The following is a 72,089-nucleotide window of genomic DNA, read 5'->3' on the forward strand; positions in this document are numbered from 1 at the left end:
TAGAATGTAATTAGGTGTGCTATCGAATGCTTATAATTCTAACATGCTAATGACATGCCAATCATGCTAGCAACATGCTACTCATATGCTAATCATGCTAATGACATGCTAACTCATACTGGAAACATGCTAATGACATGCTAATTTGTACAAGAATCATGCTAGTAACATGCTAATTCATACTAGACTCATGTTAATAACTGGCCTACATGCATATCTTTGCTTAGCAGTGTCCTATTGACTTGGGGGATGGCTCATCTGACTCAGACAACCAATGAGCATCTCAATATGATAATGAAGCTCACAAGCCACGCCCCCAAATTGATTCCATAGACTTCCATTAAAATAGGCCAAGATGCATATCTTTGCATAGCAGTGTCATAGAGACATGGGGGTTGGTTCATTTGACTTAGACAGCCAACCACATTCAAGTGCACTCTGTAACCTCGCCCATAGCAACAAAACAGAGTACCCTAGCAACCATTCATCAACAGCTATATCTCAGCATCAGAACATCGTAGAGACTTGGAGATTGGCTCGTTTGACTCATGCTAGCAAACGGAACTTCCTAAATGCTACACATGCTAGCAGTGATTAGCTACATGCTAATATTGACTAGCCAAGTACTGTAACTTGCTAGAAATGCTTACTAAGTATAAATGTTTTATCAAGCATGTATGTAAGGCTTCCTAGTAACCAACCAGGGTACCCTAGCAACTGCCTAGCAACCACCCAAATTACCCTAGCAACCGCCTAGCAACCACCTAGCAACGGCCTAGTAATGCCTTAGTAAGGGCCTAGCGACCACTCAGGACACCCTAGCAACCGCCTAGCAACGCCTTAGCAACCACTCAGAATACCCTAGCAACCACATAGCAACACCTTGGCAACCACCTAGCAACCACTTGGGACACCTTATCAACCGCCTAGCAACACCTTAGCAACCACCTAGCAACCAGTCAGAACACCCTAGCAACCGCCTAGCAACGCCTTAGCAACCACCAAGCAACCGCTCAGGACACCCTAGCAACCACCTAGCAACACCTTAGCAACCACCTAGCAACCACTCAGGACACCCTAGCAACCGCCTAGCAACGCCTTAGCAACCACTCAGAACACCCTAGCAACCACCTAGCAACACCTTAGCAACCACCTAGCAACCACTTAGGACTCCTTAGCAACCACCTAGCAACACCTTAGCAACCACCTAGCAACCACTCAGAACACCCTAGCAACCACCTAGCAACACCTTAGCAACAACCTAGCAACCACTTAGAACACCCTAGCAACTGCCTAGCAACACCTTAGCAACCACTCAGAACACCCTAGCAACCACCTAGCAAGACCTTAGCAACCACCTAGCAACCAATCAGAGCACTCTAGCAACTGCCAAGCAACAACCTAGCAACCACTCAGAACACCATAGCAACCACCTAGCAACACCCTAGCAACATCTTAGCAGCCACCTAGCAACCACTCAGGACACCCTAGCAACTGCCTAGCAACGACTTTGCAACCACTCAGAATACCCTAGCAACCACCTAAGCATGCTATGTGACATGCTAATTCATACTAGAATCATGTTAGTAACATGCTAATTCATACTAGAATCATGCTAATAACATGCTAATTCATACTAGAATCATGCTAGTAACATGCTAATGCATGCTAGAATCATGCTAATAACAGGCTAATTCACGCTAGATTCATGCTAATAACATGCTAATTCATACTATAATCATGCTAATAACATGCTAATTCATGCTAGAATCATGCGAGTAACATGCTAATTCATGCTAGAATCATTCTAGTAACATGCTAATTCATACTAGAATCATGCTAATTCATGCTAGAATCATGCTAATAACCTGCTAATTCATACTAGAATCATGCTAGTAACAGGCTAATTCATGCTAGAATCATGCTAGTAACATGCTAATTCATGCTAGAATCATACTAGTAACATGCTAATTCATGCTAGAATCATGCTAGTAACATGCTAATTCATGCTAGAATCATGCTAGTAGCATGCTAATTCATACTAGAATCATGCTAGTGACATGCTAATTTATTCTAGAATCATGCTAGTAACATGCTAATTCATGCTAGAAGAATGCTAATAACATGCTAATTTATACTAGAATCATGCTAATAAAATGCTAATTTGTACTACACTCATGCTAATAACATGCTAATCCATGCTAGAATCATGCTAATTCATGCTAGAATCATGCTAATAACATGCTACTTATACTTTTTCAAACTGTTTTTAAACTAAATAAACTATTACCAACAGGCTTTGTCAAGCCAGCCTCAAAGTTTGTCTCGACGAACTTTACTGTCTAGTTATTCTTCTTCTGAGACTAAAATTCAAAATCTATCTGCTCCTTGAACTTTCAAACTATTACCACCAAACTCACACCAGACCTCCAAACTGGTCTGACTCTTTATGCTATATCTTTTCCGACTGATCCGACTTTCGGTTTTCCGAAAAACGTCCCGGGACCGTCGGAAAAATCCCATAGACTTAACATTGGATCAAACTTTGTGAGCTCATAACTCTGCATCAGACTGTTGCACAGACTTCTAACTGGGCTCATTTAACTCAGACTATCAAACTGCCAATGACTGATCACCTTTAAACTTTCTAGCCACGCCCTAGCAACCACTTTTGGACCCTAGTAACTGTCCCATAGACTTCCATTCAATAGACTCTCATTGACTTAACATGGGATCAAACTTTGTGAGCTCATAACTCTGAATCAGACTGTCATACAGACTAATGGCTGAGCTCATTTAACTCCGAATACCAAACTGCCAATAACTGATGAGCTTTTAACTTTGTAGCCACACCCCTAACTACCACATACTGCACCCTAGCAACTGTCCCGTAGACTTCCATTACAAAAGACTCTCATTGACTTTACATGGGATCAAACTTTGTGAGCTCATAACTCTGCATCAGACTGTCCTACAGACTAATGGCTGAGCTCATTTAACTCCGACTACCAATCTGCCAATAACTGATGAGCTTTTAACTTTCTAGCCACACCCCTAACTACCACATACTGCACCCTAGCAACTGTCCCGTAGACTTCCATTACAAAAGACTCTCATTGACTTTACATGGGATCAAACTTTGTGAGCTCATAACTCTGCATAAGACTGTCATAGAGACTAATGGCTGAGCTCATTTAACTCAGTCTAGCCAGCAGCCAATCACTGATGGCCTTTTAACTTTCTAGCCACACCCCTAACTACCACATACTGCACCCTAGCAACTGTCCTATAGACAGTAATTAGCTGTGCTATCAAATGCTTATAATTCTAACATGCTAATGACATGCCAATCATGCTAGCAACATGCTACTCATATGCTAATCATGCTAATGACATGCTAACTCATACTGGAAACATGCTAATGACATGCTAATTTGTACTAGAATCATGCTAGTAACATGCTAATTCATACTAGACTGATGTTAATAACTGGCCTACATGCATATCTTTGCTTAGCATTGTCCTAATGACTTGGGGGATGGCTCATCTGACTCAGACAACCAATGAGCATCTCAATATGATAATGAAGCTCACAAGCCACGCCCCCAAATTGATTCCATAGACTTCCATTAAAATAGGCCAAGATGCATATCTTTGCATAGCAGTGTCATAGAGACATGGGGGTTGGTTCATTTTACTTAGACAGCCAACCACATTCAAGTGCACTCTGTAACCTCGCCCATAGCAACAAAACAAAGTACCCTAGCAACCATTCATCAACAGCTATATCTCAGCATCCGAACATCGTAGAGACTTGGAGATTGGCTCGTTTGACTCATGCTAGCAAACGGAACTTCCTATATGCTACACATGCTAGCAGTGATTAGCTACATGCTAATATTGACTAGCCAAGTACTGTAACTTGCTTGACATGCTTACTTAGTTTAAATGTTTTATCAAGCATGTATGTGAGGCTTGCCTAGTAACCACCCAGGGTACCCCAGCAACTGCCTAGCAACCACCCAAATTACCCTAGCAACCGCCTAGCAACCGCCTTGCAACGGCCTAGTAATGCCTTAGTAAGGGCCGAGCGACCACTCAGGACACCCTAGCAACCGCCTAGCAACGCCTTAGCAACCAATTAGAATACCTTAGCAACCACCTAGCAACACCTTAGCAACCACCTAGCAACCACTTGGGACACCTTAGCAACCGCCTAGCAACACCTTAGCAACCACCTAGCAACCACTCAGAACACCCTAGCAACTGCCTAGCAACGCCTTAGCAACCACCTAGCAACCACTCAGAACACCCTAGCAACTGCCTAGCAACGCCTTAGCAACCACCTAGCAACCACTCAGGACACCCTAGCAACCACCTAGCGATGCCTTAGCAACCACCTAGCAACCACTCAGTACACCCTAGCAACCCCCTAGCAACGCCTTAGCAACCACTCAGAATACCCTAGCAACTACGTAGCAACCACTTAGGACACCTTAGCAACCACCTAGCAACACCTTAGCAACCACCTAGCAACCACTCAGAACACCCTAGCAACCGCCTAGCAACACCTTAGCAACCACCTAGCAACCACTCAGGACACCCTAGCAACTGCCAAGCAACGACTTAGTAACCACTCAGAATACCCTAGCAACCACCTAAGCATGCTATGTGACATGCTAATTCATACTAGAATCATGCTAGTAACATGCTAATTCATACTAGAATCATGCTCATAACATGCTAATTTATAATAGAATCTTGCTAATAACATGCTAATTCATGCTAGAATCATGCTAGTAACATGCTAATTCATGCTAGAATCATGCTAGTAACATGCTAATTCATGCTAGAATCATGATAGTAACATGCTAATTTATACTAGAATCATGCTAGTAACATGCTAATTCATACTAGAATCATGCTAGTAACATGCTAATGCATGCTAGAGTCATGCCAGTAACATGCTAATTCATGCTAGAATCATACTAGTAACATGCTAATTCATGCTAGAATCATGCTAGTAGCATGCTAGATCATACTAGAATTATGCTAGTGACATGCTAATTTATTCTAGAATCATGCTAGTAACATGCTTATTCATGCTAGAATCATGCTAATAACATGCTAATTCATACTAGAATCATGCTAATATGCTAATTTGTACTACACTCATGCTAATAACATGCTAATCCATGCTAGAATCATGCTAATTCATGCTAGAATCATGCTAATAACATGCTACTTATACTTTTTCAAACTGTTTTTAAACTAAATAAACTATTACCAACAGGCTTTGTCAAGCCAGCCTCAAAGTTTGTCTCGACGAACTTTACTGTCTAGTTTATATTATTATTCTTCTTCTGAGACTAAAAATTAAACTCTATCTCCACCTAGACCTTTCAAGCTATGACCATCAAACTCGGGTCAGACCTCCGAACTATTCTGACTCGAGTTGCTATATCCTTTCCGACTGATCCGACTTTCGGTTTCCCGAAAAACGTCCCGGGACCGTCGGAAAAATCCCATAGACGTAACATTGGATCTAACTTTGTGACCTCATAACTCCGCATCAGAATGTCACACAGACTTCTAACTGGGCTCATTTAACTCAGACTATCAAACTGCCAATGACTGATCACCTTTAAACTTTCTGGCCACGCCCTAGCAACCACTTTTGGACCCTAGAAACCGTCCCATAGACTTCCATTGCAAAAGACTCTCATTGACTTTACATGGGATCAAACTTTGTGAGCTCATAACTCTGCATCAGACTGTCCTACAGACTAATGATTGAGCTCATTTAACTCAGTCTAGCCAGCAGCCAATCACTGATGGCCTTTTAACCTTCCAGCCACACCCTAACAACCAGATACTGCACCCTAGCAACTGTCCCATAGACTGCCATTAAAGAGGTTCAGACTGATATTGTCATGCTGCAGTGTGATACAGACATGGGGGTTGTTTTTAACTGTTCATACGGGCAAGAAGCTTTGATACATCATCAGTCTAAGCTGTCAATCAACTCCATAGCAACAAAACAGACTAACCTAGCAACGATATAACAGCAGCTATATCTCAGCATCAGAACATCGTAGAGAGGCGGGGGATGGCTTGTTTGACTCATGCTCGCACTCCATCTATCTATCTATCTATCTATCTATCTATCTATCTATCTATCTATCTATCTATCTATCTATCTATCTCTATCTATCTATCTATCTATCTATCTATCTATCTATCTATCTGTCTATCTATCTTTCTATCTCTAACTATCTATCTATCTATCTATCTTTCTATCTATCTATCTATCTATCTATCTATCTATCTATCTATCTATCTATCATCTATCTATCTATCTCTAACTATCTATCTATCTATCTATCTATCTATCTATCTATCTATCTATCTATCTATCTATCTATCTATCTATCTATCTATCTATCTCTAACTATCTATCTATCTATCTATCTATCTATCTATCTATCTATCTATCTATCTATCTATCTCTAACTATCTATCTCTAACTATCTATCTATCTATCTATCTATCTATCTATCTATCTATCTATCTATCTATCTATCTATCTATCTATCTATCTATCTATCTCTAACTATCTATCTATCTATCTATCTGTCTATCTATCTTTCTATCTCTAACTATCTATCTATCTATCTATCTTTCTATCTATCTATCTATCTATCTATCTATCTATCTATCTATCTATCTATCTATCTATCTCTAACTATCTATCTATCTATCTATCTATCTATCTATCTATCTATCTATCTATCTATCTATCTATCTATCTCTAACTATCTATCTATCTATCTATCTATCTATCTATCTATCTATCTATCTATCTATCTATCTATCTCTAACTATCTATCTATCTATCTATCTATCTATCTATCTATCTATCTATCTATCTATCTATCTATCTATCTATCTATCTCTATCTATCTATCCATCATGCTAACAACATGCTAATTCATGCTAGAATCATGCTAGTTACATGCTAATTCATGCTAGAATCATGCTAGTCACATGCTAATTCATGCTAGAATCATGCTAGTTACATGCTAATTCATGCCAGAATCATGCTAGTCACATGCTAATTCATGCTAAAATCATGCCAGTCACATGCTAATTCATACTAGAATCATGCTAACAACATGCTAATTCATGCTAGAATCATGCTAGTCACATGCTAATTCATGCTAGAATCATGCTAACAACATGCTAATTCATGCTAGAATCATGCTAGTAACATGCTAATTCATGTTAGAATCATGCTAACAACATGCTAATTCGGGCTAGAGTCATGCTAGTAGCATGCTAATTCATGTTAGAATCATGCTTACAACATGCTAATTCATGCTAGAATCATGCTAGTAACATGCTAATTCATGTTAGAATCATGCTAACAACATGCTAATTCGTGCTAGAATCATGCTAGTAGCATGCTAATTCATGTTAGAATCATGCTAACAACATGCTAATTCATGCTAGAATCATGCTAGTAACATGCTAATTCATGCTAGAATCATGCTAACAACATGCTAATTCATGCTAGAATCATGCTAGTCACATGCTAATTCATGCTAGAATCATGCTAGTCAAATGCTAATTCATGCTAGAATCGTGCTAACAACATGCTAATTCATGCTAGAATCATGCTAGTAACATGCTAATTCATGCTAGAATCATGCTAGTAACATACTAATTCATGCTAGAATCATGCTAACAACATGATAATTCATGCTAGAATCATGCTAGTAACATGCTAATTCATGCTAGAATCATGCTAACAACATGCTAATTCATGCTAGAATCGTGCTAATTCATGCTAAAATCATGCTAGTAACATGCTAATTCATGTTAAAATCATGCTAGGTTCATGCTAGAATCATGCTAGTAACATGCTAATTCATGCTAGAATCGTGCTAGTAACATGCTAATTCATACTAGAATCATGCTAGTAACATGCTAATTCATGCTAGAATCATGCTAACAACATGCTAATTCATGCTAGAATCATGCTAACAACATGCTAATTCATGCTAGAATCATGCTAACATTATGCTAATTCATGCTAGAATCATGCTAACAACATCTATCTATCTATCTATCTATCTATCTATCTATCTATCTATCTATCTATCTTTTCATACTTTTTAAAACTGTTTAAATAAACTATTACCGTCAGGCTTTCACAAGCCAGCCTCAAAGTTTGTTCTCAAACTTTAAGAATCTAGTTAGGCTGGCTTGTGTAGCAAGCCAGACTACTGTTATCCTATTAAACTTATTATTATTTTTCTATATTATTCTTCTTCTGAGACTAAAAATTAAACTCTATCTCCTCCTAGGCCATTCAAGCTATGACCATCAAACTTGGGTCAGACCTCCGAACTATTCTGACTCGAGTTGCTATATCCTTTCCGACTGATCCGACTTTCGGTTTCCCGAAAAACGTCCCGGGACCGTCGGAAAAATCCCATAGACGTAACATTGGATCAAACTTTGTGACCTCATAACTCCGCATCAGAATGTCACACAGACTTCTAACTGGGCTCATTTAACTCAGACTATCAAACTGCCAATGACTGATCACCTTTAAACTTTCTGGCCACGCCCTAGCAACCACTTTTGGACCCTAGAAACCGTCCCATAGACTTCCATTGCAAAATACTCTCATTGACTTTACATGGGATCAAACTTTGTGAGCTCATAACTCTGCATCAAACTGTCCTACAGACTAATGGCTGAGCTCATTTAACTCAGTCTAGCCAGCAGCCAATTACTGATGGCCTTTTAACTTTCTAGCCACACCCTAACAACCAGATACTGCACCCTAGCAACTGTCCCATAGACTGCCATTAAAGAGGTTCAGACTGATATTGTCATGCTGCAGTGTGATAGAGACATGGGGGTTGTTTTTAACTGTTCATACTGGCAAGAAGCTTTGATACATCATCAGTCTAAGCTGTCAATCAACTCCATAGCAACAAAACAGACTAACCTAGCAACGACATGGCACCAGCTATATCTCAGCATCAGAACATCGTAGAGAGGCGGGGGTTGGCTTGTTTGACTCATGCTCTTACACCATCTATCTATCTATCTATCTATCTATCTATCTATCTATCTATCTATCTATCTATCTATCTATCTACCTTTATCTATCTACCTCTACCTATCTATCTATCTATCTATCTATCTATCTATCTATCTATCTATCTATCTATCTATCTATCTACCTTTATCTATCTACCTCTACCTATCTATCTATCTATCTATCTATCTATCTATCTATCTATCTATCTACCTTTATCTATCTATCTATCTATCTATCTATCTATCTATCTATCTATCTATCTATCTATCTATCTATCTATCTATCTATCTACCTCTACCTATCTATCTATCTATCTATCTATCTATCTATCTATCTATCTATCTATCTATCTATCTATCTACCTCTACCTATCTATCTATCTATCTATCTATCTATCTATCTATCTATCTATCTATCTATCTATCTATCTATCTATCTACCTCTACCTATCTATCTATCTATCTATCTATCTATCTATCTATCTATCCATCCATCATGCTAACAACATGCTAATTCATGCTAGAATCATGCTAGTCACATGCTAATTCATGCTAGAATCATGCTAACAACATGCTAATTCATGCTAGAATCATGCTAATTTATGCTAAAATCATGCTAGTAACATGCTAATCCATGCTAGAATCATGCTAACAACATGCTAATTCATGCTAGATTCATGCTAGTAACATGCTAATTCATGCTAGAATCATGCTAGTATCATGCTAATTCATGCTAGCATCGTGCTAACAACATGCTAATTCATGCTAGAATCATGCTAGTAACATGCTAATTCATGCTAGAATCATGCTAACAACATGCTAATTCATGTTAGAATCATGCTAGTAACATGCTAATTCATGCTATAATCATGCTAGTAACATGCTAATTCATGCTAGAATCATGCTAACAACATGCTAATTCATGCTAGAATCATGCTAACAACATGCTAATTCATGCTAGAATCATGCTAACAACATGCTAATTCATGCTAGAATCGTGCTAGTGAAATGCTAATTCATGCTAGAATCATGCTAACAACATGCTAATTCATGCTAGAATCATGCTAGTAACATGCTAATTCATGTTAGAATCATGCTAACAACATGCTAATTCATGCTAGAATCATGCTAGTAACATGCTAATTCATGCTAGAAGCATGCTAACAACATGCTAATTTATGCTAGAATAATGCTAGTAGCATGCTAATTCATGCTAGAATCTTGCTAGTAACATGCTAAATTATGCTAGAATCATGCTAACAACATGCTAATTCATGCTAGAATCATGCTAACAACATGCTAATTCATGCTAGAATTGTGCTAATTCATGCTAAAATCATGCTAGTAACATGCTAATTCATGCTAGAATCATGCTAGTAACATGCTAATTCATGCTAGAATCGTGCTAACAACATGCTAATTCATGTTAAAATCATGCTAACAACATGCTAATTATTGCTAAAATCATGCTAGTAACATGCTAATTCATGGTAAAATCATGCTAACAACATGCTAATTCATGCTAAAATCATGCTAGTAACATGCTAATTCATGCTAGAATCATGCTAACGACATGCTATTTCACGTTAAAATCATGGTAATAACATGCTAATCTATCTATCTATCTATCTATCTATCTATCTATCTATCTATCTATCTATCTATCTATCTATCTATCTATCTATCTATCTTTTCATACTTTTTAAAACTGTTTAAAGTAAATAAACTATTACCGTCAGGCTTTCACAAGCCAGCCTCAAAGTTTGTTCTCAAACTTTAAGAATCTAGTTATTTTTATTAGGCTGGCTTGTCAAAGCCAGACTACTGAAATGCTATTTAAACTTATTATGGTGGCTTGAAAAGCCAACATACTGTTATCTCACGTAAACTTATTAGGCTGGCTTGTCAAAGCCAGACTACTGAAATGCTATTTAAACTTATTATTATTTTTTTTATTTTTTTTTTTATTAATCTTCTGAGACTAAATTTCTAACTCTATCTCCTCCTAGAGCTTTTGAGCTATTACCACCAAACTTGCTCCAGACCTCCAAACTATTCTGACTCGTGTTGCTATATCTCCTCAAACTGATCCGACTTTCGGTTTTCCGAAAAACGTCCCGGGACTGTCGGAAAAATCCCATAGGCTTAACATTGGATCAAACTTTGTGAGCTCATAACTCTGCGTCAGACTGTCGCACAGACTTCTAACTGGGCTCATTTAACTCAGACTATCAAACTGCCAATGACTGATCACCTTTAAACTTTCTAGCCACGCCCTAGCAACCACTTTTGGACCCTAGTAACTGTCCCATAGACTTCTATTCAAAAGACTCTCATTGACTTAACATGGGATCAAACTTTATGAGCTCATAACTCTGCATCAGACTGTCTTACAGACTAATGGCTGAGCTCATTTAACTCCGACTACCAAACTGCCAATAACTGATGAGCTTTTAACTTTCTAGCCACTCCCCTAACTACCACATACTGCACCCTAGCAACTGTCCCGTAGACTTCCATTCAAAAGACTCTCATTGACTTAACATGGGATCAAACTTTGTGAGCTCATAACTCTGCATCAGACTGTCATAGAGACTAATGGCTGAGCTCATTTAACTCAGTCTAGCCAGCAGCCATTCACTGATGGCCTTTTAACTTTCTAGCCACACCCCTAACTACCACATACTGCACCCTAGCAACTGTCCTATAGAATGTAATTAGGTGTGCTATCGAATGCTTATAATTCTAACATGCTAATGACATGCCAATCATGCTAGCAACATGCTACTCATATGCTAATCATGCTAATGACATGCTAACTCATACTGGAAACATGCTAATGACATGCTAATTTGTACAAGAATCATGCTAGTAACATGCTAATTCATACTAGACTCATGTTAATAACTGGCCTACATGCATATCTTTGCTTAGCAGTGTCCTATTGACTTGGGGGATGGCTCATCTGACTCAGACAACCAATGAGCATCTCAATATGATAATGAAGCTCACAAGCCACGCCCCCAAATTGATTCCATAGACTTCCATTAAAATAGGCCAAGATGCATATCTTTGCATAGCAGTGTCATAGAGACATGGGGGTTGGTTCATTTGACTTAGACAGCCAACCACATTCAAGTGCACTCTGTAACCTCGCCCATAGCAACAAAACAGAGTACCCTAGCAACCATTCATCAACAGCTATATCTCAGCATCAGAACATCGTAGAGACTTGGAGATTGGCTCGTTTGACTCATGCTAGCAAACGGAACTTCCTAAATGCTACACATGCTAGCAGTGATTAGCTACATGCTAATATTGACTAGCCAAGTACTGTAACTTGCTAGAAATGCTTACTAAGTATAAATGTTTTATCAAGCATGTATGTAAGGCTTCCTAGTAACCAACCAGGGTACCCTAGCAACTGCCTAGCAACCACCCAAATTACCCTAGCAACCGCCTAGCAACCACCTAGCAACGGCCTAGTAATGCCTTAGTAAGGGCCTAGCGACCACTCAGGACACCCTAGCAACCGCCTAGCAACGCCTTAGCAACCACTCAGAATACCCTAGCAACCACATAGCAACACCTTGGCAACCACCTAGCAACCACTTGGGACACCTTATCAACCGCCTAGCAACACCTTAGCAACCACCTAGCAACCAGTCAGAACACCCTAGCAACCGCCTAGCAACGCCTTAGCAACCACCAAGCAACCGCTCAGGACACCCTAGCAACCACCTAGCAACACCTTAGCAACCACCTAGCAACCACTCAGGACACCCTAGCAACCGCCTAGCAACGCCTTAGCAACCACTCAGAACACCCTAGCAACCACCTAGCAACACCTTAGCAACCACCTAGCAACCACTTAGGACTCCTTAGCAACCACCTAGCAACACCTTAGCAACCACCTAGCAACCACTCAGAACACCCTAGCAACCACCTAGCAACACCTTAGCAACAACCTAGCAACCACTTAGAACACCCTAGCAACTGCCTAGCAACACCTTAGCAACCACTCAGAACACCCTAGCAACCACCTAGCAAGACCTTAGCAACCACCTAGCAACCAATCAGAGCACTCTAGCAACTGCCAAGCAACAACCTAGCAACCACTCAGAACACCATAGCAACCACCTAGCAACACCCTAGCAACATCTTAGCAGCCACCTAGCAACCACTCAGGACACCCTAGCAACTGCCTAGCAACGACTTTGCAACCACTCAGAATACCCTAGCAACCACCTAAGCATGCTATGTGACATGCTAATTCATACTAGAATCATGTTAGTAACATGCTAATTCATACTAGAATCATGCTAATAACATGCTAATTCATACTAGAATCATGCTAGTAACATGCTAATGCATGCTAGAATCATGCTAATAACAGGCTAATTCACGCTAGATTCATGCTAATAACATGCTAATTCATACTATAATCATGCTAATAACATGCTAATTCATGCTAGAATCATGCGAGTAACATGCTAATTCATGCTAGAATCATTCTAGTAACATGCTAATTCATACTAGAATCATGCTAATTCATGCTAGAATCATGCTAATAACCTGCTAATTCATACTAGAATCATGCTAGTAACAGGCTAATTCATGCTAGAATCATGCTAGTAACATGCTAATTCATGCTAGAATCATACTAGTAACATGCTAATTCATGCTAGAATCATGCTAGTAACATGCTAATTCATGCTAGAATCATGCTAGTAGCATGCTAATTCATACTAGAATCATGCTAGTGACATGCTAATTTATTCTAGAATCATGCTAGTAACATGCTAATTCATGCTAGAAGAATGCTAATAACATGCTAATTTATACTAGAATCATGCTAATAAAATGCTAATTTGTACTACACTCATGCTAATAACATGCTAATCCATGCTAGAATCATGCTAATTCATGCTAGAATCATGCTAATAACATGCTACTTATACTTTTTCAAACTGTTTTTAAACTAAATAAACTATTACCAACAGGCTTTGTCAAGCCAGCCTCAAAGTTTGTCTCGACGAACTTTACTGTCTAGTTATGGTGGCTTGAAAAGCCAACATACTGTTATCTCACGTAAACTTATTATTAGGCTGGCTTGTCAAAGCCAGACTACTGAAATGCTATTTAAACTTATTATTATTTTTTTTATTTTTTTTTTTTATTAATCTTCTGAGACTAAATTTCTAACTCTATCTCCTCCTAGAGCTTTTGAGCTATTACCACCAAACTTGCTCCAGACCTCCAAACTATTCTGACTCGTGTTGCTATATCTCCTCAAACTAATCCGACTTTCGGTTTTCCGAAAAACGTCCCGGGACTGTCGGAAAAATCCCATAGGCTTAACATTGGATCAAACTTTGTGAGCTCATAACTCTGCGTCAGACTGTCGCACAGACTTCTAACTGGGCTCATTTAACTCAGACTATCAAACTGCCAATGACTGATCACCTTTAAACTTTCTAGCCACGCCCTAGCAACCACTTTTGGACCCTAGTAACTGTCCCATAGACTTCTATTCAAAAGACTCTCATTGACTTAACATGGGATCAAACTTTATGAGCTCATAACTCTGCATCAGACTGTCATACAGACTAATGGCTGAGCTCATTTAACTCAGACTACCAAACTGCCAATAACTGATGAGCTTTTAACTTTCTAGCCACACCCCTAACTACCACATACTGCACCCTAGCAACTGTCCCGTAGACTTCCATTACAAAAAACTCTCATTGACTTAACATGGGATCAAACTTTGTGAGCTCATAACTCTGCATCAGACTGTCATAGAGACTAATGGCACAGCTCATTTAACTCAGTCTAGCCAGCAGCGAATCACTGATGGCCTTTTAACTTTCTAGCCACACCCCTAACTACCACATACTGCACCCTAGCAACTGTCTTATAGATTGTAATTAGGTGTGCTATCGAATGCTTATAATTCTAACATGCTAATGACATGCCAATCATGCTAGCAACATGCTACTCATATGCTAATCATGCTAATGACATGCTAACTCATACTGGAAACATGCTAATGACATGCTAATTTGTACAAGAATCATGCTAGTAACATGTTAATTCATACTAGACTCATGTTAATAACTGGCCTACATGCATATCTTTGCTTAGCAGTGTCCTATTGACTTGGGGGATGGCTCATCTGACTCAGACAACCAATGAGCATCTCAATATGATAATGAAGCTCACAAGCCACGCCCCCAAATTGATTCCATAGACTTCCATTAAAATAGGCCAAGATGCATATTTTTGCATAGCAGTGTCATACAGACATGGGGGTTGGTTCATTTTACTTAGACAGCCAACCACATTCAAGTGCACTCTGTAACCTCGCCCATAACAACAAAACAGAGTACCCTAGCAACCATTCATCAACAGCTATATCTCAGCATCAGAACATCGTAGAGACTTGGAGATTGGCTCGTTTGACTCATGCTAGCAAACGGAACTTCCTAAATGCTACACATGCTAGCAGTGATTAGCTACATGCTAATATTGACTAGCCAAGTACTGTAACTTGCTAGAAATGCTTACTAAGTATAAATGTTTTATCAAGCATGTATGTAAGGCTTGCCTAGTAACCAACCAGGGTACCCTAGCAACTGCCTAGCAACCACCCAAATTACCCTAGCAACCGCCTAGCAACCATCTATCAACGGCCTAGTAATGCCTTAGTAAGGGCCTAGCGACCACTCAGGACACCCTAGCAACCGCCTAGCAATGCCTTAGCAACCACTCAGAATACCCTAGCAACCACCTAGCAACACCTTGGCAACCACCTAGCAACCACTTGGGACATCTTAGCAACCGCCTAGCAACACCTTAGCAACCACCTAGCAACCACTCAGAACACCCTAGCAACTACCTAGCAATGCCTTAGCAACCACCTAGCAACCGCTCAGGACACCCTTGCAACCACCTAGCAACCACTCAGGACACCCTAGCAACCGCCTAGCAACGCCTTAGCAACCACTCAGAATACCCTAGCAACCACCTAGCAACACCTTAGCAACCACTTAGGACTCCTTAGCAACCACCTAGCAACACCTTAGCAACCACCTAGCAACCACTTGGGACACCTTAGCAACCGCCTAGCAACACCTTAGCAACGACCTAGCAACCAGTCAGAACACCCTAGCAACCGCCTAGTAACGCCTTAGCAACCACCAAGCAACCACTCAGGACACCCTAGCAACCACCTAGCAACACCTTAGCAACCACCTAGCAACCACTCAGGACACCCTAGCAACCGCCTAGCAACGCCTTAGCAACCACTCAGAATACCCTAGCAACCACCGAGCAACACCTTAGCAACCGCCTAGCAACCACTTAGGACTCCTTAGCAACCACCTAGCAACACCTTAGCAACCACCTAGCAACCACTCAGAACACCCTAGCAACCACCTAGCAACACCTTAGCAACAACCTAGCAACCACTTAGAACACCCTAGCAACTGCCTAGCAACACCTTAGCAACCACTCAGAACACCCTAGCAACCACCTATCAACATCCTAGCAACCACACAGAACACCCTAGCAACCGCCTAGCAAGACCTTAGCAACCACCTAGCAACCAATCAGAGCACCCTAGCAACTGCCTAGCAACAACCTAGCAACCACTCAGAACACCCTAGCAACCGCCTAGCAATGCCTTAGCAACCACCTAGCAACCACTCAGAACACCCTAGCAACCACCTAGCAACACCCTAGCAACCGCCTAGCAACATCTTAGCAACCACCTAGCAACCACTCAGGACACCCAAGCAACTGCCTAGCAACGACTTAGCAACCACTCAGAATATCATAGCAACCACCTAAGCATGCTATGTGACATGCTAATTCATACTAGAATCATGCTAGTAACATGCTAATTCATACTACAATCATGCTATTAACATGCTAATTCATACTAGAATCATGCTAATAACATGCTAATTCATACTAGAATCATGCTAGTAACATGCTAATGCATGCTAAAATCATGCTAATAACATGCTAATTCACGCTAGAATCATGCTAGTAATATGTTAATTCATACTATAATCATGCTAATAACATGCTAATTCATGCTAGAATCATGCGAGTAACATGCTAATTCATGCTAGAATCATTCTAGTAACATGCTAATTCATACTAGAATCATGCTAATTCATGCTAGAATCATGCTAATAACCTGCTAATTCATACTAGATTCATGATAGTAACAGGCTAATTCATACTAGAATCATGCTAATAACATGCTAATTCATGCTAGAATCATGCGAGTAACATGCTAATTCTTGCTAGAATCATTCTAGTAACATGCTAATTCATACTAGAATCATGCTAATTCATGCTAGAATTATGCTAATAACCTGCTAATTCATACTAGATTCATGATAGTAACATGCTAATTTATACTAGAATCATGCTAATTCATGCTAGAATCATGCTAATAACCTGCTAATTCATGCTAGAATCTTGCTAGTAACATGCTAACTCATACTATAATTATGCTAATAACATGCTAATTCATGCTAGAATCATGCGAGTAACATGCTAATTCTTGCTAGAATTATTATAGTAACATGCTAAATCATACTAGAATCATGCTAATTCATGCTAGAATCATGCTAATAACCTGCTAATTCATACTAGATTCATGATAGTAACAGGCTAATTCATACTAGAATCATGCTAGAATCATGCTAGTAACATGCTAATTCATGCTAGATACATACTAGTAATATGCTAATTCATGCTAGAATCATGCTAGTAACATGCTAATTCATGCTAGAATCATGCTAGTAGCATGCTAATTCATACTAGAATCATGCTAGTGACATGCTAATTTATTCTAGAATCATGCTAGTAACATGCTAATTCATGCTAGAAGCATGCTAATAACATGCTAATTTATACTAGAATCATGCTAATAAAATGCTAATTTGTACTACACTCATGCTAATAGCATGCTAATCCATGTTAGAATCATGCTAATGCATGCTAGAATCATGCTAATAACATGCTACTTATACTTTTTCAAACTGTTTTTAAACTAAATAAACTATTACCAACAGGCTTTGTCAAGCCAGCCTCAAAGTTTGTCTCGACGAACTTTACTGTCTAGTTATTCTTCTTCTTCTTATTCTTCTGAGACTAATTTCTAAGTGTATCTCCTCCTAAACTTTTCAAGCTTCATACTTCAAACTTTCGTCAAACCTTCAAACTGGTCTGACTCGGGTTGCTATATCCTTTCCGACTGATCCGACTTTCGGTTTTCCGAAAAACGACCCGGAAAATTCCCAAAATTCCCATTGACTTAACATTGGGTCAAACTTTGTGACCTCATAACTCTGCATCAGACTGTCCTACAGACTTCTAACTGGGCTCATTTAACTCAGTCTAGCCAGCAGCCAATAACTGATGACCTTTTAACTTACTAGCCACTCCCTAGCAACCACTTTTGGCACCCTAGCAACTGTCCCATAGACTTCCATTGTAAAAGACTGCCATTGACTTAACATTGAGTCAACCTTTGTGAGCTCATAACTCTGCATCAGTCTGTCCTACAGACTAGAGTCAGGCCTCATTCAACTCAGTAGCCAATCACTGATGACCTTTAGACTTACTAGCCACTCCCTAGCAACCACTTATGGCACCCTAGCAACTGTCCCGTAGACTTCCATTGTAAAAGACTCTCATTGACTTAACATGGGATCAAACTTTGTGAGCTCATAACTCTGCATCAGACTGTCATACAGACTAATGGCTGAGCTCATTTAACTCAGACTACCAAACTGCCAATAACTGATTAGCTTTTAACTTTCTAGCCACACCCCTAACTACCACATACTGCACCCTAGCAACTGTCCCGTAGACTTCCATTAAAATAGGCCAAGATGCATATCTTTGCAAAGCAGTGTCATAGAGACATGGGGGTTGGTTCTTTGACTAAGACAACCAACCACATTCAAGTTCACTCTGTAACCTCGCCCATAGCAACAAAACAGAATACCCTAGCAACCATTCATCAACAGCTATATCTCAGCATCAGAACATCGTAGAGACTTGGAGATTGGCTCGTTTGACTCATGCTAGCAAACGGAACTTCCTATATGCTACACATGCTAGCAGTGACTAGCTACATGCTAATATTGACTAGCCAAGTACTGTAACTTGCTAGAAATGCTTACTAAGTATAAATGTTTTATCAAGCATGTATGTAAGGCTTGCCTAGTAACCAACCAGGGTACCCTAGCAACTGCCTAGCAACCACCCAAATTACCCTAGCAACTGCCTAGCAACCACCTAGCAACGGCCTAGTAATGCCTTAGTAAGGGCCTAGCGACCACTCAGGACACCCTAGCAACCGCCTAGCAACGCCTTAGCAACCACTCAGAATACCTTAGCAACCACCTAGCAACACCTTAGCAACCACCTAGCAACCACTCAGAACACTCTAGCAACTGCCTAGTAACGCCTTAGCAACTACCTAGCAACCACTCAGGACACCCTAGCAACCGCCTAGCAACACCTTAGCAACCACCTAGCAACCACTCAGGACACCCTAGCAACCACCTAGCAACACCTTAGCAACCACTCAGAATACCCTAGCAACCATCTAGCAACCACTTAGGACACCTTAGCAACCACCTAGCAACACCTTAGCAACCACCTAGCAACCACTCAGAACACCCTAGCAACCGCCTAGCAACACCTTAGCAACCACTTAGCAACCACTTACTACACCCTAGCAACCGCCTAGCAACACCTTAGCAACCACTTAGGACACCTTAGCAACCACCTAGCAACCACCTAGCAACCACTCAGAACACCCTAGCAACCGCCTACCAACACCTTAGCAACCACCTAGCAACCACTCAGGACACCCTAGCAACCGCCTAGCAACGCCTTAGCAACCACTCAGAACACCTTAGCAACCGCCTAGCAACCACTCAGGACACCCTAGCAACCACCTAGCAACGCCTTAGCAACCACTCAGAATACATTAGCAACCACTTAGGACACCTTAGCAACCACCTAGCAACACCTTAGCAACCACTCAGAACACCCTAGCAACCGCCTAGCAACACCTTAGCAACCACCTAGCAACCACTCAGAATACCCTAGCGACCACCTTGCAACACCTTAGTAACCACTTAGCAACTAATCAGAACACCTTAGCAACTGCTTAGCACCACCTTAGCAACCACTCAAAAAACCCTAGCAACCATCTAGCAACACCTTAGCAACCACCTAGCAACTAGTCAGACCACCTTAGCAACTGCCTTGCACCACCTTAGCAACCACTTAAAACACCCTAGCAACCGCCTAGTAAAATGCTAATTCATGCTAGAATCATGCTAACAACATGCTAATTCATGCTAGAATCATGCTAGTAACATGCTAATTTATGCTAGAATTATGCTAGTAACATGTTAATTCATGCTAGAATCCTGCTAGTAACATGCTAATTCATGCTAGAATCATGCTAGCAACATTCTAATTCATGCTAGAAACACGTTAGTAACATGCTAATTCATGCTAGAATCATGCTAACAACATGCTAAATCAACATACAAATTCATGCTAGAAACATGCTAACGAAATGCTAATTCATGTTAGAATCATGCTAACAACAGAGTAATTCATGGTAGATTAATGTTAGAATTAAACAACAGTTTCAAACAATTTTTTTTAAACTATTTCTAAAATTTTAAAGCTAAAACAGTAAACACTGTGTGTACCTGTAACGTAATTTAATAAGAAAATGGATCGCTCTTAGTTGGAACCTCACTCCAAAGCAGACCAATCTACAGAGCATTTAAACTACAGATTGATTTGCTCTTGGGATCATTGGAACACACAAGCCTTTCCACCACGTCAAGGTGGCGATCCTTGGAAAGGACACACACACACACACACACACACACAGTGAGTCAGTGAGTGTTACTTTTTGAAATACTTTTTTTTTTTTAAATGTAATGTACTTTTTAATTTTTTTTTTGTTTTGTTTTTATTATTGATTATCTTGCAAATCTATTAAAAATATATCAGCTCAAATAGTGAGGCAGCAAGGAGTCACAAATGTCTCAGAAACAATCTGCCATGAGGGATAATGCAGTTTATTGCATGGATCAGGTTCAGTGGGAATTCTTTCCAAGGCAGCTTGTAAAATTTTTACAGCCCCTCTACTGGTGCTTCTGGCCTCAAAGCACCTCCACTTCACCATCCTTGACCCGTATTGCAAACACCTCCTTTCTTGGGCAGGTGCTCAGGGCGGCGTGATGTCCTGCCTTAGGTTGCCCCCCGCTGGCCAAAAGGGAGTCTTACCCGTCATTGAATCATCACCTCATGCCTCTGATTATAGCTTTATCCCTCTAGGCATTTTTTTTTCTTTTTTTTTTTTTTTTTTTTTTTGTGTTTTTCTATTTCTTATTCACATTGTGTTATGCATAGTTTTGGGTTCTTTGTGTGTGTTTTTGTGTTTGTGTGTGTGTGTGTGTGTGTGTGTGTGTGTGTGTGTGTGTGTGTGTGTGTGTGTGTGTGTGTGTCTGGTATTCCCTACATTATGGGAACTAAATGTTCCCACATGTATGGAAATACCAGTAGTCTTTGACTTCTTGGGGACATCTTTGGTCTATATGAGAACAAAATAAATTAGATCATGTTGAATGAGGTATTTTTGACAGTAACAAGCAGCTAGATGTGGGAATTACATAAATTAAACTGAAATCACTAAAACTATTTCCTTAGTATCGTAAAGGTATACAAATCAATTTTCTTCCATGTATCAATAAAAACATTTATTGGACATACTATGTATCAATTATATATTATCAGGCTAGCATAAATGTCCTTGTTCTATCACACAGTATACGGGATCATGATAACTGTAGTATGTCTGCATAACACCGGCTCTGACCTGTGAGTGTGAGCTGCTGATAAAAACAGGATCCAAAAGAGTGTTGTTTTCTGTAGTTCCAGAGCAAATTAATTGTGTGTATCCTTTATCTTGAAACAATTTCAGAATGGGTTTGTTTGTATGGGACAGTTGATCTTCATTAAAATCTCCACACACTATAACTGGTGTAAAATCCATGATCTCCAGTGATGTCAATAGGCCATTCAGATTTGTCAAAAAGTCTGTTAAATTGTAGTTGGGTGGTCTGTAGATCACTGTGAGAAGTGCTTTGCTGGGTGCTTCTATCTTTAAAACCAAATACTCCAGGTCAGTAACATTTTGCACATACATCAGAGGTCGAACTTGTAAGCTATTCTTTACATATAAAGCCACTCCACCACCACTCCTGTTAGCCAGATGTGCATAGTTTGTGTAGGATGCCTGTCTGTTGCGATTGTATATGATGTATCCATCTAAATTGAGATGCTCAGGAACAACTGAGCCAGACAGGTGTGTTTCAGTGAGACACAAAACATCAGCCAAGAGAAGCTCATGGTGGCATTTTAAATCCTCTATATGACACTGCAGTCCCTCAGTGTTATGATGAACAATTTTAAGAGCTGAAATCAGGTTTGGATCTTGTAAAACGTGTAGAAGAGGCTGAACATTGTGAAAGTCCACTGTTGGCATAGTCTCTAAGGAGGCACCTATTTCTGGATTGCAGAAAATTTTCTTTTCATCAAAGTCAGTGACATGCAATCCAGTAAGTGATGTTGTTCTACTGAGTGCAACGTATGCCATGCCTGGTTCAAATATGTTCTTTAGAGATACAACAGCACAATCAGTCGTCATTCCTTGAACTTTGTGGATAGTGCATGCAAAAGCAAGTTTCATGGGAAACTGTCTTCGAACAGTTCCTTTTCTTTTCAGTGGTTCCTCTGACCTCTCAATATAGACAATGCTGTCATCTCCATCGGGTACTTTGTTTCGATGCTTCTGCCCAGCATTCACATTATCCAAATGCAGGCCGATTAATTTTACAAATGTAGCACCATCTCTATTGTGAGTTGTTACTTTTGCCACCTTGCCAAAAGTGCCGTTAACCAGTCCATCTTCCACATCGATATTTCTGGTAAGCATTACTCTTGCTCCAACAGCTATTTGTAGTGTGTCAATGAGGTCACCTCTGTCTCCTTTAAATGGTGCTGCTTGTCTTTTCATTTCCCCTGTTCTGGGATCTTTTTTGTAATCATTTGCATTAATGATTATTATATCCGAAAAACGAGATTGTATGGCAGCTGTATTGTGATTATCTACCTCTTTATTGGTTGCATAAATGTGTAATGCATCTGATGGGCACTCTTCAAGGGAGGATCTTATTACAGACTCCAGCATGTGCTTGTCTGCATCAGTCAGCTTCTCATGCTTCTGTTTCACTCTCAGCCTGTTGAGCAGCTCAGCATATGCAAAATCGTCCCTCTGTCTCATTATTTGTGTTAGTGTTATCATCTGAAAATTATTTTTCCAAAAGTCTGGAATGTGGCCCTCATACACACAAAGTGGTTTTGCCCTTCCTAGAGGTGGCAGCTGTTGGAAGTCTCCCACCACTAAAACAGACATTCCACCAAAGGGTTTCTGATTACCTTTAATCTGTTGCAACCTCCAATTTACATAGGCAAACAACTGTTTTGACACCATGGATATTTCATCAATTATTAAAATGTGTGCATTAGAAAAATCTGCCCTGATTTCATCCAAGCTGTTTCCCAGGCCCTGGTATGGAGGCTTTAAGCTTCTTGGAAGCTTCAGAAGACAGTGCAGTGTTTTGCCTGAGATATTAAAAGCTGCAGTGCCTGTGAATGCAGTTAAAAGTATGGTTGGCTTTGAAATGTCTGTATGTTCTCGCATGCATGGAAGCCTTTGCAGTATCTTAGTTGCTTCTGCAAAAATACATTTAATTAAATGAGATTTACCAACACCTGCTCCTCCATTTAAGAAATACAAAAATTGTTGTGGGTTTTCACCAGAAACACACTTTTTGCACCAATCTCGTACACCATAAAATATAGAAGCCTGTGTTTGATTCAAGCTCTGATACATTTTGCGCATCTGTGCAGGATTGAGCTGGGCAGCTTCCACAAGTGGCATGGCTGTGTTACTGACAGATCTAGATACTATATAATCAGGGATGTCATCTTGCTCATTCACTTCATTTGGATCAGTGGGTTCATGTTCCATTAAGCTTTCCAATCGTATCAGTTCATTTGCTGGTGCCAGTGTAGTCCATGCATCTTCAATTGGACCATTCTTTTCAAAATCTTCAATTGCCTTTTCTAAATCCTCATTATGCTTCTCAAATTTCTCGCGGTTCTGATTAACAATCTTGCACACACGCTGCAGCCCATCAATGCCTTTGAGTTTTACTGAAGCAAGAGTGTAAAATGAGACATATGTGGGGAATCTTGTGGACCTCAGCTGCTCATCTGTGCGATGTGGCAAATAGAGTTTCAGCAGAGTTCCATAGAATTTTTCTGGATGTTTTTGCTGTGAAAAACGTGCAAATCTGATGACAGCAGGTTTTCCCTTTGTTCTTTTTTGTATGTGCCCCATATTATTTTGAAGTGGCAAAACATTTTTACCTTTTGTCTGTCTTCCATAAACAATGCGGTATTCGCTTGCAAATTCAGCCATGCATAGGTTCTCAAATTCAGGTCTGGCTGGTCTTGCCTTGTATTTGTCTGGCAATCCTGTCATCCACACATTCTCTACATCATCGTCCATGGCCTGTAAGTACTTCATCGGTAAACTCATCTTTACTGCATTGTCATCTGTAGGTATGAATATGACAGCTCGTGATGATGATTTTAATTTCAGACTGCATGTGCGAGCAACTGCCTCTTGAGCGCTGACCTCTCTGTTCTTTGAATAGGCATTCATGACCTGCTTCATGCACTCACTTTCAGAAAGATTGTCATGGCTTGAGTCTTTCATCACTCTCTTGAGGTAATCACTCATCTCATGTTCTGCTTTCGAAATATATGACAGAATGTACATGATACAGCTGTATGGATTGAGAATAAACTGTATGTCCATGTTTGCATTCCAGGCTTTTAACAATAGTGGATTATAGCCATTCACCCAGCAGTCCTGTGGTCGTCTCTCCATGACAATTGTATTTGATTTTGACATACATTCAATATAAGTCTCATAGTCTTCATAACACATATTTGTTTCTTGAAGTAGCTGTGTGAGTGATTCAAAGCTTTTAGTTGAGTCATTAAGTAGATCCCACACTTTCTGTAGCTGTTCTTTTGCAATGCATTCTTTTTTTCTTTCCTCTGCTTCTGTCTCTTCATCTGACTGACCAGCAGGAGCAAGTCTGAGACGAGTTATCATGGTTCTCTTAATGGGTGGTTTAGGAAATCCAAATCTACAGTGCTTTTTGTATTTTTTACAGGATTTGGAGTGGTTACGGCTGTGCATCTGTACTTCAGTTACAATTTTGTGCAGTTCAGAGTCTCTGTTTGGGTCAGGTAATTTACATGAGATGTATTTATCAATGAAATCACAAACCACCTGATCTTGATCTGTTTCAAACTCTGGAGCATCTTTAACCCAAAATAAGCAGTGAATGTGTGGAGAACCACGCTGTTGGAACTCTACTCTGTAGAAAAAATCAATTACCTCACCAATAGGTTGAGCAGGTGACATGATTAAATCTCTCATTAATGCTTCAACTCGTTTTTCAAACATTCTCATTGCTGTGACTGGATTGCTTCTCAGGATTTCACATTTTACTGACCAGTCTAATTCTGAAAAGTTTACAGTTTCACACTGTTGTGCTTTAATAGCTGTTATTACTTCAGGCCATCTCATCTCAGCAGCACTAAATGTACAGAAAAATGTAGGAGTCCCTAATTGCCTCAACATCGCAAACAAATCACGAAGAGTTTTCTCCCAGTATGCTGGGGTCCCTCTTAATGGTTGCATGAAACGTGTTGCGTCTTTATTATTCACAAGCTTTTCTAACTCCTGTTTGTCCTGAAGCAGTGAGCAGTTTATTCTCCGTCCATCACGGGTCATGGGTTTTGCTTTCCTTAGCTGGATAGACATACTTGATTTGGCCAAATGCATTTCAGTCACAAATTGTGCAAAAAAAATATAGCTGGTATCCCTCGCACAGCGATTGTCAATAGAGAAGAGCCTTGTGTTAAAGTATCTGCTGGGGGAAACATGCTTTGCTCTGTCAGACTCATCAAGTGTGTTCTTGCCATCAGGAAACTGCACAGGAAATGCCATTGATTCAAGTTTTGGAATTTTAAAAATGCTAACAGGACTGTTACCCTCTGCCGGAGCAATGCAAAATACTCCATCATCATATGACAATAACTGCTGGCCAAGATCTGGGGGCTGAAGACATGTATCCAAAACAAGACCATGTTGTTGTTCTGTAGGTGGTTCAGGTTCACCACTGCTATCATGTTGATTGCCATTGCTCTGATGTCCAGTGTTTTCTCCTGGGCCACTGCAGTCAGTGTCCATTGGTTTATCATTTACATTAGGTTCATTTGTTGGCTGTCCATGATCATTAAGTATATCCTCTGCTGATAGTTCCTTGTTAATTACAATATTATTATATTCTGAATGGATTTGTTTAAGTTTTTGCAAAGCAGACAAGACTTTGTGCATGTTCATAGTCTGAAACTGATAGTGACCTTGATAGCACAGGCGTCTTTTGAGTTTCACAGTAAGCAGTTGTGACTCACTTCTTGGTCTGGGTAAATTATTTACAGTTGATTCTACATCAGATGCAACAGAAATTACAGCTCCTTTTATAGCTCGCTGTTGCCCTTTAGGAAGTGCCAAAATCTTAGCAAAGGGAATGTATTTTGCAATTACATGTCTTTCAAGAATATTTAAATCAGAGAGTTCTGGAGGAATGGCAGTGAACTGAAGATTATTGGCCAGAGCAATGTCTGGCATTATTCCTATCTTCAGGGTTGTATGACAGCAGTGACAAATCCATTCTGTATTTCTGTTCTCAAAAGCACACTGATCAGGACAGTCGTAGCAGAAGTGAACAAAGTTACCTGTCAGGCATAGGGAAACTACTCTTGGGTTATTTTGATAGTTTTCATGATTACAACTGCGCACTTGATTTGAAAAGAGTGCTCTTCCACAGCATGTGCAGACATAGGTTGGTCCCTGTTTTATTACATGTCTAAAAATATCCAGCGCCCTTGATAGGTCTGTTTTCTTTAATTTAACTGGCTTACTATTTCCTAGGTTTTCTGTTGCTTGGTGAACACAATCTATTAATCTGTATTTGTGCTGTATTTGTTCTGCACACTGTATCTTGTGAAATACTTTAAGTGCAGCTGTTTTGTTTTGTGATTTAAACAAATAGTATGCTTTGTGGCGGGACCTAAATTGTGAACCACAGTAGAGTTGTTGAAACAATTTTTTTCTTTTTTCATAAAAGTTCAAATCATCTTTGCACCTGTTTGAATAATATTTTTTTGCTTTTGTCTAAAAACAGGGTCATTTAAATACCTATTAACAACATACTGCATATGCTGCTGCTTATATTTAACATTTGTTCGGTAATTTCTAATGACGTAGTTCTTTAGTCTATCCCTGTATTGTTTATTATTCTTGTAATTATAAATCACATACTTCTTCTTCTTTTCTCTGTATTGTTCATCATGTCTGTAACTGTTCATGGCTTTACATTTTTTATTCTCTCTGTATTGTTCATCATGTCTGTAACTGTTCATGGCTTTACATTTTTTATTCTCTCTGTATTGTTCATCATGTCTGTAACTGTTCATGGCTTTACATTTTTTATTCTCTCTGTATTGTTCATCATTTTTATATTTGTTCTTTGCATTACACTTCCTTTTCTCTTTGTTGTCTCTGTAATTTGCAAATCCTGCACTTTTTTTCCTTTCTCTGATTTTTTCACTTTTCTCATAACTGTTTTTCATGGCTTGCTTCTGTTTTTCTCTGAAAGTTACATTAGTCCAATAGTTATTTTTCATGGCTTGCTTATGTTTTTCCCTGTATTCTTCACTTGCTTTGTAATTTATAATTTCTTTTTGATTAGCTGTATTATTGTGTTGTTTTTGGTATGCTCTCTCTCTTTGAGTCTTATTCAGCTTCTTTGATATCTTATTTTCGTCTGTTAATTGTGAATCGTGACAATAAAATGGCGATGGTGAAACAGATGAATCCAGTGAAATGTTGTCAAAAGACCTACATTGCTGATTAACAGAGGGAATGTTGTCAGAGGATCCGGAAATAACACATGGCTCTACAATGTTGTTCAGTGAAGCTTTACTGCTTACACAACTTTCTGCAGTTATGTTTGAAAATGACAAAGGAAGCAGTTCAAACTGTTCACAATTGCTCAGTCTTAAGCACCCTTGAAACAGCAGTAACAGTCTCTCAATCATATCCTCTAAACAAAAGAATGTTAGCATCACAGCAGTACCTGTACCCTCATCAGCAACCATGCCATCTGGAGCTCTGCAGTGCGAATCAAAATAACCAAACCTTCCTGACCGATCTCTAAACACAGCAATACACCAGCCTCCACAGAGCATCAGTGCATCACTTACATCAGTTCTGAGACACTGGAGGGTGTTCTCAAGGTTTTCATATTCCCCAAGAGCTGGTCTGTCTCTGAGAAATCCAAACTTCTGGGGATGTTTAAGGATGTTGTAGCACTGTAAGCTTGTTTCGATAACAGTAGGAAGCTCGTCAAAATTGAGAAAATTGTCCACAAACTGCCCCTTGTTCTGCAGTGTGCGTTTGGCACTAGTGTACAAAGCATCACCCTTCTGTAAAATGTCATCCAACCCCAAACTCTTGAGTTCATTACACTCATTATGCACAGCAAGAAACATTAAAGCATTGCAAGTACACTGACGACCATTGGAGTACTCATCATACCTTCTATCACTTTGACAGTGAGATGCTGCGACTGTGTGCACATAAGCGCTCCTGACAGACATACCTAACACAGAACTGTTGCTTCTGCTGTCTGACAAGGCCTCTGCATTCCTGCGCTGTTTCTGTGCTTCGCTTCTCTTTCCTTTTTTTGGCATGACGGTAACAGTAGTTTAACAGCAAATGTTAGAAAACAAGGCTAACTTTTTAATGAATTAGAAATTAATCAATCAGACCAGGAAAATCAATTAATTTAATATTACAATACAGTTTTTATACTTCAACTCAGATAACACTGGGAATACAACATATGCAGAAATATACTTAAATTATATATTGCAGAGAATTACAACGTTTACACAACTTGTATTTTATAAATTGTCTAAATATATTTTCCTCTGATAAGTATTATAAATGACAAAATGTTACAGAAACCAAACAGTACTTTACTTTAATTGTTTTAATCCAAAATAGGCTTAATATATGATTTCACTTAAAATATTGTGAAATAATACACACAGGAAAGTAAATGACAAAATGCTGAAAAGTAATATATATTATGAAAGTAATTACACAAATGAAATATGATTAAATATTACATAAACAAAAAATATAAGATCTGAATTAAATTAGTAGTATGCAGTCAATTAGACAGAAACTTAAATGTTCAAATATATTACAAGATCACATAAATCAAAATACTTTATATGCTAATGTTACACAGATAATGTAACCCAAACTATCTGATAGATAAAATGTCAGTAAAATGTATTGCAAAAAAATTCTAGAAAAATAATTACTAGAAAAATTAACTTAATTATTTAAAAATGTATTAACTTAATAATAATTGATAAATTATGCAGTTAAACGTGACAAATCAACAAATAAATCTGTACTTATGTAGTTCTAAACAGCAAGGTATCAAGTGAGTGCTGCAGAAGATGTATTAGTGGTAAATAATTGTCTTTCTTGAAGAGGTTGCTTCTTGAAGGTGGTGAGGCAACTGTGTACACAGCCGCAGTCAGCAGTCTCTCCTTCACCTTTTCTGGAGCTGCAGTTCACTTTTCTTTGCCTTTGATGGAGATTTACGTTTTTGTTTGTATTGGGATTGAGTATTTTGGGTTGTATTTGTTTTTGGGTTGTATTTGTTTTGGGCTTGTATTTTTGAGTCTGTTTTTTCTGGGGCCTGGCTCTTCTTTTAGAAGATGCGTTAGCAAGCTGCTTGTGTGCATTTGGGTGGTAAATGTTCATTGGTAGATAGCAGTTTGAGTGCATTTGGGTTGCAAGCAAGCAAAGCAGCAAGCAGAGCAGCAGCGTTTGGGAATGCCAAGCCAGTTATTGGTTCATTGGTTAAAGAAAAGGAAGGAATGTGCAAAAGGTTGAGGATTAAGCATAAAAGTTTTAAGAGAAAGGTGATATAAAAGTATTGAAAGGATAGGACAAAAAAGGACAGGGAAAGTCAGGACAAACAAAAACAAACAGTAAAAAAATTATTAGTTGAATTAATCTGATGTATTTGCATATAAAAACATAATCATACATAATCATTTAAGAATTAAGAATATTAATTTAATTGAAGGCTTTGATTAATCTAAATATAAACAAGGTCATGTGAAAGACTATCACTGAGGAAATTTACTTACATGGCAAAAGATGCTGAGACTTCAGCAACTCCAGGTCTGGATGGCTCTTAAAAGTGCCTTTGTATATTATTCAGCGTCTGTTGAAAAAAAAAAAAAACAAGAAAAGACAAATTTAATACTGCAAAATGTGAGTGAATTATAGAAGTAGATGCTATCAGTTATCAACATTCTTCAAAATATGTTAATTTGTGTTTAAAAAAGATTTAAAAGTTTGGAAAAAGTGAAAAGTTAATAAATAATTAAAGTTTTTGAAGGTGAACTTTCTGATAGCATGTCAGTAATGTAGATAGAATGCAATATAACTTACAACAATCAAAATGGCAATCTCAGCTGAAAAGAGAGAAAAGAACAAAGTTATGTTAGTCTACTGTTAACATATAAACAAGAGAGGCATCGCAGGCATGGTATCGGTTATCGTGATCTATGCCACATTAACAAGAAGAAACATTTGAATCTTGTGTCACAATGCCTATTTGATGTTTGAAATGGTGCCAAAATAAGGGGGCATAAGTAAAACTTAAGATTATCCAAGTGTACCAAACTGTGTTATCCCTGTTAAAAAAATGCACACTAAAATCATAATGTGACATATAATGAAATTATCACACTAAAGTAGTTTGAGTGTTATAAATGATAAATAAATATAAATAAAATCACTATTGTTGATGGTGTTGTTGTTAATTTTTTATACAATGTTGGCTATTTCTTGGATCTGATAAAAATTTAATTATTGCCTCATAAAACTGTTAAAACGTCCAAAAGATGGTAATCGGAAATATACATGCATTTAATTATTTTTAAAGAATACACTGTTAATCAATACATTTCTGATTTTTTCAATTGTACAATCCGTTTAAGTTCATTTTCTGAATAAACTGGAGCAAACCCATTTTGAGCAAAGTACGCATATGATGCCATGGTGCAGCAGGGCATTTTTTTAAATGAAGAGAATTCATACTTTCATAAATTTTCCCTGGAAGAGAGAATAAAGATTATTAAAATCAACCTGACTTTCAGGTAACAAATCTTAATTTATTTTATTTTTTAAGGAATGTGGATATTAGTCTGTTGACTCATCTTTTATTCTGAATGTTAGCATGTTTTTCTTCTTTTACATTTACATGCATAACTAAAATAAACTAGAAGATGATAATTTACAAAAACAAGTCTACATGTCTCCAGTTTTATATCCAATAAAAGAAGTGTGTGCTGGGAATCTTTCTCACTGTATTGTCTTTCGAGAATATTGACTGACTGGAATCAGGAACAAAAAGAAGGGTCTGTTCCACCAGTGTTTACCTGAACTCATCTCAACAGCCTAAATGAAAGGACAACCTAGCAATCGTAAGTAAATAGATTAAAATACTCAATAATTTGTGGTAAAAGTCTGGGACTACTAATGCCTTTTAAACATTTTCATGAAATGGACATATGGGTGGCATCTTTGTTTTCAAGCCAGGAGTTTAGAAGTTCGAGATCAATTCTGTTTATTTTCTACTTTAGACAAAGATGTCTAAAATGACATTTAGAGGAGGAACATCAGGAAGATGAAAGGTAAGGTCTGTAAGGTAATTATATATTAAATGTTTCTTGATTGTTTTTTTTTATTTTTTTTTTTTGGACTGTGTCTATAATGAAGTAAAAAAAAGTTGTTATTGCATATTATTCTTATTTTTAAATAGTTTTTAAAAATATAAAAGTATGTTTTGTTTTAAAGTGCATAAAAGGTGGTTTCAGTTGTACTAAATGTGGTATATGTTTTTTTTTTTTTTTTGTCAAAATTAACTTTTAGTACATTAAGCAAAATTTGTCACCCCAAAAGGTTTAAGTACATTATGGAAGTGCACCAAGTGTGCTTAAAATGTATCGTTTTTTTTTTAATGAAATAATATTTTCAATGGGCACCAGAGTAGCTGAATTTGAAGGTGTTTAATGAACAGTTAACTTACAGTAAGCAATGGCTTACAGTCTTTCTATTAGAAGTGAATTTATAAAAAGTGAAACACCTCTTATTTACACGCATTATTATCCCTAAGTTGTACTATAACTGCGCTCAAAATAAAATTGGTAAAGTGGAGTTTACTTTACGGGCTGTCGGTTAAGTTAAATGGCTTCAAAAACAACGACATTTACGGCCGTCAACCGTTAAGAGTTTAAAAACGGGAACAAGCCTCAGACAAATGACTGAATGTTATGTACCAGTTACACGTTACACTCCTAAACTGACGACAATTTTAACTTGCCTTTATTTTTTAAGAATTCTCGGAAAGAAACAGAGAGAGAGAGATATATATTTTGAAATGAATGAATGAATGTTTACCTTCCGGAGCAACGGAGTGAAATGAACAACGGTTCATAGCCTTCATCAATGTCATTGGATAGATTTAATCACGTGGTAAACAACTGATGATGACCGCCAGTCGTAATAATAATTACATAAAATATTAAAAATAATAATTTTAAACTAGGCTATTTTATTCATATAGTAATTAGTAAGTTATTTAGTTGATCTATAACACTGTAGATTTATTTTTTATTATTTAGTCCCGCCGCTTCAAATCCTATTGGCTGATGGTTACTACCTTGACGTCACTGGCTTGACGACGACTGCTGATAGCTTATCGTCGGTTTCATTCCCGCGTAGGTGTTCGTTGTGGTGTGTCGAGTGTGGTTTGCTTCTGAGGTAATTTCTGTTTTTTTCTGCTATTTGTAGCCTAGTCGGTTATAAAATTGAATATGGGAAGTTTTTGATGTCTTTGTGATTACACTTGCCTTTCGGTTGTACGTTATTTAAGCGATTAAAAGTTTTAACGGTCGACTAATTGCTTCAGATGGCCGTTAAGGCGAATGGAAATAACGTTACTGTCCTTGACGTTATTTTCTCTACATTATAACATCTTTTGAATGTTTGACTTGATGTGTGTGATAACGTTAGTCAGTTCAATTTGACCAGAATTCATTTATTTTCGTGAGCAACGTTTGAGTAACGTTAATTCAGTTAAGACCGAAAAGTGAACGTTAGACTCCGTTGAGTGGCGCTGTTTTTGAGGTAATTTCTTTTTCGTTTCTAAACTTTTTAGAAGACCATCCACATGGTAATTCTTCACATAGTTGTCATGTTTATAAATTAAATGTTAAGCTTTATTAATGTAGTTATATTATCTAGTCTCTGACTGGCAGCAGCAGCTGCGAGATGCAGGTAACGTAACTTAAGGAGCTCGGGGCTGACGCCCCATTCACACGGGGCTTCAGCGTTAACGCTTGACTCGTGAGGGCTTGTCTGAAGTTGGGGCAGCGTCAGCAAATGAAATTAGTCCGCAACCGGCTACTGTCTGAGCAGGGGTATGATTGGATGACGGCGCCGACAGATTCACAATTCAGTTCGCCAATGCTTGACCTCACTTTTTCAAAGTAAATGGAAAGCGTTAACGCTTCAGTGGCGTTGCTCTAAGCAGAGTTTAAGCTCTTTGGTTTAAAGAAGTTTCAACATTTCAAACGCCTACGGAAGCGTCAGCCAATGAGATCGCTTTATGCAAATACCCCTGCTCAGACGGTAGACGATTGCCTACTTATTTCATTGGCTGGTGCTGATATGATGGACGCGTTAGACCCATCTTTAGACACGCCCCCCCCCTCCCGTCAAGCGCTGAAGTCCCGTTTAGTCTTTTTCAGAGCCTTTAATATATATGTATATATATAAATCTCCACAACTGTTCCTGGCGTAATCGCTTTCGCATCTTATATTAAGTTACCGTATCTTAATATAATATTATAATATTAGATAATATTATATATACAGAATAATATTATCCGTATTTTGTGTGTGTGTTTGGTTTTGATCAATGTTTTCATGACCTATTTTTGTTTTTATTCTCCAGAATTGTTGCTGAGTCGTGTGCTGCTTGCTTGTATTTGAGGTGAATTCTGTTTTCTCTGTTCAGTTGTGTTAATTTGTTACATATTTCTTATTTATTAGTTGCATCTAAAAGAAACAGAACGTAAACCTCCAATGATTTATCTTTTATTATAATTTTGAGTATGTAGTGGTGTTATTAGTGTTATTAGGCTTTTTGTTCTCTTCATTAACATTACCGGTTCCAAGTTTGGGGTCAGTTTTTCTGACAGTCAATTATTCTGTTCACCAATAACATTTAATTAATGTAAAAAATAAAAAAAAGTTAAATATTTATTTTAAAAGATTTAAATAACTGCTTTGTTATTGTATGCAGTTTTAAATGAAACTATTACTATTAAACTGAAACTAATACCATTAATATTAATATTTGAGTGATATCTTAGAGACTAGAGTAATAAAGCCGAATCTTTAAAATCACCGGAATAAATTAATTAAATTATAAACTACTTTTGAACTGTTATATTATACTGCAGTAACATTTTACAATTTGTACTGTGTTTGATAAAATAAATGCAGTTTTGATGAGCAGGATAAGCTTTTTTCAAAATATTTAAAAATCGTACTTACCCCAAACTTGTGATCAGTAGTGTATGATATACTGCTGTTGCATAATTTACATCGTAAAAAAATTCTATAGAAATTAAGATTAATAAAATTGGTAAAATATTTAAGAGTGAATCACTGGGATTGGGATCCCCATATTATTCAAAATTTCTCATAATAAATGCTAATAATGCATTTATTAGTGCTTTGACAAAGTTTTAGGTTTGAAATATACTAGCGGTAGAAGCTGGATTTAAACACCCTTTATCCACATCACATAAATGGATATGCGAGAAACAAAACATAATTTAATTTTTAACAATATTTTTTAGTTATTATGACACTCTTATAAATTGTTTCCTGTCAATGGGTTGAAGTTAAAATCACTGTCTGTTTACTTTTATTGTATTCAGGTGCCATGTGGCAGGTAAAATCTGTTGCTGACATTTTTTGTACAGTATTGCAGTATTAAAAGAGTGTTAGATATGTATAAAATATGTAATATGTCAACATAATCAAATAATTTTTTTTACAACAAATGAGAAATAAATGACAGAAAATAGAATAATACAGACAATGTCTTTAATAATTATAATTGCGAGAATTAAAATTAGACACCCCAATTCAATTCAGGCAAATGAGTTAATTAATCATTTCTAATGTTGTACAAATGTTTTGCAGCCACCTTAGATGTAATTTTTTATTCTCTTGAGTATTTAGAAAAGTTAATCTGAGTTATTTACATCAGAGATATATTTATTTAGTGTTTCTCTCACTCTTTCGGCTGTGCACGTACTGTCAGCTGTAAAGCCAAGCAAAAGTAAATCAGTCTTACAACAAATAATGATGAATATTTAGATGAATAATTACTGTAATTAAAGTGTTTTTTTCTTAAGTAAAAAGTTTTGTTTGCTAATTTCATTAGCAAGAACATTTTTCGTTATTGAAAGGTTTTCATGTTTTTGGTTCAGTTAACAAGTTTGACAAGTAGCGATGGCAACCTCATTTGACTAAATTCTGTTTTTCTGTTCTTTTGTTTCACCAACAGAATGGCTTCAAAATCCTGTTTCCCGTACTTCCGTGCTGAGCCCATTATTGTGCAGTGCATCGGCCATAGGACTACAGCTAGTAGTGTAGATTTTTCAATCAAAGATGGTCAAATTTGCAAAGGTGCTCAAAGAATTGTTCATTTAAGTGTTGTTGCGAACAATGAAAAAACCTACATGGTACCATGGAACTCCCCTGAAGCACCATTTCAGGAAGGGTTGACCTATGTAATTAAAAACTACACTACTAGCTGTAAATATGGTCAAGATCGTTTATTTATTAGTGCAAAAAGTACAATTTTTAGAACTGCTCCTCTTGACCTGGCCGAGTCTGTTACCAACGCCGCCCTTCAAATACTGCATCCCCCCTCAATCCATCTGACAGGGGGGGAACATGACCTCTATACAAGAGGGGGGTACCTCACCCTCAAAGGGACCATTAAAAATGTGAGTTTATTCAATAATGTTGCAAAAAGTGTTTTTAAACTTGGGCTAAATTTATAGCTAAAATAAATTAAATTCGAACATATGATAAAACGTTTTCAAATTGTGAATCATTCAGCCAATGTTTTGATGTGTGTGTGTGTGTGTGTGTGTATATGTAAATATATTATTAGATATTATATATATACACACACACAAACATACATATACAGTGTTTCTTCTAGCATTTTTTCCAGCTGTGGCAGCAGACCTATTGCACAGATCAACAACCTATGATGTTATTTCAATAACAAAAGTCGAGATTGCTTTTATGTAATACTAGCATGCGAATGTCATAGCTTGCACACCGATTTCCTCTGCTTGTGCACAAAACTTTTTGCACACCCTTAAATATACACTGTTCAAGCGCAGGCTTTCTTGTGCGCTCTTAAGTAAATGCTGCTGAAGTGTGATATAGAGCATTTATGTAACGAGTATGTCTCCAACATTTTTTAGATTGGCTAGAAATATTTATGATTGTCTCCAATAGAGAGGAAATTGGCGCACTAAGCAGAGATTCTCTCGTATTACATAAATGCGATCTTGACTTGTAATTCTGCTCACGACATTTGACAATTAAACTACGCCATAGAATAGGTAGTTGGTAAATTAGTTTAAAAGGCCCAACAAAGTCTGCCGCCACAACTGGAAAAAATCCTAGAGATGACACTGATATGTGTGTGTGTGTGTGCATACTTGCATACATACACACAAGTCAAAAATTTTAGCCCCCCTGTTTTTTTTCCGCAATTTTTGATGGAAAAAGTTTTTTAAAACATTTTTCTAAATATAATAGTTCTAATAACTAATTTCTATCAGGGTTCTGGGTCTATCATGGAATTTTGACATGACATTTTTCAGGGCCGGAAAATTTTTGGAAAAATAGAAAAACTCAAAGTATTAGAAAAGTCTTGGAAATTAGTTTAACAAATATCTGTATACTTGAATTTAGGTTGGCTTTTTTTTTTTTACTTCTTTTCTGTCATTGGCCAAAAACATGCTCTCACATTATTAGTGCTGTGTAAGTATTATCTAAATCAATTTCACACAATACAAAAATAAGTTTAAATTAAATAAATTGTGTGTTTTATGATATGCTGTAATAAATTTGAACATGCATTATTTTTTCCTGTTTATCACATATACATAGACACTACATGCAACATTAGGTTCTGAAAATTTACATGACAGTCTTGAAAAAAAGTCATGGAAATTTAGTAGTAAAAATATTTGAATCCTTTTATCTGTTCTTTTTATCTTTGCTGTGATGACAGCACATACTGTTTGACTAGATGTTCTTCAAGACACTAGTATTCAACTTAAAAGTGACATTTAAAGGCTTAACTAGGTGTGTGTGTCTGTGTGTGTGTGTGTGTGTGTGTTTAAACAAACCTATAAATGTGTACTATAAATACAACAAAATGTTAATTGAACTTTTAATTCACAGCTACAGGTACCAAGAATGGCCATGGTGCAAAGCTCTGAGGTGCCGATTCTTGACTTTGTACTCCAGTGTGGTCAAAACACATTTGATGTCTCTTTATGGCGGGACACGGCCTTGGAGGAGCTTCAGCTGAACTCAGAAGTGACAGTGACGCACCTTAAAGCGGTCGTGAGGAGAGATGGATCGAGGAAATTAAACTCCTCTGCTTACACAAGGATTGAGGTGAGCAATGTGTTTAAAGGAGTGGTCCACTATATTTTAAACTTTAGTTTATCTTTAATGGTTTTGTGTGAACATAAACAGCATCTCTGAATGTAAAATGCTCAAAGTTCAATGCAAAGGGAGACCTTGAATTTTACAGAGTAAGCTTAGCAAAGCCTACGATGAACGAAATTTGGGTACTACAATAAATACATCAAGGCCAACGAGATCATCCCACATCTTGTTCTTATTGTTCTGTCACTAGTGTCATTCTATATTACTGAAAACTGATAACTAAAATTGAGCATCAGAGAAAAAGAAACATCGGTCCCGTGGACATGCGCTTTTCGTGTTACACGGATCTACAGATAGTTCAGATACACACACACACACACACAATGGTGATCTCTCTTTAAGGAGCCGCACCCCATTTTCACTTGTTACAGACATTTGTCAGATTTTCATTTAGAGAGCAGGCATGAGGTTGACTGACTGTTTACACTGCACAAAAGCAGGTGCTTGTAGGGGTGTGACATAGTCGATCCACGAATCGCAGCGCATTATGTTAGATCACCAATCAGTGTTACTTGAGGGCGGGCCTTTCGTAGGAACTAGGAAATATGACAGTCGTTTTCATGTAAGCAGAATAGCTGTTTATTATAAAAGTAAGATATATGGAAAACCTGAAGTTGTTTTTAAATTAAATATGAGCACACATTGCTTTGCATCTTATAAACGCAACCAAGCCTTAAACATACATTCTGGACCACCCCTTTAACATGTTTTTGGGATGTAACTGTTCAAACTGAACAACTTGTGTGTTAACTTAATGTTTACTTTAAAGTAGGGTTGTCCACATTCTGTCCTGGAGAGCCAGTGTCCTGGAGAGTTTAGCTCAAACCCTAGTTAAGCACACCTGAACAAGCTAATCAAGCTCTTACTAGGTATGCTAGAAACTTCCAGGCAGTTGTTTTGAAGCAAGTCGGAGCTAAGATCAGCAGGACATCGGCCCTCCAGGACCGACTTTGGACACCACTGCTTTAAAGGGTTAGTTCACCCAAAAATGAAAATGTACTCACCATGAAGTGGTTTAAAATAAGAGTTTTTTATATTTTGTTAAACACAAAAGATTTTTTTTAAAACAGCTGAAAACCTATAACAAATTACTTTATTTGTAGAAGAAAATCAATACAATGAAGTCAATGATTAAAGCTTTTCAGCTTTCTTCAGAATATCTTTTGTGTTTAACTGAACAAAAAAATACAAAGGTTTGGAATCACTTTAGGGTGAGTAAATTTAAAATTTTAGGTGAACTATTCTTTGTAAGCATTCAGTAGTCAACATTTAAAATAGATCAAAACCTGTTCATCAAAGTTGTCTCAAACTATTCATCAACAGTACCTCGGACTGTTTTAAAACTCAAAAAAAAAAAAAAAATTTGATCCCTTTCAAATGTTAACTAATGTATGACTGCGAAAGTTAGTTACATGGTTGATTAGTGACTTTAAAGTATACTTTTTTACTTCATGAATTAATTTATCAAGTAAATAAAGTATATCCACAGCTAGTGTTTCATATATTTTTATAAACACACCTGAATAATTTTTTTTTCTTTTCCAGATTGCTGATCAGGGACAGACAGCTAAAAACATCAAAGTCATTGGACTACATGAAAGCGATGAGGAGCTCACACTCCTGCTTGAAGACTTCAGTGAGCTGAAAGCTTCAGCTAAACTTTTTGAACTTTCAGGGGATGAGCTTATTTCCCAACTTCCATTTATTGCAGAAGTAACTGAGCAATTGGGGAAAGTCATTGAAATCAAGAGGTTGATATTTAATGAAGTGTGAGTTTCCCTTGAAAGTGATTTCAATGACTTTCCCCAATTGCTCAGTTCTGCCAGTTTAGAGGGCATGTCATGGTTTTCAGTTTTTACAATCCTAATCGTCAATTTATATTTAGTCTTTCAGTATGTAATATAGTACACTTATATCATTTTACAATAAAGTTGGGTAACACTTTATAATAACTACACACTATAAATCATTTATTTAGCATTAGCAAATAGTGAACTCATTATCTGTTAAGCATTAACTATACATTAATAAGTGTTAGTAAACAGTTTATAACTGCAGCTACAAATGCTCCATTCTTGACTTATAAGCACCTATATAATGTGTTTAATGATTATATTTTCATACTCTGTTAATGATTTATTTTTCATTACTAAATTAAGTATCAAATTATTTACAAACTGTTTGTATTTAAGAGTAGTTGAGGGTTTTTACGACCATTCAGAATGAGTAAATTATTATTAAACTATTGAAATCAACATTTATATGTCTTATTATTCAGGCATATACTAATAGTTAACTAATATGTTAGTAAATGTTTTTTTTTTTAACTACTCTTAAATAAAACAGTTTGTAAACAATTTGATACTTAATTTAGTAATGAAAAATAAATCATTAATAGAGTATGAAAATACAATTATTAACCACATTATATAGGTGCTTAAAAGTCAAGAATAGAGCATTTGTAGCTGTAGTTATAAACTGCTTACTAACGTTTATTAATGTAGAGTTAATACTTAACAGATAATGAGTTCACGATTTGCTAATGCTAAATAAATGATTTATAGTGTGTAGTTATTATAAAGTGTTACCTAAAGGGGAATCAGTTAAGGTTTGTTTATGCACCAGTTAAAATGAATTAAGAATAAACAACACATCTCCAAAAACTAAAACATTGATTTGTTTAGTTAACAGTAACAGATTAAATAATTTTAAACTGATGTGTTGTTCATTGTTAATTTATGTTAAAATATGCATTAACTAATACAAGTTTATTGTAAAGTGTTACCCTTACTGTATATATTTAAGAAGTACATTTTGGTAAAAATAAGAGTATTTATTTATTTATTATTTATTTTTTTGTAAAACACATTTTGGTGAAAATAACAGTCTTGTTTATTTATTTATTTATTTATTTATTTATTTATTATATATTTATTGTTAAACACATCTTGGTAAAAATAACAGTCTAATTATTTATTTATTGATTATATATTTATTGTAAAACACATTTTGGTGAAAATAACAGTCTAATTATTTATTTATTATATATTTATTGTCAAACACATCTTGGTGAAACTAACAATCTAATTATTTATTTATTATATATTTATTGTAAAACACACTTTGGTGAAAATAAAAGTCTTTATTTATTGTAAAACACATTTTGGTGAAAATAACAGTCTATTTATTTATTTATTATAGTTAAACACATCTTAGTGAAAATAACAGTCTAATTATTTATTTATTTATTATATATTTATTGTAAAATACATTTTGGTGAAAATAACAGTCTATTTATTTATTGTAAAACACATTTTGGGGAAAATAACAGTCTATTTATTTATTTATTATATATTGTTAAACACATCTTAGTGAAAATAACAGTCTAATTATTTATTTATTTGTTATATATTTATTGTTAAACACATCTTGGTGAAAATAACAGTCTAATTATTTATTTATTTATTTATTATATATTTATTGTAAAATACATTTTGGTGAAAATAACAGTCTATTTATTTATTGTAAAACACATTTTGGTGAAAATAACAGTATTTATTTATTTATTATATATTTATTGTTTAACAAATGTTGGTGAAAATAACAGTCTAATTATTTATTTATTATATATTGTAAAAACACATTTTAGTTTAAATAATAGTGTTTATATTTTTTTATTCTAAAAATACATTTTTTGTGAAAATAACAGTTTAAATATATTTATTATAAATAAATATTTTTGTGTAAATAGCCAGGTGTGTATATATTTATTTAATATAAAACTACATTTTGTGGAGAAAAAAAAACAGTATTTATATATATATATTAAAAATACAATTTTTGAGAAAAGTCTATTTATACATTTATTTAACATAGAAATGCTTTTTGTGAAAATTGTCTGGTGTTTTTTGAAAAAATACATTTTTATGAAAATAACAGTTTGTTTATACATATTTATTATAAAAAATATTTTTGTAAAAATAGTCTGGAGTATATTTATTTATTATAAATATTTTTTGTGAAAATAACAGTATTTGTTTTTTAATAAAAATTGTGTAAATAGTCTGTGTATTTATTAAAAAAATACATTTTGTGAAAAGTCTGTTGATATTTATTACATACATTTTTGTGGAAAGTCTGTTCATATTTATTAAAAATGAATTTTTTGTGAAAACAGTCTGGTGTTTATTATTAAAACATTTTTGTGAAAATAAAAAAGGCTGGTAATATTTGCACATACATAATCATAAAAAGGCATAAAAATCTGTTGATTTTTGCAGAAAATCAGGCTTAAAATATTAAATCTTATTTTTATGTGTATATAATTATATAGATTGTACTTCATTCTTTAGGTATGTAATTGCTTATTTGACTGCTTTAGTCTAGCATACATTGAATAAAGTAATATATAGTGTCCTATAATGTGCGAGTATCGGGAGCCTCTATTAATGTACAGGGTAATCAGATTGCTTTAATTGAGAACCCACTTTTTTTACATGCACTTTTACTTCCCCAATACACATTGTTTTTAATTACTAAGTTGACTAAAAAAATCTTGATATTCTCTGCTTATGAACAAATAGGTAACCTGTCCTGGATTACGTTTTTTCCCAAAAACCACACCCACAGTTTCTGACCTTATGAATAAATACTTTTTAGGATGATTGATGATGTCACTTCAGCTCAACTAATGATTGGTAAAGTTATTAATGAGGATCTGTAAATTGATTATACCATTGAAGGTTTTGTACATTTAATGCCCGAAAAACGTTGCCATCAAAACCCAGTAATGTTACAAAAAAATGTTACATTGTGTCTGATGCTTTTTATTATTTAGTTCAAATGTAACATTCTACTTTCAAACTTGATCTGGCATGGGTTTCACTTAGTGGAAACCAAAAAAAGAACCATTGTTTCATTAGGGCATAAACATTAGGATAACCATTAATTTGATTTAGGCTTAATAGTATGGTTTGTAGTGTGAAGTTATGAGGTACGTTATGTAAAAGCTTGGTTAAAGGGCTTTATTACAGAGTTTTTGAACAAGTGCAAAAAAGCTCTCCTTGCTTTGGTGGACAAAAGTTCTGTTTTGCTACATAAATCTGTTATAAAAGACTGGTTTAATATTAGGAGCAATAAACAAAACATTTAATGTGAGCAGTAGCATTTAATAGATAACGTAACTTAGAGGCATAGTTCATCCAAGAATGAAAATGTGTTTGCTATTTACTGTCCAAGTGGTTCCAAATCTTTATGGTTTTCTGTCTCCTGCAGATATTTTGAAGAGAGCCAAAAACCTGTAACCAATGACTTTAATGGTCGGAAAAACATACTACTTCCAGTCAGTTGTTACAGGTTGCAAATATATCTTATGTTGTATTTGACAGAAGAAAGAAAATCAAGGGCTTGAAACAAGTGCTAATTCATGCTAGAATGCTAAGAACATGCTAATTCATGCTAGAATTATGCTAATAACATGCTTATTCATGCTAATAATATGTTAACTCAAGCTAGAATCATGCTAACATGCTATTTACACTTTAAAACCACTTCAAACTTTCAGATTCGGCTTTTCAAGCCACCATAAAGTTTGTCCTCAAACTTTACTATCTAGTTATGGTGGCTTGAAAAGCCAACATACTGTTATCTCACGTAAACTTATTATTATTCTTCTTCTTCTTATTCTTCTGAGACTAATTTCTAAGTGTATCTCCTCCTAAACTTTTCAAGCTTCATACTTCAAACTTTCGTCAAACCTTCAAACTGGTCTGACTCGGGTTGCTATATCCTTTCCGACTGATCCGACTTTCGGTTTTCCGAAAAACGACCCGGAAAATTCCCAAAATTCCCATTGACTTAACATTGGGTCAAACTTTGTGACCTCATAACTCTGCATCAGACTGTCCTACAGACTTCTAACTGGGCTCATTTAACTCAGTCTAGCCAGCAGCCAATAACTGATGACCTTTTAACTTACTAGCCACTCCCTAGCAACCACTTTTGGCACCCTAGCAACTGTCCCATAGACTTCCATTGTAAAAGACTGCCATTGACTTAACATTGAGTCAACCTTTGTGAGCTCATAACTCTGCATCAGTCTGTCCTACAGACTAGAGTCAGGCCTCATTCAACTCAGTAGCCAATCACTGATGACCTTTAGACTTACTAGCCACTCCCTAGCAACCACTTATGGCACCCTAGCAACTGTCCCGTAGACTTCCATTGTAAAAGACTCTCATTGACTTAACATGGGATCAAACTTTGTGAGCTCATAACTCTGCATCAGACTGTCATACAGACTAATGGCTGAGCTCATTTAACTCAGACTACCAAACTGCCAATAACTGATGAGCTTTTAACTTTCTAGCCACACCCCTAACTACCACATACTGCACCCTAGCAGCTGTCCCGTAGATTTCCATTACAAAAGACTCTCATTGACTTAACATGGGATCAAACTTTGTGAGCTCATAACTCTGCATCAGACTGTCATACAGACTAATGGCTGAGCTCATTTAACTCAGACTACCAAACTGCCAATAACTGATGAGCTTTTAACTTTCTAGCCACACCCCTAACTACCACATACTGCACCCTAGCAACTGTCCCGTAGACTTCCATTAAAATAGGCCAAGATGCATATCTTTGCAAAGCAGTGTCATAGAGACATGGGGGTTGGTTCTTTGACTAAGACAACCAACCACATTCAAGTTCACTCTGTAACCTCGCCCATAGCAACAAAACAGAATACCCTAGCAACCATTCATCAACAGCTATATCTCAGCATCAGAACATCGTAGAGACTTGGAGATTGGCTCGTTTGACTCATGCTAGCAAACGGAACTTCCTATATGCTACACATGCTAGCAGTGACTAGCTACATGCTAATATTGACTAGCCAAGTACTGTAACTTGCTAGAAATGCTTACTAAGTATAAATGTTTTATCAAGCATGTATGTGAGGCTTGCCTAGTAACCAACCAGGGTACCCTAGCAACTGCCTAGCAACCACCCAAATTACCCTAGCAACCGCCTAGCAACCACCTAGCAACGGCCTAGTAATGCCTTAGTAAGGGCCTAGTGACCACTCAGGACACCCTAGCAACCGCCTAGCAACGCCTTAGCAACCACTCAGAATACCTTAGCAACCACCTAGCAACACCTTAGCAACCACCTAGCAACCACTCAGGACACCCTAGCAACCGCCTAGCAACACCTTAGCAACCACCTAGCAACCACTCAGGACACCCTAGCAACCACCTAGCAACACCTTAGCAACCACTCAGAATACCCTAGCAACCATCTAGCAACCACTTAGGACACCTTAGCAACCACCTAGCAACACCTTAGCAACCACCTAGCAACCACTCAGAACACCCTAGCAACCACCTAGCAACACCTTAGCAACCACCTAGCAACCACTTACTACACCCTAGCAACCGCCTAGCAACACCTTAGCAACCACTTAGGACACCTTAGCAACCACCTAGCAACCACCTAGCAACCACTCAGAACACCCTAGCAACCGCCTAGCAACACCTTAGCAACCACCTAGCAACCACTCAGGACACCCTAGCAACCACCTAGCAACACCTTAGCAACCACCTAGCAACCACTCAGGACACCCTAGCAACCACCTAGCAACGCCTTAGCAACCACTCAGAATACCCTAGCAACCACCTAGCAACCACTTAGGACACCTTAGCAACCACCTAGCAACACCTTAGCAACCACTCAGAACACCATAGCAACCGCCTAGCAACACCTTAGCAACCACCTAGCAACCACTCAGAATACCCTAGCGACCACCTTGCAACACCTTAGTAACCACTTAGCAACTAGTCAGAACACCTTAGCAACTGCCTAGCACCACCTTAGCAACCACCTAGCAACCATTCAAAACACCCTAGCAACCGTCTAGCAACACCTTAGCAACCACCTAGCAACTAGTCAGACCACCTTAGCAACTGCCTTGCACCACCTTAGCAACCACCTAGCAACCACTTAAAACACCCTAGCAACCGCCTAGTAAAATGCTAATTCATGCTAGAATCATGCTACTAACATGCTAATTCATGCTAGTAATATGTTAACTCAAGCTAAAATCATACTAACATTCTATTTACACTTTAAAACCACTTCAAACTTTCAGATTCGGCTTTTCAAGCCACCATAAAGTTTGTCCTCAAACTTTAATATCTAGTTATTATTCTTCTTCTTAATCTTCTGAGACTAATTTCTAAGTGTATCTCCTCCTAAACTTTTCAAGCTTCATACCTCAAACTTTCGTCAAACCTTCAAACTGGTCTGACTCGGGTTGCTATATCTTTTCCGACTGATCCGACTTTCGGTTTTCCGAAAAACGACCCGGAAAATTCCCAAAATTCCCATTGACTTAACATTGGGTCAAACTTTGTGACCTCATAACTCTGCATCAGACTGTCCTACAGACTTCTAACTGGGCTCATTTAACTCAGTCTAGCCAGCAGCCAATAACTGATGACCTTTAAACTTACTAGCCACTCCCTAGCAACCACTTTTGGCACCCTAGCAACTGTCCCATAGACTTCCATTGTAAAAGACTGCCATTGACTTAACATTGAGTCAACCTTTGTGAGCTCATAACTCTGCATCAGACTGTCCTACAGACTAGAGTCAGGCCCCATTCAACTCAGTCTAGTCAGCAGCCAATCACTGATGACCTTTATACTTACTAGCCACTCCCTAGCAACCACTTATGGCACCCTAGCAACTGTCCCGTAGACTTCCATTCAAAAGACTCTCATTGACTTAACATGGGATCAAACTTTGTGAGCTCATAACTCTGCATCAGACTGTCACACAGACTAATGGCTGAGCTCATTTAACTCAGTCTACCAAACTGCCAATAACTGATGAGCTTTTAACTTTCTAGCCACACCCCTAACTACCACATACTGCACCCTAGCAACTGTCCCGTAGACTTCCATTACAAAAGACTCTCATTGACTTAACATGGGATCAAACTTTGTGAGCTCATAACTCTGCATCAGACTGTCATACAGACTAATGGCTGAGCTCATTTAACTCAGACTAGCCAGCAGCCAATCACTGATGGCCTTTTAACTTTCTAGCCACACCCCTAACTACCACATACTGCACCCTAGCAACTGTCGTATAGAATGTAATTAGCTGTGCTATCAAATGCTTATAATTCTAACATGCTAATGACTTGCCAATCATGCTAGCAACATGCTACTCATATGCTAATCATGCTAATGACATGCTAACTCATACTGGAAACATGCTAATGACATGCTAATTTGTACTTGAATCATGCTAGTAACATGCTAATTCATACTAGACCCATGTTAATAACTGGCCTACATGCATATCTTTGCATAGCAGTGTCCTATTGACTTGGGGGATGGCTCATCTGACTCAGACAACCAATGAGCATCTCAATATGATAATAAAGCTCACAAGCCACGCCCCCAAATTGATTCCATAGACTTCCATTAAAATAGGCCAAGATGCATATCTTTGCATAGCAGTGTCATAGAGACATGGGGGTTGGTTCACTTGACTAAGACAACCAACCACATTCAAGTTCACTCTGTAACCTCGCCCATAGCAACAAAACAGAGTACCCTAGCAACCATTCATCAACAGCTATATCTCAGCATCAGAACATCGTAGAGACTTGGAGATTGGCTCGTTTGACTCATGCTAGCAAACGGAACTTTCTATATGCTACACATGCTAGCAGTGACTAGCTACATGCTAATATTGACTAGCCAAGTACTGTAACTTGCTATAAATGCTAACTAAGTATAAATGTTTAATCAAGCATGTATGTGAGGCTTGCCTAGTAACCAACCAGGGTACCCTAGCAACTGCCTAGCAACCACCCAAATTACCCTAGCAACCGCCTAGCAACCACCTAGCAACGGCCTAGTAATGCCTTAGTAAGGGCCTAGCGACCACTCAGGACACCCTAACAACCACCTAGCAACGCCTTAGCAACCACTCAGAATACCCTAGCAACCACATAGCAACACCTTGGCAACCACCTAGCAACCACTTGGGACACCTTATCAACCGCCTAGCAACACCTTAGCAACCACCTAGCAACCAGTCAGAACACCCTAGCAACCGCCTAGCAACGCCTTAGCAACCACCAAGCAACCGCTCAGGACACCCTAGCAACCACCTAGCAACACCTTAGCAACCACCTAGCAACCACTCAGGACACCCTAGCAACCGCCTAGCAACGCCTTAGCAACCACTCAGAACACCCTAGCAACCACCTAGCAACACCTTAGCAACCACCTAGCAACCACTTAGGACTCCTTAGCAACCACCTAGCAACACCTTAGCAACCACCTAGCAACCACTCAGAACACCCTAGCAACCACCTAGCAACACCTTAGCAACAACCTAGCAACCACTTAGAACACCCTAGCAACTGCCTAGCAACACCTTAGCAACCACTCAGAACACCCTAGCAACCACCTAGCAAGACCTTAGCAACCACCTAGCAACCAATCAGAGCACTCTAGCAACTGCCAAGCAACAACCTAGCAACCACTCAGAACACCATAGCAACCACCTAGCAACACCCTAGCAACATCTTAGCAGCCACCTAGCAACCACTCAGGACACCCTAGCAACTGCCTAGCAACGACTTTGCAACCACTCAGAATACCCTAGCAACCACCTAAGCATGCTATGTGACATGCTAATTCATACTAGAATCATGTTAGTAACATGCTAATTCATACTAGAATCATGCTAATAACATGCTAATTCATACTAGAATCATGCTAGTAACATGCTAATGCATGCTAGAATCATGCTAATAACAGGCTAATTCACGCTAGATTCATGCTAATAACATGCTAATTCATACTATAATCATGCTAATAACATGCTAATTCATGCTAGAATCATGCGAGTAACATGCTAATTCATGCTAGAATCATTCTAGTAACATGCTAATTCATACTAGAATCATGCTAATTCATGCTAGAATCATGCTAATAACCTGCTAATTCATACTAGAATCATGCTAGTAACAGGCTAATTCATGCTAGAATCATGCTAGTAACATGCTAATTCATGCTAGAATCATACTAGTAACATGCTAATTCATGCTAGAATCATGCTAGTAACATGCTAATTCATGCTAGAATCATGCTAGTAGCATGCTAATTCATACTAGAATCATGCTAGTGACATGCTAATTTATTCTAGAATCATGCTAGTAACATGCTAATTCATGCTAGAAGAATGCTAATAACATGCTAATTTATACTAGAATCATGCTAATAAAATGCTAATTTGTACTACACTCATGCTAATAACATGCTAATCCATGCTAGAATCATGCTAATTCATGCTAGAATCATGCTAATAACATGCTACTTATACTTTTTCAAACTGTTTTTAAACTAAATAAACTATTACCAACAGGCTTTGTCAAGCCAGCCTCAAAGTTTGTCTCGACGAACTTTACTGTCTAGTTATTCTTCTTCTGAGACTAAAATTCAAAATCTATCTGCTCCTTGAACTTTCAAACTATTACCACCAAACTCACACCAGACCTCCAAACTGGTCTGACTCTTTATGCTATATCTTTTCCGACTGATCCGACTTTCGGTTTTCCGAAAAACGTCCCGGGACCGTCGGAAAAATCCCATAGACTTAACATTGGATCAAACTTTGTGAGCTCATAACTCTGCATCAGACTGTTGCACAGACTTCTAACTGGGCTCATTTAACTCAGACTATCAAACTGCCAATGACTGATCACCTTTAAACTTTCTAGCCACGCCCTAGCAACCACTTTTGGACCCTAGTAACTGTCCCATAGACTTCCATTCAATAGACTCTCATTGACTTAACATGGGATCAAACTTTGTGAGCTCATAACTCTGAATCAGACTGTCATACAGACTAATGGCTGAGCTCATTTAACTCCGAATACCAAACTGCCAATAACTGATGAGCTTTTAACTTTGTAGCCACACCCCTAACTACCACATACTGCACCCTAGCAACTGTCCCGTAGACTTCCATTACAAAAGACTCTCATTGACTTTACATGGGATCAAACTTTGTGAGCTCATAACTCTGCATCAGACTGTCCTACAGACTAATGGCTGAGCTCATTTAACTCCGACTACCAATCTGCCAATAACTGATGAGCTTTTAACTTTCTAGCCACACCCCTAACTACCACATACTGCACCCTAGCAACTGTCCCGTAGACTTCCATTACAAAAGACTCTCATTGACTTTACATGGGATCAAACTTTGTGAGCTCATAACTCTGCATAAGACTGTCATAGAGACTAATGGCTGAGCTCATTTAACTCAGTCTAGCCAGCAGCCAATCACTGATGGCCTTTTAACTTTCTAGCCACACCCCTAACTACCACATACTGCACCCTAGCAACTGTCCTATAGACAGTAATTAGCTGTGCTATCAAATGCTTATAATTCTAACATGCTAATGACATGCCAATCATGCTAGCAACATGCTACTCATATGCTAATCATGCTAATGACATGCTAACTCATACTGGAAACATGCTAATGACATGCTAATTTGTACTAGAATCATGCTAGTAACATGCTAATTCATACTAGACTGATGTTAATAACTGGCCTACATGCATATCTTTGCTTAGCATTGTCCTAATGACTTGGGGGATGGCTCATCTGACTCAGACAACCAATGAGCATCTCAATATGATAATGAAGCTCACAAGCCACGCCCCCAAATTGATTCCATAGACTTCCATTAAAATAGGCCAAGATGCATATCTTTGCATAGCAGTGTCATAGAGACATGGGGGTTGGTTCATTTTACTTAGACAGCCAACCACATTCAAGTGCACTCTGTAACCTCGCCCATAGCAACAAAACAAAGTACCCTAGCAACCATTCATCAACAGCTATATCTCAGCATCCGAACATCGTAGAGACTTGGAGATTGGCTCGTTTGACTCATGCTAGCAAACGGAACTTCCTATATGCTACACATGCTAGCAGTGATTAGCTACATGCTAATATTGACTAGCCAAGTACTGTAACTTGCTTGACATGCTTACTTAGTTTAAATGTTTTATCAAGCATGTATGTGAGGCTTGCCTAGTAACCACCCAGGGTACCCCAGCAACTGCCTAGCAACCACCCAAATTACCCTAGCAACCGCCTAGCAACCGCCTTGCAACGGCCTAGTAATGCCTTAGTAAGGGCCGAGCGACCACTCAGGACACCCTAGCAACCGCCTAGCAACGCCTTAGCAACCAATTAGAATACCTTAGCAACCACCTAGCAACACCTTAGCAACCACCTAGCAACCACTTGGGACACCTTAGCAACCGCCTAGCAACACCTTAGCAACCACCTAGCAACCACTCAGAACACCCTAGCAACTGCCTAGCAACGCCTTAGCAACCACCTAGCAACCACTCAGAACACCCTAGCAACTGCCTAGCAACGCCTTAGCAACCACCTAGCAACCACTCAGGACACCCTAGCAACCACCTAGCGATGCCTTAGCAACCACCTAGCAACCACTCAGTACACCCTAGCAACCCCCTAGCAACGCCTTAGCAACCACTCAGAATACCCTAGCAACTACGTAGCAACCACTTAGGACACCTTAGCAACCACCTAGCAACACCTTAGCAACCACCTAGCAACCACTCAGAACACCCTAGCAACCGCCTAGCAACACCTTAGCAACCACCTAGCAACCACTCAGGACACCCTAGCAACTGCCAAGCAACGACTTAGTAACCACTCAGAATACCCTAGCAACCACCTAAGCATGCTATGTGACATGCTAATTCATACTAGAATCATGCTAGTAACATGCTAATTCATACTAGAATCATGCTCATAACATGCTAATTTATAATAGAATCTTGCTAATAACATGCTAATTCATGCTAGAATCATGCTAGTAACATGCTAATTCATGCTAGAATCATGCTAGTAACATGCTAATTCATGCTAGAATCATGATAGTAACATGCTAATTTATACTAGAATCATGCTAGTAACATGCTAATTCATACTAGAATCATGCTAGTAACATGCTAATGCATGCTAGAGTCATGCCAGTAACATGCTAATTCATGCTAGAATCATACTAGTAACATGCTAATTCATGCTAGAATCATGCTAGTAGCATGCTAGATCATACTAGAATTATGCTAGTGACATGCTAATTTATTCTAGAATCATGCTAGTAACATGCTTATTCATGCTAGAATCATGCTAATAACATGCTAATTCATACTAGAATCATGCTAATATGCTAATTTGTACTACACTCATGCTAATAACATGCTAATCCATGCTAGAATCATGCTAATTCATGCTAGAATCATGCTAATAACATGCTACTTATACTTTTTCAAACTGTTTTTAAACTAAATAAACTATTACCAACAGGCTTTGTCAAGCCAGCCTCAAAGTTTGTCTCGACGAACTTTACTGTCTAGTTTATATTATTATTCTTCTTCTGAGACTAAAAATTAAACTCTATCTCCACCTAGACCTTTCAAGCTATGACCATCAAACTCGGGTCAGACCTCCGAACTATTCTGACTCGAGTTGCTATATCCTTTCCGACTGATCCGACTTTCGGTTTCCCGAAAAACGTCCCGGGACCGTCGGAAAAATCCCATAGACGTAACATTGGATCTAACTTTGTGACCTCATAACTCCGCATCAGAATGTCACACAGACTTCTAACTGGGCTCATTTAACTCAGACTATCAAACTGCCAATGACTGATCACCTTTAAACTTTCTGGCCACGCCCTAGCAACCACTTTTGGACCCTAGAAACCGTCCCATAGACTTCCATTGCAAAAGACTCTCATTGACTTTACATGGGATCAAACTTTGTGAGCTCATAACTCTGCATCAGACTGTCCTACAGACTAATGATTGAGCTCATTTAACTCAGTCTAGCCAGCAGCCAATCACTGATGGCCTTTTAACCTTCCAGCCACACCCTAACAACCAGATACTGCACCCTAGCAACTGTCCCATAGACTGCCATTAAAGAGGTTCAGACTGATATTGTCATGCTGCAGTGTGATACAGACATGGGGGTTGTTTTTAACTGTTCATACGGGCAAGAAGCTTTGATACATCATCAGTCTAAGCTGTCAATCAACTCCATAGCAACAAAACAGACTAACCTAGCAACGATATAACAGCAGCTATATCTCAGCATCAGAACATCGTAGAGAGGCGGGGGATGGCTTGTTTGACTCATGCTCGCACTCCATCTATCTATCTATCTATCTATCTATCTATCTATCTATCTATCTATCTATCTCTATCTATCTATCTATCTATCTATCTATCTATCTATCTATCTATCTATCTATCTATCTATCTGTCTATCTATCTTTCTATCTCTAACTATCTATCTATCTATCTATCTTTCTATCTATCTATCTATCTATCTATCTATCTATCTATCTATCTATCTATCTATCTATCTATCTATCTATCATCTATCTATCTATCTCTAACTATCTATCTATCTATCTATCTATCTATCTATCTATCTATCTATCTATCTATCTATCTATCTATCTATCTATCTATCTCTAACTATCTATCTATCTATCTATCTATCTATCTATCTATCTATCTATCTATCTATCTATCTCTAACTATCTATCTCTAACTATCTATCTATCTATCTATCTATCTATCTATCTATCTATCTATCTATCTATCTATCTATCTATCTATCTATCTATCTATCTATCTATCTATCTATCTATCTATCTATCTCTAACTATCTATCTATCTATCTATCTGTCTATCTATCTTTCTATCTCTAACTATCTATCTATCTATCTATCTATCTTTCTATCTATCTATCTATCTATCTATCTATCTATCTATCTATCTATCTATCTATCTATCTATCTATCTATCTATCTATCTCTAACTATCTATCTATCTATCTATCTATCTATCTATCTATCTATCTATCTATCTATCTATCTATCTCTAACTATCTATCTATCTATCTATCTATCTATCTATCTATCTATCTATCTATCTATCTCTAACTATCTATCTATCTATCTATCTATCTATCTATCTATCTATCTATCTATCTATCTATCTATCTATCTATCTATCTATCTATCTATCTATCTCTATCTATCTATCCATCATGCTAACAACATGCTAATTCATGCTAGAATCATGCTAGTTACATGCTAATTCATGCTAGAATCATGCTAGTCACATGCTAATTCATGCTAGAATCATGCTAGTTACATGCTAATTCATGCCAGAATCATGCTAGTCACATGCTAATTCATGCTAAAATCATGCCAGTCACATGCTAATTCATACTAGAATCATGCTAACAACATGCTAATTCATGCTAGAATCATGCTAGTCACATGCTAATTCATGCTAGAATCATGCTAACAACATGCTAATTCATGCTAGAATCATGCTAGTAACATGCTAATTCATGTTAGAATCATGCTAACAACATGCTAATTCGGGCTAGAGTCATGCTAGTAGCATGCTAATTCATGTTAGAATCATGCTTACAACATGCTAATTCATGCTAGAATCATGCTAGTAACATGCTAATTCATGTTAGAATCATGCTAACAACATGCTAATTCGTGCTAGAATCATGCTAGTAGCATGCTAATTCATGTTAGAATCATGCTAACAACATGCTAATTCATGCTAGAATCATGCTAGTAACATGCTAATTCATGCTAGAATCATGCTAACAACATGCTAATTCATGCTAGAATCATGCTAGTCACATGCTAATTCATGCTAGAATCATGCTAGTCAAATGCTAATTCATGCTAGAATCGTGCTAACAACATGCTAATTCATGCTAGAATCATGCTAGTAACATGCTAATTCATGCTAGAATCATGCTAGTAACATACTAATTCATGCTAGAATCATGCTAACAACATGATAATTCATGCTAGAATCATGCTAGTAACATGCTAATTCATGCTAGAATCATGCTAACAACATGCTAATTCATGCTAGAATCGTGCTAATTCATGCTAAAATCATGCTAGTAACATGCTAATTCATGTTAAAATCATGCTAGGTTCATGCTAGAATCATGCTAGTAACATGCTAATTCATGCTAGAATCGTGCTAGTAACATGCTAATTCATACTAGAATCATGCTAGTAACATGCTAATTCATGCTAGAATCATGCTAACAACATGCTAATTCATGCTAGAATCATGCTAACAACATGCTAATTCATGCTAGAATCATGCTAACATTATGCTAATTCATGCTAGAATCATGCTAACAACATCTATCTATCTATCTATCTATCTATCTATCTATCTATCTATCTATCTATCTATCTATCTATCTTTTCATACTTTTTAAAACTGTTTAAATAAACTATTACCGTCAGGCTTTCACAAGCCAGCCTCAAAGTTTGTTCTCAAACTTTAAGAATCTAGTTAGGCTGGCTTGTGTAGCAAGCCAGACTACTGTTATCCTATTAAACTTATTATTATTTTTCTATATTATTCTTCTTCTGAGACTAAAAATTAAACTCTATCTCCTCCTAGGCCATTCAAGCTATGACCATCAAACTTGGGTCAGACCTCCGAACTATTCTGACTCGAGTTGCTATATCCTTTCCGACTGATCCGACTTTCGGTTTCCCGAAAAACGTCCCGGGACCGTCGGAAAAATCCCATAGACGTAACATTGGATCAAACTTTGTGACCTCATAACTCCGCATCAGAATGTCACACAGACTTCTAACTGGGCTCATTTAACTCAGACTATCAAACTGCCAATGACTGATCACCTTTAAACTTTCTGGCCACGCCCTAGCAACCACTTTTGGACCCTAGAAACCGTCCCATAGACTTCCATTGCAAAATACTCTCATTGACTTTACATGGGATCAAACTTTGTGAGCTCATAACTCTGCATCAAACTGTCCTACAGACTAATGGCTGAGCTCATTTAACTCAGTCTAGCCAGCAGCCAATTACTGATGGCCTTTTAACTTTCTAGCCACACCCTAACAACCAGATACTGCACCCTAGCAACTGTCCCATAGACTGCCATTAAAGAGGTTCAGACTGATATTGTCATGCTGCAGTGTGATAGAGACATGGGGGTTGTTTTTAACTGTTCATACTGGCAAGAAGCTTTGATACATCATCAGTCTAAGCTGTCAATCAACTCCATAGCAACAAAACAGACTAACCTAGCAACGACATGGCACCAGCTATATCTCAGCATCAGAACATCGTAGAGAGGCGGGGGTTGGCTTGTTTGACTCATGCTCTTACACCATCTATCTATCTATCTATCTATCTATCTATCTATCTATCTATCTATCTATCTATCTATCTATCTATCTATCTATCTATCTATCTATCTACCTTTATCTATCTACCTCTACCTATCTATCTATCTATCTATCTATCTATCTATCTATCTATCTATCTATCTATCTATCTACCTTTATCTATCTACCTCTACCTATCTATCTATCTATCTATCTATCTATCTATCTATCTACCTTTATCTATCTATCTATCTATCTATCTATCTATCTATCTATCTATCTATCTATCTATCTATCTATCTATCTATCTATCTACCTCTACCTATCTATCTATCTATCTATCTATCTATCTATCTATCTATCTATCTACCTCTACCTATCTATCTATCTATCTATCTATCTATCTATCTATCTATCTATCTATCTATCTATCTATCTACCTCTACCTATCTATCTATCTATCTATCTATCTATCTATCTATCTATCTATCTATCTATCCATCCATCATGCTAACAACATGCTAATTCATGCTAGAATCATGCTAGTCACATGCTAATTCATGCTAGAATCATGCTAACAACATGCTAATTCATGCTAGAATCATGCTAATTTATGCTAAAATCATGCTAGTAACATGCTAATCCATGCTAGAATCATGCTAACAACATGCTAATTCATGCTAGATTCATGCTAGTAACATGCTAATTCATGCTAGAATCATGCTAGTATCATGCTAATTCATGCTAGCATCGTGCTAACAACATGCTAATTCATGCTAGAATCATGCTAGTAACATGCTAATTCATGCTAGAATCATGCTAACAACATGCTAATTCATGTTAGAATCATGCTAGTAACATGCTAATTCATGCTATAATCATGCTAGTAACATGCTAATTCATGCTAGAATCATGCTAACAACATGCTAATTCATGCTAGAATCATGCTAACAACATGCTAATTCATGCTAGAATCATGCTAACAACATGCTAATTCATGCTAGAATCGTGCTAGTGAAATGCTAATTCATGCTAGAATCATGCTAACAACATGCTAATTCATGCTAGAATCATGCTAGTAACATGCTAATTCATGTTAGAATCATGCTAACAACATGCTAATTCATGCTAGAATCATGCTAGTAACATGCTAATTCATGCTAGAAGCATGCTAACAACATGCTAATTTATGCTAGAATAATGCTAGTAGCATGCTAATTCATGCTAGAATCTTGCTAGTAACATGCTAAATTATGCTAGAATCATGCTAACAACATGCTAATTCATGCTAGAATCATGCTAACAACATGCTAATTCATGCTAGAATTGTGCTAATTCATGCTAAAATCATGCTAGTAACATGCTAATTCATGCTAGAATCATGCTAGTAACATGCTAATTCATGCTAGAATCGTGCTAACAACATGCTAATTCATGTTAAAATCATGCTAACAACATGCTAATTATTGCTAAAATCATGCTAGTAACATGCTAATTCATGGTAAAATCATGCTAACAACATGCTAATTCATGCTAAAATCATGCTAGTAACATGCTAATTCATGCTAGAATCATGCTAACGACATGCTATTTCACGTTAAAATCATGGTAATAACATGCTAATCTATCTATCTATCTATCTATCTATCTATCTATCTATCTATCTATCTATCTATCTATCTTTTCATACTTTTTAAAACTGTTTAAAGTAAATAAACTATTACCGTCAGGCTTTCACAAGCCAGCCTCAAAGTTTGTTCTCAAACTTTAAGAATCTAGTTATTTTTATTAGGCTGGCTTGTCAAAGCCAGACTACTGAAATGCTATTTAAACTTATTATGGTGGCTTGAAAAGCCAACATACTGTTATCTCACGTAAACTTATTATTATTCTTCTTCTTAATCTTCTGAGACTAATTTCTAAGTGTATCTCCTCCTAAACTTTTCAAGCTTCATACCTCAAACTTTCGTCAAACCTTCAAACTGGTCTGACTCGGGTTGCTATATCTTTTCCGACTGATCCGACTTTCGGTTTTCCGAAAAACGACCCGGAAAATTCCCAAAATTCCCATTGACTTAACATTGGGTCAAACTTTGTGACCTCATAACTCTGCATCAGACTGTCCTACAGACTTCTAACTGGGCTCATTTAACTCAGTCTAGCCAGCAGCCAATAACTGATGACCTTTAAACTTACTAGCCACTCCCTAGCAACCACTTTTGGCACCCTAGCAACTGTCCCATAGACTTCCATTGTAAAAGACTGCCATTGACTTAACATTGAGTCAACCTTTGTGAGCTCATAACTCTGCATCAGACTGTCCTACAGACTAGAGTCAGGCCCCATTCAACTCAGTCTAGTCAGCAGCCAATCACTGATGACCTTTATACTTACTAGCCACTCCCTAGCAACCACTTATGGCACCCTAGCAACTGTCCCGTAGACTTCCATTCAAAAGACTCTCATTGACTTAACATGGGATCAAACTTTGTGAGCTCATAACTCTGCATCAGACTGTCATACAGACTAATGGCTGAGCTCATTTAACTCAGACTAGCCAGCAGCCAATCACTGATGGCCTTTTAACTTTCTAGCCACACCCCTAACTACCACATACTGCACCCTAGCAACTGTCGTATAGAATGTAATTAGCTGTGCTATCAAATGCTTATAATTCTAACATGCTAATGACTTGCCAATCATGCTAGCAACATGCTACTCATATGCTAATCATGCTAATGACATGCTAACTCATACTGGAAACATGCTAATGACATGCTAATTTGTACTTGAATCATGCTAGTAACATGCTAATTCATACTAGACCCATGTTAATAACTGGCCTACATGCATATCTTTGCATAGCAGTGTCCTATTGACTTGGGGGATGGCTCATCTGACTCAGACAACCAATGAGCATCTCAATATGATAATAAAGCTCACAAGCCACGCCCCCAAATTGATTCCATAGACTTCCATTAAAATAGGCCAAGATGCATATCTTTGCATAGCAGTGTCATAGAGACATGGGGGTTGGTTCACTTGACTAAGACAACCAACCACATTCAAGTTCACTCTGTAACCTCGCCCATAGCAACAAAACAGAGTACCCTAGCAACCATTCATCAACAGCTATATCTCAGCATCAGAACATCGTAGAGACTTGGAGATTGGCTCGTTTGACTCATGCTAGCAAACGGAACTTTCTATATGCTACACATGCTAGCAGTGACTAGCTACATGCTAATATTGACTAGCCAAGTACTGTAACTTGCTATAAATGCTAACTAAGTATAAATGTTTAATCAAGCATGTATGTGAGGCTTGCCTAGTAACCAACCAGGGTACCCTAGCAACTGCCTAGCAACCACCCAAATTACCCTAGCAACCGCCTAGCAACCACCTAGCAACGGCCTAGTAATGCCTTAGTAAGGGCCTAGCGACCACTCAGGACACCCTAACAACCACCTAGCAACGCCTTAGCAACCACTCAGAATACCTTAGCAACCACCTAGCAACACCTTAGCAACCACCTAGCAATCACTTGGGACACCTTAGCAACCACCTAGCAACACCTTAGCAACCACCTAGCAACCACTCAGAACACCCTAGCAACTGCCTTGCAACGCCTTAGCAACTACCTAGCGACCACTCAGGACACCCTAGCAACCACCTAGCAACGCCTTAGCAACCACTCAGAATACCCTAGCAACCATCTAGCAAGCACTTAGGACACCTTAGCAACCACCTAGCAACACCTTAGCAACCACCTAGCAACCACTCAGAACACCCTAGCAACCGCCTAGCAACACCTTAGCACCCACCTAGCAACCACTTAGGACACCCTAGCAACCGCCTTGCAACACCTTAGCAACCACCTAGCAACACCTTAGCAACCACCTAGCAACCACTTAGGACACCTTAGCAACCACCTAGCAACCACTCAGAACACCCTAGCAACCGCCTAGCAACACCTTAGCAACCACCTAGCAACCACTTAGGACACCCTAGCAACCGCCTTGCAACACCTTAGCAACCACCTAGCAACACCTTAGCAACCACCTAGCAACCACTTAGGACACCTTAGCAACCACCTAGCAACCACTCAGAACACCCTAGCAACCGCCTAGCAACACCTTAGCAACCACCTAGCAACCACTCAGGACACCCTAGCAACCACCTAGCAACACCATAGCAACCACCTAGCAACCACTCAGGACACCCTAGCAACCACCTCGCAACGCCTTAGCAACCACTCAGAATACCCTAGCAACCACCTAGCAACCACTTAGTACACCTTAGCAACCACCTAGCAACACCTTAGCAACCACTCAGAACACCCTAGCAACCGCCTAGCAACACCTTAGCAACCACCTAGCAACACCTTAGCAACCACCTAGCAACCACTTAGGACACCTTAGCAACCACCTAGCAACACCTTAGCAACCACCTAGCAACCACTCAGGACACCCTAGCAACCACCTAGCAACACCATAGCAACCACCTAGCAACCACTCAGGACACCCTAGCAACCACCTCGCAACGCCTTAGCAACCACTCAGAATACCCTAGCAACCACCTAGCAACCACTTAGTACACCTTAGCAACCACCTAGCAACACCTTAGCAACCACTCAGAACACCCTAGCAACCGCCTAGCAACACCTTAGCAACCACCTAGCAACCACTCAGAATACCCTAGCGACCACCTTGCAACACCTTAATAAACACTTAGCAACTAGTCAGAACACCTTAGCAACTGCCTAGCACCACCTTAGCAACCACCTAGCAACCACTCAAAACACCCTAGCAACCGTCTATCAACACCTTAGCAACCACCTAGCAACTAGTCAGACCACCTTAGCAACTGCCTTGCACCACCTTAGCAACCACATAGCAACCACTTGAAACACCCTAGCAACCGCCTAGTAAAATGCTAATTCATGCTAGAATCATGCTAACAACATGCTAATTCATGCTAGAATCATGCTAGTAACATGCTAATTCATGCTAGAATTATGCTAACAACATGCTAATTCATGCTAGAATCATGCTAGTAACATGCTAATTTATGCTAGAATCATGCTAACAACATGCTAATTCATGCTAGAATCATGCTACTAACATGCTAATTCATGCTAGTAATATATTAACTCAAGCTAAAATCATACTAACATTCTATTTACACTTTAAAACCACTTCAAACTTTCAGATTCGGCTTTTCAAGCCACCATAAAGTTTGTCCTCAAACTTTAATATCTAGTTAGGCTGGCTTGTCAAAGCCAGACTACTGAAATGCTATTTAAACTTATTATTATTTTTTTTTTTTTTTTATTAATCTTCTGAGACTAAATTTCTAACTCTATCTCCTCCTAGAGCTTTTGAGCTATTACCACCAAACTTGCTCCAGAACTCCAAACTATTCTGACTCGTGTTGCTATATCTCCTCAGACTGATCAGACTTTCGGTTTTCCGAAAAACGTCCCGGGACTGTCGGAAAAATCCCATAGGCTTAACATTGGATCAAACTTTGTGAGCTCATAACTCTGCGTCAGACTGTTGCACAGACTTCTAACTGGGCTCATTTAACTCAGACTATCAAACTGCCAATGACTGATCACCTTTAAACTTTCTAGCCACGCCCTAGCAACCACTTTTGGACCCTAGTAACTGTCCCATAGACTTCTATTCAAAAGACTCTCATTGACTTAACATGGGATCAAACTTTATGAGCTCAAAACTCTGCATCAGACTGTCATAGAGACTAATGGCTGAGCTCATTTAACTCCGACTACCAAACTGCCAATAACTGATGAGCTTTTAACTTTCTAGCCACTCCCCTAACTACCACATACTGCACCCTAGCAACTGTCCCGTAGACTTCCATTCAAAAGACTCTCATTGACTTAACATGGGATCAAACTTTGTGAGCTCATAACTCTGCATCAGACTGTCATATAGACTAATGGCTGAGCTCATTTAACTCAGACTACCAAACTGCCAATAACTGATGAGCTTTTAACTTTCTAGCCACACCCCTAACTACAACATACTGCACCCTAGCAACTGTCCTGTAGACTTCCATTACAAAAAACTCTCATTGACTTAACATGGGATCAAACTTTGTGAGCTCATAACTCTGCATCAGACTGTCATAGAGACTAATGGCTGAGCTCATTTAACTCAGTCTAGCCAGCAGCCAATCACTGATGGCCTTTTAACTTTCTAGCCACACCCCTAACTACCACATACTGCACCCTAGCAACTGTCCTATAGAATGTAATTAGGTGTGCTATCGAATGCTTATAATTCTAACATGCTAATGACATGCCAATCATGCTAGCAACATGCTACTCATATGCTAATCATGCTAATGACATGCTAACTCATACTGGAAACATGCTAATGACATGCTAATTTGTACAAGAATCATGCTAGTAACATGCTAATTCATACTAGACTCATGTTAATAACTGGCATACATGCATATCTTTGCTTAGCAGTGTCCTATTGACTTGGGGGATGGCTCATCTGACTCAGACAACCAATGAGCATCTCAATATGATAATGAAGCTCACAAGCCACGCCCCCAAATTGATTCCATAGACTTCCATTAAAATAGGCCAAGATGCATATCTTTGCATAGCAGTGTCATACAGACATGGGGGTTGGTTCATTTTACTTAGACAGCCAACCACATTCAAGTGCACTCTGTAACCTCGCCCATAGCAACAAAACAGAGTACCCTAGCAACCATTCATCAACAGCTATATCTCAGCATCAGAACATCGTAGAGACTTGGAGATTGGCTCGTTTGACTCATGCTAGCATACGGAACTTCCTATATGCTACACATGCTAGCAGTGATTAGCTACATGCTAATATTGACTAGCCAAGTACTGTAACTTTCTAGAAATGCTTACTAAGTATAAATGTTTTATCAAGCATGTATGTAAGGCTTGCCTAGTAACCAACCAGGGTACCCTAGCAACTGCCTAGCAACCACCCAAATTACCCTAGCAACCGCCTAGCAACCACCTAGCAACGGCCTAGTAATGCCTTAGTAAGGGCCTAGCGACCACTCAGGACACCCTAGCAACCGCCTAGCAACGCCTTAGCAACCACTCAGAATACCCTAGCAACCACCTAGCAACACCTTGGCAACCACCTAGCAACCACTTGGGACATCTTAGCAACCGCCTAGCAACAACTTAGCAACCACCTAGCAACCACTCAGAACACCCTAGCAACTACCTAGCAATGCCTTAGCAACCACCTAGCAACCGCTCAGGACACCCTAGCAACCACCTAGCAACACCTTAGCAACCACCTAGCAACCACTCAGGACACCCTAGCAACCGCCTAGCAACGCCTTAGCAACCACCTAGCAACCACTTAGGACACCTTAGCAACCACCTAGCAACACCTTAGCAACCACTTGGGCCACCTTAGCAACCGTCTAGCAACACCTTAGCAATCACTCAGAACCCCCTAGCAACCACCTAGCAACACCTTAGCAACCACTTAGGACTCCTTAGCAACCACCTAGCAACACCTTAGCAACCACCTAGCAACCACTCAGAACACCCTAGCAACACCTTAGCAACAACCTAGCAACCACTTAGAACATCCTAGCAACCGCCTAGCAACACCTTAGCAACCACTCAGAACACCCTAGCAACCACCTAGCAACATCTTAGCAACCACACAGAACACCCTAGCAACCGCCTAGCAAGACATTAGCAACCACCTAGCAACCAATCAGAGCACCCTAGCAACCGCCTAGCAATGCCTTAGCAACCACCTAGCAACCACTCAGAACACCATAGCAACCACCTAGCAACACCCTAGCAACCGCCTAGCAACATCTTAGCAACCACCTAGCAACCACTCAGGACACCCTAGCAACTGCCTAGCAACGACTTAGCAACCACTCAGAATACCCTAGCAACCACCTAAGCATGCTATGTGACATGCTAATTCATACTAGAATCATGCTAGTAACATGCTAATTCATACTAGAATCATGCTAATAACATGCTAATTCATACTAGAATCATGCTAGTAACATGCTAATGCATGCTAGAATCATGCTAATAACATGCTAATTCACGCTAGAATCATGCTAGTAACATGCTAATTCATACTATAATCATGCTAATAACATGCTAATTCATGCTAGAATCATGCGAGTAACATGCTAATTCATGCTAGAATCATTCTAGTAACATGCTAATTCATACTAGAATCATGCTAATTCATGCTAGAATCATGCTAATAACCTGCTAATTCATACTAGAATCATGATAGTAACAGGCTAATTCATGCTAGAATCATGCTAGTAACATGCTAATGCATGCTAGAATCATGCTAGTAACATGCTAATTCATGCTAGAATCATACTAGTAACATGCTAATTCATGCTAGAATCATGCTAGTAACATGCTAATTTATTCTAGAATCATGCTAGTAACATGCTAATTCATGCTAGAAGCATGCTAATAACATGCTAATCTATGCTAGAATCATGCTAATGCATGCTAGAATCATGCTAATAACATGCTACTTATACTTTTTCAAACTGTTTTTAAACTAAATAAACTATTACCAACAGGCTTTGTCAAGCCAGCCTCAAAGTTTGTCTCGACGAACTTTACTGTCTAGTTATTATTTTTATTTTTTTTTTATTAATCTTCTGAGACTAAATTTCTAACTCTATCTCCTCCTAGAGCTTTTGAGCTATTACCACCAAACTTGCTCCAGACCTCCAAACTATTCTGACTCGTGTTGCTATATCTCCTCAGACTGATCCGACTTTCGGTTTTCCGAAAAACGTCCCGGGACTGTAGGAAAAATCCCATAGGCTTAACATTGGATCAAACTTTGTGAGCTCATAACTCTGCGTCAGACTGTCACACAGACTTCTAACTGGGCTCATTTAACTCAGACTATCAAACTGCCAATGACTGATCACCTTTAAACTTTCTAGCCATGCCCTAGCAACCACTTTTGGACCCTAGTAACTGTCCCATAGACTTCTATTCAAAAGACTCTCATTGACTTAACATGGGATCAAACTTTATGAGCTCATAACTCTGCATCAGACTGTCATAGAGACTAATGGCTGAGCTCATTTAACTCCGACTACCAAACTGCCAATAACTGATGAGCTTTTAACTTTCTAGCCACTCCCCTAACTACCACATACTGCACCCTAGCAACTGTCCCGTAGACTTCCATTCAAAAGACTCTCATTGACTTAACATGGGATCAAACTTTGTGAGCTCATAACTCTACATCAGACTGTCATACAGACTAATGGCTGAGCTCATTTAACTCAGACTACCAACCTGCCAATAACTGATGAGCTTTTAACTTTCTAGCCACACCCCTAACTACCACATACTTCACCCTAGCAACTGTCCCGTAGACTTCCATTACAAAAGACTCTCATTGACTTAACATGGGATCAAACTTTTTGAGCTCTTAACTCTGCATCTGACTGTCATACAGACTAATGGCTGAGCTCATTTAACTCAGTCTAGCCAGCAGCCAATCACTGATGGCCTTTTAACTTTCTAGCCACACCCCTAACTACCACATACTGCACCCTAGCAACTGTCCTATAGAATGTAATTAGGTGTGCTATCGAATGCTTATAATTCTAACATGCTAATGACATGCCAATCATGCTAGCAACATGCTACTCATATGCTAATCATGCTAATGACATGCTAACTCATACTGGAAACATGCTAATGACATGCTAATTTGTACTAGAATCATGCTAGTAATATGCTAATTCATACTAGACTCATGTTAATAACTGGCCTACATGCATATCTTTGCTTAGCAGTGTCCTATTGACTTGGGGGATGGCTCATCTGACTCAGACAACCAATGAGCATCTCAATATGATAATGAAGCTCACAAGCCACGCCCCCAAATTGATTCCATAGACTTTCATTAAAATAGACCAAGATGCATATCTTTGCATAGCAGTGTCATAGAGACATGGGGGTTGGTTCATTTGACTTAGACAGCCAACCACATTCAAGTTCACTCTGTAACCTTGCCCATAGCAACAAAACAGAGTACCCTAGCAACCATTCATCAACAGCTATATCCCAGCATCAGAACATCGTAGAGACTTGGAGATTGGCTCGTTTGACTCATGCTAGCAAACGGAACTTCCTATATGCTACACATGCTAGCAGTGATTAGCTACATGCTAATATTGACTAGCCAAGTACTGTAACTTGCTAGAAATGCTTACTAAGTATAAATGTTTTATCAAGCATGTATGTGAGGCTTGCCTAGTAACCAGCCAGGGTAACCTAGCAACTGCCTAGCAACCACCCAAATTACCCTAGCAACCGCCTAGCAACCGCCTAGCAACCACCTAGCAACGGCCAAGTAATGCCTTAGTAAGGGCCTAGCGACCACTCAGGACACCCTAGCAACCGCCTAGCAATGGCTTAGCAACCACTCAGAATACCCTAGCAACCACATAGCAACACCTTAGCAACCACCTAGCAACCACTTGGGACACCTTAGCAACCGCCTAGCAACACCTTACCAACGACCTAGCAACCAGTCAGAACACCCTAGCAACCGCCTAGCAACGCCTTAGCAACCACCAAGCAACCACTCAGGACACCCTAGCAACCACCTAGCAACACCTTAGCAACCACCTAGCAACCACTCAGGACACCCTAGCAACCGCCTAGCAACGCCTTAGCAACCACTCAGAATACCCTAGCAACCACCTAGCAACGCCTTAGCAACCACCAAGCAACCACTCAGGACACCCTAGCAACCACCTAGCAACACCTTAGCAACCACCTAGCAACCACTCAGGACACCCTAGCAACCGCCTAGCAACGCCTTAGCAACCACTCAGAATACCCTAGCAACCACCTAGCAACACCTTAGCAACCGCCTAGCAACCACTTAGGACTCCTTAGCAACCACCTAGCAACACCTTAGCAACCACTCAGAACACCCTAGCAACCACCTAGCAACACCTTAGCAACAACCTAGCAACCACTTAGAACACCCTAGCAACCGCCTAGCAACACCTTAGCAACCACTCAGAACACCCTAGCAACCACCTAGCAACATCTTAGCAACCACACAGAACACCCTAGCAACCGCCTAGCAAGACCTTAGCAACCACCTAGCAACCAATCAGAGCACACTAGCAACTGCCTAGCAACAACCTAGCAACCACTCAGAACACCCTAGCAACCACCTAGCAACCACTTAGGAATCCATAGCAACCACCTAGCAACGCCTTAGCAACCACTCAGAATACCCTAGCAACCATCTAGCAACCACTTAGGACACCTTAGCAACCACCTAGCAACACCTTAGCAACCACCTAGCAACCACTCAAAACACCCTAGCAACCGCCTAGCAACACCTTAGCAACCACCTAATAACCACTTAGGACACCCTAGCAACCGTCTAGCAACACCTTAGCAACCACCTAGCAACACCTTAGCACATGCTAATTCATGCTAGAATCATGCTAACAACATGCTAACTTCATGCTAGAATCATGCTAATTCATGCTAAAATCGTGCTAGTAACATGCTAATTTATGCTAGAATCATGCTAGTAACATGCTAATTCATACTGGAATCATGCTAGTAACATGCTAATTCATGCTAGATTCATGCTAATAACATGCTAATTCATACTGGAATCTTGCTAGTAACATGCTAATTCATGCTAGAATCATGCTAATAACATGCTAAATCATACTAGAATCATGCTAATGACATGCTAATTCATACTAGACTCATGCTAGTAACATGCTAATTCATACTGGAATCATGCTAGTAACATGCTAATTCATGCTAAAATCATGCTAATAACATGCTAATTCATACTGGAATCATGCTAGTAACATGCTAGGTCTTCCTAGAATCATGCTAGTAACATGCTAATTTATGCTAGAATCATGCTAGTAACATGCTAACTCATGCTAGAATCATGCTAATAACATGCTAACTCATACTAGAATCATGCTAATAACATGCTAATTCATACTAGAATCTTGCTAATTCATATTAGAATCATGCTAGTAACATACTAATTCATGCTAGAATCATGCTAGTAACATGCTTATTCATGCTAGAATCATGCTAATAACATGCTAATTTATACTAGAATCATGCTAGTAGCATGATAATTCATACTAGACTCATGCTAGTGACATGCTAATTCATACTAGAATCATGCTAATAACATGCTACTTCATGCTAGAAAAACACTAGTAACATGATAATTTTACTACAATCATGCTAATAACACACTAATTCATGCTAGAATTATGCTAGTAACATGCTAAATCGTGCTAGAATCATGCTAATAACATGCTAATCCATGCTAAAATCGTACTAATAAGATGCTAATTCATGCTAATAACTTGCTAATCTATGCTAAAATCATGCTAATAACATGCTACTTATACTTTTTCAAACTGTTTTTAAACTAAATAAACTATTACCAACAGGCTTTGTCAAGCCAGCCTCAAAGTTTGTCTCGACGAACTTTACTGTCTAGTTATTAGGCTGGCTTGTGTAGCAAGCCAGACTACTGTTATCCTATTAAACTTATTATTATTATTAGGCTGGCTTGTCAAAGCCAGACTACTGAAATGCTATTTAAACTTATTATTATTTTTTTTATTTTTTTTTTTATTAATCTTCTGAGACTAAATTTCTAACTCTATCTCCTCCTAGAGCTTTTGAGCTATTACCACCAAACTTGCTCCAGACCTCCAAACTATTCTGACTCGTGTTGCTATATCTCCTCAGACTGATCCGACTTTCGGTTTTCCGAAAAACGTCCCGGGACTGTCGGAAAAATCCCATAGGCTTAACATTGGATCAAACTTTGTGAGCTTATAACTCTGCGTCAGACTGTCACACAGACTTCTAACTGGGCTCATTTAACTCAGACTATCAAACTGCCAATGACTGATCACCTTTAAACTTTCTAGCCACGCCCTAGCAACCACTTTTGGACCCTAGTAACTGTCCCATAGACTTCTATTCAAAAGACTCTCATTGACTTAACATGGGATCAAACTTTGTGAGCTCATAACTCTACATCAGACTGTCATACAGACTAATGGCTGAGCTCATTTAACTCAGACTACCAAACTGCCAATAACTGATGAGCTTTTAACTTTCTAGCCACACCCCTAACTACCACATACTGCACCCTAGCAACTGTCCCGTAGACTTCCATTACAAAAAACTCTCATTGACTTAACATGGGATCAAACTTTGTGAGCTCATAACTCTGCATCAGACTGTCATAGAGACTAATGGCTGAGCTCATTTAACTCAGTCTAGCCAGCAGCCAATCACTGATGGCCTTTTAACTTTCTAGCCACACCCCTAACTACCACATACTGCACCCTAGCAACTGTCCTATAGAATGTAATTAGGTGTGCTATCAAATGCTTAATTTTGGGAAATCTCAAATTCTAATAATTCTAACATGCTAATGACATGCCAATCATGCTAGCAACATGCTACTCATATGCTAATCATGCTAATGACATGCTAACTCATACTGGAAACATGCTAATGACATGCTAATTTGTACAAGAATCATGCTAGTAACATGCTAATTCATACTAGACTCATGTTAATAACTGGCCTACATGCATATCTTTGCTTAGCAGTGTCCTATTGACTTGGGGGATGGCTCATCTGACTCAGACAACCAATGAGCATCTCAATATGATAATGAAGCTCACAAGCCACGCCCCCAAATTGATTCCATAGACTTCCATTAAAATAGGCCAAGATGCATATCTTTGCATAGCAGTGTCATAGAGACATGGGGGTTGGTTCATTTTACTTAGACAGCCAACCACATTCAAGTGCACTCTGTAACCTCGCCCATAGCAACAAAACAGAGTACCCTAGCAACCATTCATCAACAGCTATATCTCAGCATCAGAACATCGTAGAGACTTGGAGATTGGCTCGTTTGACTCATGCTAGCAAACGGAACTTCCTAAATGCTACACATGCTAGCAGTGATTAGCTACATGCTAATATTGACTAGCCAAGTACTGTAACTTGCTAGAAATGCTTACTAAGTATAAATGTTTTATCAAGCATGTATGTGAGGCTTGCCTAGTAACCACCCAGGGTACCCAAGCAACTGCCTAGCAACCACCCAAATTACCCTAGCAACCGCCTAGCAACCACCTAGCAACGGCCTAGTAATGCCTTAGTAAGGGTCTAGCGACCACTCTGGACACCCTGGCAACCGCCTAGCAACACCTTAGCAACCACTCAGAATACCCTAGCAACCACATAGCAACACCTTAGCAACCACCAAGCAACCACTTGGGACACCTTAGCAACCGCCTAGCAACACCTTAGCAACCACCTAGCAACCAGTCAGAACACCCTAGCAACCGCCTAGCAACGCCTTAGCAACCACCAAGCAACCACTCAGGACACCCTAGCAACCACCTAGCAACACCTTAGCAACCACCTAGCAACCACTCAGGACACCCTAGCAACCGCCTAGCAACGCCTTAGCAACCACTCAGAATACCCTAGCAACCACCTAGCAACACCTTAGCAACCGCCTAGCAACCACTTAGGACTCCTTAGCAACCACCTAGCAACACCTTGGCAACCACCTAGCAACCACTCAGAACACCCTAGCAACCACCTAGCAACACCTTAGCAACAACCTAGCAACCACTTAGAACACCCTAGCAACCGCCTAGCAACACCTTAGCAACCACTCAGAACACCCTAGCAACCACCTAGCAACATCTTAGCAACCACAAAGAACACCCTAGCAACCGCCTAGCAAGACCTTAGCAACCACCTAGCAACCAATCAGAGCACCCTAGCAACTGCCTAGCAACAACCTAGCAACCACTCAGAACAACCTAGCAACCGCCTAGCAATGCCTTAGCAACCACCTAGCAACCACTCAGAACACCCTTGCAACCACCTAGCAACACCCTAGCAACCGCCTAGCAACATCTTAGCTACCACATAGCAACCACTCAGGACACCCTAGCAACTGTCTAGCAACGACTTAGCAACCACTCAGAATACCCTAGCAACCACCTAAGCATGCTATGTGACATGCTAATTCATACTAGAATCATGCTAGTAACATGCTAATTCATACTACAATCATGCTAATAACATGCTAATTCATACTAGAATCATGCTAATAACATGCTAATTCATACTAGAATCATGCTAGTAACATGCTAATGCATGCTAGAATCATGCTAATAACACGCTAATTCACGCTAGAATCATGCTAGTAACATGCTAATTCATACTATAATCATGCTAATAACATGCTAGTTCATGCTAGAATCATGCGAGTA

At 38.5% G+C, this 72,089-nt stretch overlaps 1 protein-coding gene and 1 long non-coding RNA gene across 2 annotated transcripts; one reads left to right on the forward strand and one right to left on the reverse strand.

The window, feature by feature from the left end:
- Positions 1-29,178: 29,178 nt before the first annotated feature.
- LOC141381886 (uncharacterized) lies at positions 29,179-33,034 on the reverse strand. The gene is made up of 4 exons (XR_012402776.1): positions 32,954-33,034; positions 30,941-30,963; positions 30,634-30,710; positions 29,179-30,208 (listed from the first exon to the last, which is right to left on the reverse strand). It is a non-coding gene; the product is annotated as an uncharacterized lncRNA (long non-coding RNA).
- Positions 33,035-33,265: 231 nt separating this feature from the next.
- LOC141381829 (uncharacterized) lies at positions 33,266-40,194 on the forward strand. The gene is made up of 5 exons (XM_073948895.1): positions 33,266-33,316; positions 34,512-34,550; positions 36,141-36,585; positions 38,069-38,287; positions 39,887-40,194. Exons 3-5 carry the CDS (start codon positions 36,142-36,144, stop codon positions 40,112-40,114), a joined length of 891 nt encoding a protein of 296 aa, XP_073804996.1. The 5' UTR covers positions 33,266-33,316; positions 34,512-34,550; position 36,141; the 3' UTR covers positions 40,115-40,194.
- Positions 40,195-72,089: the final 31,895 nt, after the last annotated feature.

Source organism: Danio rerio, chromosome 4 (assembly GCF_049306965.1).
Source record: "Danio rerio strain Tuebingen ecotype United States chromosome 4, GRCz12tu, whole genome shotgun sequence".
Lineage (NCBI taxonomy): Eukaryota > Metazoa > Chordata > Actinopteri > Cypriniformes > Danionidae > Danio > Danio rerio.

What these genes read in the sequence shown, in the direction of transcription:
- LOC141381829 (XM_073948895.1), top strand. Translation starts at nt 36,142, where the DNA reads ATGGCTTCAAAATCCTGTTTCCCGTACTTCCGTGCTGAGCCCATTATT. An exon ending in TCAAAGGGACCATTAAAAAT is followed by an intron (nt 36,586 to 38,068) that starts GTGAGTTTATTC and finishes TTTAATTCACAG; the next exon opens with CTACAGGTACCAAGAATGGC. An exon ending in CTGCTTACACAAGGATTGAG is followed by an intron (nt 38,288 to 39,886) that starts GTGAGCAATGTG and finishes TTTCTTTTCCAG; the next exon opens with ATTGCTGATCAGGGACAGAC.